This window comes from Bubalus bubalis, chromosome 8 (genome assembly GCF_019923935.1).
Source record: "Bubalus bubalis isolate 160015118507 breed Murrah chromosome 8, NDDB_SH_1, whole genome shotgun sequence".
NCBI lineage: Eukaryota > Metazoa > Chordata > Mammalia > Artiodactyla > Bovidae > Bubalus > Bubalus bubalis.
Window position 1 is genome coordinate 91,968,732 of NC_059164.1, and position 62,210 is coordinate 92,030,941.

General features: G+C 47.4%; 1 protein-coding gene across 3 annotated transcripts; it reads left to right on the top strand.

Annotated features, from left to right (window-relative positions):
- Positions 1–2,539: 2,539 nt before the first annotated feature.
- Positions 2,540–19,377, top strand: LEP (leptin). Of its 3 annotated transcripts, none has more exons than XM_044946370.2 (3): positions 2,540–2,664; positions 14,724–14,895; positions 16,655–19,377. In XM_044946370.2, exons 1-3 carry the CDS (start codon positions 2,618–2,620, stop codon positions 17,009–17,011), a joined length of 576 nt encoding a protein of 191 aa, XP_044802305.1. In that variant the 5' UTR covers positions 2,540–2,617; the 3' UTR covers positions 17,012–19,377.
- The last annotated feature ends 42,833 nt before the right edge of the window (positions 19,378–62,210 follow it).

Consider the following 62,210-nt stretch of genomic DNA (forward strand, 5'->3'; position numbering starts at 1 on the left):
ACCCTTAAATATATATTTTTTTAATTAATTAATTTATTTTTTGCTATGCTGGGTCTTCATTGCAATGTGCAAGCTTCTCACTGTGGTAGCTTCTCCTGTTGTGGAGCATAGGCTCCAGGTGCCCAGGGACTCAGCGGTTGCAACACACAGGCTCTAGAGCTTGGGCTCGGGAGCCGTGTCCCATGGCCTTTGTTGCTCCCAGCATGTGGAATCTTCCTCAACCAGGGACTGATCCCGTGTCCCTGCACTGGCAGGCGGATTCTCACCCACTGTACCACCAAGGAAGGCCTGCACACTTTTTTTTTTTTAAGGAAATGGATATATGAATGACAGAAAAATAATATCCATGGAAGGACACACCATAAACTGAGAAGAACAACTACTTCTAGGGAAAAAAGGACTGGGGAGAGACTGAGTTTTCATATCTTTGTTCCTTTTGAATTTTAAGAAAAATAATACATTATTCTAACACAACATTGTAAAGCAATTATATTTCAATTAAAAATTAAAAGTAAAAATACTTTATTATATAATAATATATAATTATAATATAATATAAACATTCAGTTCAGTTCAGTTCAGTTGCTCAGTTGTGTCCGACTCTTTGCGACCCCATGAATCGCAGCACGCCAGTCCTCCCTGTCCATCACCAACTCCCGGAGTTCACCCAGACTCATAGTAATATATAATAATTTATTTTAAAATAATTATTAATCAACACGAAATGTAAAAAATAGGTAGGTGATGGGTAGATAGGCAGATAGGCAGTCCACACCCTCACACTGTGGTCTCAAGTGCTACTTGGTGTTCAGGCAATAACTCTGGTCCCAATCTGACCTCTGACCCTTAAAAAGGTGATGGTAAGACAAGTAACCTGAGGCTGCCAGGGCCCCTGCCTATGAGCTAAGTCTCTGCTTAGAACCAAGTTACAAAGATGTTGCAGACAAGAAAAATTTGGTCATAGTGGATGCTACTGCCTCTATTTGAAAAACAACACAAACATTTCCGGGGGGTGGAGAGGAGGAAAGATTTTCTTCAAAATGTAATTTCATTGTAGACACTTCTTTAAAAGAAACATTTCTTTATTTGACAATTCCGGATCTTAGTTTCAGCACGCAGGATGTTTAGTCACAGCATGAGAACTCTTAGCTGTGGCATGTGGGACCCAGTTCAGTTCCCTGACCAGATATCGAACCTGGGACCCCTGCATTTGGAAGCAGGGAGTCTTAGCCACTGGACCACCAGGGAAGTCCCCTGTAGATGTTGTTATGAAAAGCAGAAAAGCACAAAGAAGAGCTTAAAGATTCCTGATCCTACTCCCAATAGTGATAATGTATATTTTGGTGTGAGAGTGTGTGTATTGATTGGAATGTGTGGGATCAGAAAACACATACCATTTTATAATCCGGTTCTTTCCAGCTCACAAAATAAAGTTATTTTCCTACATCATTAAATATTACTTTACAACATAATTTTTAATGTGTGCATATTGCTGCTATGTGATTTTCAATAACTTACTAATTTCCTATGCTGAACATTTAGTTGTTGTCCAACCTTTTTAGTGGCCATGTAATTATAAATCATGGTCAATGCTAACAATTTCTGACCTCACAAACATATAGTACAATATCCTTCCTTTCTTCAATAGATAATTATTAAAAGCAAAACAACCAGGCTCAAACAAACAAAGCAATTATAAAATATCTTTAAAAAGACATTGGGTAAAATTCAAATGCAGACTAGCTCATGATGTTAAAGAATTACTCTTCTGTGGTAATGGTCTTGTGATAGAGATAGAAATGCTTCCTTATTTTTCAGATAAACACTGAAGTATTTAAGGATGAAACGCCATGATATTTGTAATTTGCTTTAGAATATTTTAGCCAAAAGAATTAATGATGCAAATATGCAAAAAGAGCACGTTAAACCTAAATTTGCGATTTTCATTTAAAAATGTATCTTAAAAATGAAAATCTTCGTGCAACGCACGGGGCTATCAATGTGGGATACAGATGTGAAAAAAACGGACCCCTGTGGGACTCGGCGGAGCACACAGATTTTGCGGGAGCACGTTCCCGTTAGGAAGTCTCTGATGCAATACGACCGGTGCCTTCAGGACCTGTGAGGCTGACTTTCCTTACCCCTCCACACCATCATCAAGGCAGGTGTGATTTTCCAGGCCAGGCGTACGGCCGGTCGCTCTCGCCAACCCCGGGTTTCCCTGGGGGCCCAGAGCCGTCGGGTCCCGCCGCCCAGTGGAGCTGGCTGCTCCGGCCTCACTGTCGGGGCGCCACCGCCCCCAGCCGGCTCAGAGGAACCCCTCACCGCCACCCTGTCCCAGGCGGCCGTTCCCCGAGGCCCGAGGGTCAGATCCTGGGGCCACCTCGAGGATTTCTCATACCTGCCCAGCCACCCCCAGCTTTTCAGGCGATACCAGAGGGTGGGCGTGGGGCTCCTGGCGCATCCGAGTCCCTCCCTGGAGTCCCCGACCCGCGGCCGCCCGGCCCGACGCTGCCCCGCCGCCCCGCAGGGCGGGAGCTGGCGCTGCGGGTGCGCCCAGGCCTGCCGGGCAGTTGCGCAAGTTGTGCTTCGGCGGCTATAAGAGGGGCAGGCAGGCATGGAACCCCGGAGGGATCGAGGAATCGCGGCGCCAGCAGCAGCGAGGTAAGTGCCCGGCTCTCTCCTTTCTCCTTCTCCGCCGGTCTTTCTTGGCAGGCCACCCAGCCCAGCCCACCCGGGACCCTGGGGAAACTGAGGCGGGCGAAGGGCAGGGCGGACGGCTTGGTTCTGGATTGGGGTAACTAACCGGTGGGAAGACGGCTGGGAGCCGGGGAACGCTAGCTTTGGGGCTGGGCTGTGCCTGCCCAGGAATCAGCGCTCCAGGAGCCACTCTGGGCCCCAGGAGACTGCCAGAGCCTCCAGCCCTGCCTTTGACATGCTTTGGAAATGGCCTTGAGCACACCCCCAAAGATCAGGATACCCCGCCCCCATGTGCAGAGGATGTGCGTTGAGTTTCTTAGGAGTGTGAGTTCTGAGGGTGTACAAGGAGTCTGGGTCTGCAGATGAAAATTCAGGCAACGTTTTCCAGCAGGGTTCCTGACTTGTGAATGCGAAGGACTGTATAAAACCCAGGCCATAGGATGGAGATGAGGAAGTAGGGGTGAGCAGAAAAACTGGGAGAACCCAAATCTCCCAAAGAAATTATGAAAGATCTCACTCCATCTGTCCTCAAAGTCATGAGAACTGCCTTCTACACTATGGATAAAATAGGTTTCCTTTGGGGTGACCAAACAGGGGATCATGGGAAAGGCCTGTTAAACTTTTCCCACTGTAACCATTTCTCTAGCCAAAACTGATAAATGCACACTATTGGCAGGTGGGCCCCCGGTGACACCTGCCAGGCCTGCCTTCTCTCCTGGCTTGGTTTCGATTTCTTGTGGATGGGTTTGCCTTCACACTCCAGTTTCTATAGCTTAAAGATGTGGTACTTTGGAAAAGTGAATTCTTAAATACCGTTTGATCCAAGTGACACTCGATGGTGACCTGGTTGTCATTTGAGAATAGCAGCCTTGGAGGGGATTGGAAGGTAGTCTGCAGGGGAGGCAAGGCGGAGGGCAGGGACTGGAAGGCACCACCCCAGATGCAAGAGCTCAAAGATTCCCCACGCTGTCCTCTGTCCAGCCTCTGGTGTTTGCTCTGTAGAGCCTAAGGTGGCAGTGCAGTGGGCAGCTAGGACCAGGTGGGACAGAGGGTATCCAGGCTCTTCCCACCGGGACGGTGTGCAGAACCACAGTCGCTCCCACTCTGATGCCCTCCTGAGCAGGAAGGTCTTGCTGATCTTTTCTCTCGTGCAGGCAGGGGGAAAAGGCATGAGAAAAGCAGTGGGTGTGGCTCAGTTCTTTGCTTTTCAAGCAGTTGAGGACATTGGGCTGAGGGGAACGTTTCCATGTTGGCCAAAGGAGCATCCCTCTCATATTTTGTACATCTTATGCCCAAAATAACTCTTCTTGGTATTTGGGGGAAATATTTTCCTCCCCCTCCATTCCAGGAAATGGCTCCAAGTGCCAAGGACAGAGCCAAGGAGATTGCAATGAATTCCTGCCCGTCAGCCACAGGCAGATGCCTCTCGCATCTGAGTGGCCTGTGCAGGGTGTGGAGGTGACCGCTTGGGAGAACCTGGGTCTTTGTCCCCGCTCTAGCCTCGATGCCACTTAGGGGGACGTGGTGGTGGTGGTCAGTGGGAGTCAGAGAGAGATTAGGGCTCCAGGGATGGGGAATCCTCATGGCGTGTGTATCCTTCAACCGCATGCATGTAATTGAAAGGACAACCGAGCCAATTTCTCCTGCAGTCAGTCAGTCAGTAGGCCCTGTTCCCACCAGCAGTAGGAGTCCAGTGGCAACAGCGCCCTCCTGGCCTGCGAGCCAGAGCCTTGGAATTCTTCTTTGTCCACACGGTTGTCTCAGAGAAGTAGAAAGAGAGGATGTTTCGGCTTAAAAACAACACACCTGCCACCTGGGCCCACAGAATCCTTTGCACGTCATGTGTGACAACAGATGTACCTTGCTTCTCAGCAATCGGCATTTTACAGTCTTTCCTGCTCCATTCATCCATTAGCTCTCTGGAATGATCGGTGTCGATGCTGATATCTCATCCATCCCACAGAAGATTTCATTCCCGTCTGTGCACATACTGAGTTTGTACTCTGGGGTACTCCAGACTGGGTGTGCCAAAGAAGTGGAGAAGCCACAGGGAAGACAGGCTGGGCAGAGCAGAGACCTCTGAAAAGGGCAGGAGGCCCAGAGCACAGTAGGAGGAGCCAGGCTGATGAATGGGACCAAGACAGGGAGTATCTGGGACAATAGTTAAGATGGAACAGAATTCAGGAAGCTGAATGGGAATAGGGGCCCATGTGGTGTTAGAGGACACCTGTGGGGTGCAAGAAGCCGTGAAAAGGAGATCAGGATTCTGCAGCATTTTCTGTCTTCATTAAGAAAACTTCTTAGAAATTCCTGCTGGGCAAAACTGAATTCTAGATGGACTTTAAAATGGAAGCAGCCTAACCATCTAGAGGTAGGTTAACCTCATTAGATAATGAAAACCAGAGATGGGAAATATTTCATTCACTCATTCCACAAACATTCAGTGAGGACCTACTCTGTGCCAAGGCCTTGGGGGAGATGTTGAACAAGGGACATATTCACCACTCCTGGCCCCAGCAGACATCAATGATTGATCACGGCACCTTGTCCCTCTCATACTGGAGGGGGCTTCAGATTCCTCTCCACTCAGCACTCCAAGGAACCACAAAACCTGATCAGAGTGGCCACAGGAATTGAAACCTATTTGTTGTCCTTGATGAGATCGAATCTAAGGGTAGTTTCTGATGAACAGAAAAACTATAACCCTTGCACCCACATTCTGGCTACCAATTAAGTATGTTAACCCGATTTCTCAACCAGGCTCCTTACTTGCAAATAAGCGAAAATCATTCATGCTAGCTCAGTGTTTTCAACTGCATATTGCAACCAACACTTAAAACCAGGATAGAGACTCTCCAGTATGCATCACCCATAGTGAAGATGAATTTTATTTCCTGACACTTGTTTTTCTTACAGGTGTGTATCTATATGTCTCCTGGATGAAAAAAATGTATATTCAGAAAGTTGAAAACTACTCAAGTGAGCAGCATATGTGAAAAAGTATCTCACCCTTGAGGCTAAGGACAGGGCGAGCCTAGAACCAACAAGGACAGGAACCAGAAAGAAGGTCAAGAAAAAGCACAAGCATTGACCATAATCCACACGCCCCCCTCCCCCCAGTGGGTAGATGGACCCTGGTCTCTCTTAACTACTCCATGCATGTGATGTCAGCCATGGCTACCCTTGAGTTTCTGAGTCTTCATCAGAGGCAAACTGGACTCCTCAGAGCATACATTAAATTCCTGGGAGAGATATTAACTGACCCAGTCAGGACCTGGAGGAGGAAAGGGAAGAGAAAAGAGTATTCTGCTTCTCTTGCCCACTACTGTTCATGCAAACATCGCCTCCAGGATTTGTGTGTGTGTGTGTGTGTGTGTGTCCTGCATAGGGCAGATCCCCCAGAAGGTCCCGGCCACCCATAGAATCAAGCCCAGGACATTCTAGCTGTCCAGCCTCACATACAGTACTCTTCTTCCATATTGAATTCTCTCAAACCCACCACGGTATATCCCAACTCCACACTCGCCCCTTGGCCTGGAATGCTCTGCTTGCTTCCCTCCCCCTGGGGAACTCCGGTCCTTCAGGTCTCAGTGCAAAGCTATCTCGGCTGCCCAGAGTCAGCCCTTTTCCCTGTGCTCCCCCAGCTCCATGTTCCTTCCCTTATAACTTTCACCAGGTTGTACTAAAATGAGTTATTTAAGCTTCTATCTGTTCCACTGGATTCTGAAGAACTCAGAGGACCCAGACTTCTCTGTCTCCTTCATCCTTTGTCCTTTCTTCATCCCCAAGTCCCTTCCTACTTAGAGTTAGGGAGAAAGAAATGAAGGAAGGCTGAGAGGGAAGAATGCAAGGGAACCAACAGGAAAGATTTCTACAGGGAGAGAGAAGGCATAGACTACCCAAAGCTTTTTCCTTAAAATGAATAGTAAATACCACATTCAGTTCAGTTCAGTTCAGTCGCTCAGTCGTGTCTGACTGTTTGCGACCCCATGAACCGCAGCACACCAGGCCTCCCTGTCCATCACCAACTCCCAGAGTTTACCCAAACTCATGTCCATTGAGTCAGTGATGCCATCCAACCATATCATCCTCTGTCAAATACCACATTACCTGAATTTAATTTGCACTAACAAACCAAAGATCATTGGAGTTGTTGTTCAGTTGCTCAGTTGGATCTGACTCTTTGTGACGCCATGGACCGCAGCACACCAGGCTTCCCTGTCCTTCACCATCTCCCAGAGCTTGCTCAAACTCAAGTCCATTGAGTCAGTGATGCCCTCCAATCATCTCACCCTCTGTCCTTATCTTTCCTAGCATCAAGGTCTTTTCCAATGAGTCAGCTCTTCACATCAGATGGCCAAAGTATTGGAGCTTCAGCTTTGGCATCAGTTCTTCCAATGAATATTCAGAGTTGATTTCCTTTAGGATTGACTGGTTTGATCTCCTTGCAGTCTAAGGGACTCTCAAGAGAGATTACTGGAGAGAGGGGTATAAAAAGCTGCTGGCTGGAGAAGAAGGAAGAGAGAAAGCTGTACCGGGCCCCTTGCTTACCTCTGGTACCTTCTATGGGGAGAAGGCAGAGGAGTTTGCATAGCTCAAAGCTAGTGGCCTTTACCAGCAAATGTCTGTGACCTGGAGCTTTCCCTATCTCCCCCACCACTCCCTCCACTGCTAGAACCAGGGGTAGGCCTGCCCTGGGCCCAGCTAAACTTCTAGTGTGTGTGTGTGTGTGTGTGTGTGTGTTTGTGTGTGTGTATGTGTGTGTGATATCTAGAGAAACACCTCCTACCTTGACATGGAGGCCCCCACTTGGTCTGCTGCATCCCCCAGGACAAGAGGGAAGGTGAGGGAGCTTATGTCTGGAGGCCACCAGCTTCTTGGGGAACCAAGAGGCAAGCTTGTCTGTGGAGAACGGGGCTCTGCAAGGAACTGCCAAGTGGGGGAACAAGGCCTGCAGTCAACCCTGGATGAGTAGAGGGGGGGACCAGTGCCCAGGACCCAGGTGAAGTCAGAGCAGGGGTCATGACAGGGTTGATGGCAAGGTTACAGGATTGTCTTCCATTAGCCTTGAGCCTGTTTTCTGTGATTACATTTCATTTTCTAGTGCTCCCCTGGGGGTAGGGAGTGGAGCTCATTCACTGGTTTTTCTCTTTTTTTCTCCAGCGCCCCTGTGGCAGGGGATGCTGGTAGACCTGATGGGGCATGGTCAGGTCTTAATTCAAGGAAAGGAAAGGCAGTCTGCAGCACACGTTAGTTGGCAGGGCGTCTAGAGGATGCATAGAACAGAGTGGGTGGTGGGGAAGCCAGCGGAGTGGAGGGGAGACCTCAGGGTGGAGAGCAAGCCTCCCCCCTCATGAGCTGCACACACAGTCCAGCTACCCCCTACCATCTCCCAGTACTGCCCCTTCCTCTCCAGGCTCAACATTTCAGCAGTTCTTCTGAGAAAAAGACAGCTCCTTAAACATTTAAAACTTCTAGAGGGAAAAGGCTTTGCAGCCCAGGCAGATGGCTGACACCTGCCTTTTTCTCTCATGGCTCCTCCCACCTCCACTCTACTCACTCTTGTCAGTGGCTCCAGCCAGCACTCCTGGGTCTGTGTCTGCAGCACCCCCTCCCCTTTTTTTTCCTGAACTGAGACCCACCCCCCCCCAGTTCCAGCTGTCAGCAGGACAGGCCCACCTGAGGTCCCACCAATACTAGCGAATCAGCATGAACGTTCGTTCATCAAACCTCTCCTCATGCCTTTCCCAATTTCTTGCTGCCTCCTTCTTGTCACCTGGGCTGCAAGTCCAAGCCTGGAAATGATCAGAGGGCCTCACTTCCACAGAAGGAAGCCTGGCCTCCCTGCCTGGCACTCACAGCTCCGCCCCTCCCATCACACCTCCCATGCCAGCCGGAAGCCACCATTTTCTGAACCCTCTGCTGGGGCTTCCCCTCTCCTCCTCCTTCACAGACACAATCCCACTCCTCCATTCTCAGTGTGTGTTAGCCGCTCAGTCCATCCGACTCTTTGTGACCCCATGGACTGTAGCCCGCCAGGCTCCTCTATTCATGGAATTCTCCAGGCAAGAATACTGGAGTGGGTTGCCATTCCCTTCTCTAGGGGATCTTCCCGATCCAGGGATTGAACGCAGGTCTCCTGCATTGCAGGCAGATTCTTTACCATCAGAGCCACCAGGGAAGCCCCTACATTCTCAAGGCCCTTACTAAATGCCACCTCCTCCAAGATGCTTCCTCCATTCCCTCACTGGAAATAACAGTGACAACAGCTAACATGTATTGGGATTGACCATGTGCCAGGCACAGAGCAAGCATTCTCCATCACATAACAGCCACAGGTAGGAATTATGATTCATTTCATCCCCATTTTACAGCTAAGCAAACGGAGTCTCCAAGAGATCAGCAAACTTTCCCAAGGCCCTGTTGAGCTTCTCTTGTGGCTCGGATGGTAAAGAATTCGCCTGCAATGCAGGAGACCTCGGTTTGATCCCTGGGTTGGGAAGATCTCCTGGAGAAGGGAAAGGCTACCCACTCTAGTATTCTGGCCTGGAGAATTCCATGGACTGTATAGTCCATGGGGTCACAAAGAGTCAGACACAACTGAGTGACTTTCACTTTCACATGCTCTAACTGAAACATAGTTCTGCTGAGCTCTAGAGCTCATAGTTTTATTCATGAGTCCCTCCCTTGAGTTATCCAAGGCATTTTATTTCTTTAAACATTCTTCCTTGCATTGTATTGATAGTTAATTAGGTAAATTCTTAAACCTGATGAAGAGCACAACAGTTTTGTTCTTTACTTTTATTTTTAACAAATAACACATGTAAGTAGTTGACAATGCTGAATGCTGTGGTGTACTACCTGGGCTTCCTGGGAAAACCACCAGTTCAGCCTCAACCATCCCCACTCCTGATCCCAGTTTCCTGTGGTTGCATGTCTCTTTCATCTCTGCCTCTGGCCCACAGTGGGCCATCCATACATGTTAGATGTCAACCATCAAATAGATGTTGAGTAACTATTATGCTTCCAATAGTCATGTACAGATTGAGAGTTGGACCATAAAGAAGACTGAGCACTGAAGAACTGATGCTTTTGAACTGTGGTCCTGGAGAAGACTCTTTAGAGTCCCTTGGACAGCAAGGAGATCAAACCAGTCAATCCTAAAGGAAATCAACCTTGACTATTTATTGAAAAGACCAATGTTGAAGCTGAAGCTCCAATAAATTGGCCACACAACGAAAAGAATCAACTCATTGGAAAAGACTGATGCTGGGAAAGATTGAAGGCAAAAGGAGAAGGAGGAGACAGAGAATTAGATGGTTGGATGGCAACACTGATTCAACAGACGTGAATTTGAGCAAACTCTGGGAGATAGTGAGGGATGGGAAGCCTGGCCTGCTGCAGTCCATGGGGGCTCAAAGAGTCAGACACGACTCAGTGACTGGACAACAACAGCAAAACTATTATGTGTCCAGTGCTGTGCTCGGTGAAGTTGTAATTGCTGTCCTGCTCTTACCAGCCACTCCCCACGAACTGAACATCTCAGGCCACGGCCAGGCCCCACCCTGGTAGTGACACTGAAGCAAACCAAAAAAGTCTTGATGTCTGATCAAGTCTGATGTCTGTGTCCAGGTGAATAAATTAATTAGCATTAAGTTTGGCCACGTTTAGCAGAGATCCAAAATAACAGTGGCTTCACCAAGACAGAGGCGACGTCTCTCACTCATTCAGCACAAGTCCAGGGATAGGTGGTCCACGCAAGTATGTCATCTCAGCTCCAGGAAGTGCTCAGGGACCCAGCCACCTCCAGCTCCCTACGTCACCGTTCACACAATGAGGCCGTCATCCTCATGATCCGAGAGGCACAAGAACACAGGATGTGCATTCATGCTAAGTCGCTTCAGTTTTGTCTGACTTTTTGCAACCTAGTGGACTGTAGCCTGCCAGGCTCCTCTGTCCATAGGATTCTCCAGGCAAAAATACTGCATGGGGTGCGATGCCCTCCTCCAGGAGATCTTCCTGACCCAGGGATCGAACCCTCATCTCTCACATCTCCAACATTGGCAGGCAGGCTCTTTACCACTAGTGCCACCTAAGAAACCCAGGAGACAGACTACCGCATCCGTGATTCAGGCATCAGGATGGAGGAGGGGACAGAAAAGGGAGGAGCAAGGCATACGGTGCGAGAACTGCCACATCGCACTTCTGCTTGTATTCAGTTGTCCAGAATCAGCAGCTGGGAAATAAAGTATTTATTCTGAATGGCCACCTCTCTATCTAAACTTGGATGTTCTGTTAATTGGGAAGAAGGGAATAGATCCTGGAGACGAATCACCAGCCTCTAGCAAAAGGGTTAGATGTGCAATAGGACTTCTCTGGTGGTCCAGTGGTTAAGACTCCATGCTTCCAATGCAAGGGACCCAGGTTTGATCCCTTGTTGGGGAACTAAGATCCCATGTGCCTCAAAGTGCAGCAAAAAAAAATTTTTTTAATTAAAAGGGTTAGATGTGTGGATGTGTGTGTGTGCACACCTAGGTATGCTGTGTTATACATGTGAGCACGTGGTTTCATGTTGTGTGTGTGGGTGGACCGGGGTCTCCTCATCACTTTGATCTCAGATGGGCCTGTTACGCATTCTCTCTGCAGCGCCCCCAGGGAGCTCCCCTAACCCTGGCCTGTCCTCTTAGGCAGGCTTACTCAGCAGCAGCTTCTCAATTCCACATCTCAAGGAACTGTGATTTATTTTCAGTGCCCACTGAAGCGTATTATCCATGGTGATCGAGGGGGCTAGTAAAACTGTTTTTCCACTCAGGTATTACAAGGTGGCCATGACATGCGAGTGACTATGATCAGAGTTAATCTGGTAATAAATTCTCTTGGGAAGGAGGGTATCATTAATACATAAATCCTAGAAGAGGTTACCACTCAATCTTGTGCCTCAGGGGGAGGACCCCAAAATACCAGGCACCCTCTTGAGATGCCCAGGGAAGGCAAGGGGCAAGATGCTAGATTCAGGTTGGCTACAGGTAGTGTTGCGGAAGCATTTCAAGTTCTGCCAAATAATTACACAATTAAAAAAAAAAAGCTGACATTTTCCCCCTGTCCCCCACCCCTATCCTCCACCTACACCCTTACACACACACATACACACATAAAGACAGGGACTTTACAGGTGCTTTTCAGTTACCCTTAGATCCAAGTGATGTTATTTGTTCCATTTCACTGATGGGAACTGATGCTTTAGGGAATTAAATCTTGCCCAGAGACACTCGGTGAATAAGGGCGGAGCCCACTGATGAAGCTTTGGTGTCTAACCACTGGCTTCCACTTTTGCTAGGGTTTCCTGGACTCATGCTGAGGGATTAGCACTATTTAATTCCATTCTTCAAGCATTTGGTGGAAATGTTTACTCAGAGAATGAGGAGTTAATAGAGGTAGTATTGAATTTTTAGGAGCCAAAACAAGCACAAAACCATTTGAAGTACCCTCTCTCAAATTACTTATACTTTTCATACATGAAATAATTATGGGGGTACAATCTCTTAGCTTCATCCTAGAATAGAGCAGGGTGTGTGTTCCCAAGTGCCACAGTTCCAGGAGCTGCCCTTGGTCAGACATCAGGGTGGCTTATAATTTGGACTTTTCTCCAGGCTTCCCTTAAAGCCTGGAGAAACTGGTGGGGTGGGGTAGAAAGTGTTCCAGCTTTTCTGGGTGTGGCACCTTTGGCTATGAATCCTAGCTTTGCAGCTTACTTGTTTGACTTTGGACAAGTCCGCATGTTTTCTTGGGTTTCACGTTTCCCCGTTGATAAAATTCAGATTTTAAAAATCCCATACTTTTGATCAAGCATTATAATATAGAAATAGACTGCTTCTTTCTTTTTTTGAATTAATGATTTAGTTTTGGTTGTCCTAGATCTTCATTGCTGTGTGTGAGCTTTCTCTGGTTGCGGGGAGCCAGGGTGACTTCGTTGCAGTGCTCGGGCTCCTCACTGCAGCGGCTTCTCTTGTTTCAGGGCACAGGCTCTAGATGCGTGAGCTTCAGTAGTCGCAGCACCTGGGCTCAGTAGCTGTGTTTTGAGGGCTCTAGAGCGCAGGCTCAGTAGTTCTGGCTCATGGGCTTAGCTGCTCCACCACATGTGGAATCTTCCCAGACCAAGGATCCAACCTGTGTCTCCTGCATTGGCTGGTAGATTCTCATCCACTGTACCACCAACAAAGTTCCAAAAGCTTATTTATTTTCTTTTCTTGCTTGTGGGATATTAGTTCCCCAACCAGGGATTGAACCTGGGCCACCATGGTGAAAGCACCAAGTTCTAAACACTGTACCACCAGGGAATTCCCAAGACTGCTTACTTCTATTATAGTGTCAGAATATGAATTATACTAATATTGCCACCTATGGCGGAGAAGGCAATGGCACCCTACTCCAGTGCTCTTGCCTGGAAAATCCCATGGACGGAGGAGCCTGGTAGGCTGCAGTCTAAGGGGTCGCTGAGAGTCGGACACGACCAAGTGACTTCCTACTTTCACTTTCCACTTTCATGCATTGGAGAAGGAAATGGCAACCCACTCCAGTGTTCTTGCCTGGAGAATCCCAGGGACAGGGGAGCCTGGTGGGCTGCCGTCTATGGGGTCGCACAGAGTCGGACACCACTGAAGCAACGCAGCAGCAGCAGCCACCTATAGACAGAAAATGCATTATCTGTTTTTAATCAAGACCCAGATGAAACAGAACACAAAAAGCAGAGATGAACTTCTCTGCCATCTCCAAAACCTTCATGTTAATACTTATACCCATAATCATTCTTTCAGGCTCATCCACACATACTTAGCATGGATCATTGGCCAGACTTGCAGGCATTTAACCTGATTACCTTTTGCCTCATGTATCTCATTAAAACTTCACAGCTTAATCAAGGACCAGCATATTATGAATGTTAGAATTCACGGTTCCATGACTTTGGAGTTTCAGACATCCTGAGTGAACACGGTAGGCTGAGAGTGTATGTGCCCTCTCTGGCCTTCAGGTCTTTGTACCAGCTGCTCTCTTGGCCACTTATGGCAACCACTTTATATTCTTCCAAGACCTCTCCTTCACCTTCAATACCCAGCTCAGGCGACACCTCTTCCCAGGGAAGCCACTTTGTAATCCTGCGATATCTTGTCCTTCTTGTAGAGCTCTTTCTTAAAAAAAAAAAAAAATATATATATATATATATAAAATTTATTTTTAATTGAAGGGTAATTGCTTTACAATATTGTGTTGGTTTCAGCCATACTTGCAGAGCTCTTTCCTCCTGTACTGTTATGGCCTGTTTACTATCTTCCCTATTAAACTGGAAACATTTTGAGAGTAAAAAAACATCCGTTGTTCACTGTGGCATCCTTGGTGCCCAGCACTGCGTCTGACATTATCAGACCTTCTGTAAGTGCCCGTCGGAGTCAGGCTCCCAATGGGAGAGAAAGGAAGCAATAAAGCCAGTGGTAAATGCCATCACGGAGGTATCAGTGTGCTGCTGTGAGAGAGTAATGAAGAGGACAGTCACGTAATCTCTAATAATAGGGTAGTAATAGAGAACCTTTCACAACTCCTTTAAAGCTCTTTCACGCGCATTATCTAATTTGATCCTCATAAAACCCTGGAGATAGGTACATTGCGGGGATACAGGGGGAGTTTTTAGCGGTTATGGGATATGCCTGAAGTCGTACAGCTATTAAATGTCTGGATTCAAACCAGACCTTGAAAGCCCGCCGTCCATCCGCTCGTGCCCTGGCTTACTGCTGTGTGGTCTACAGCACACCTCCTGTGGTTTTCTTGATTCCGCCGCACCTCTCCCCAGGGGAGTGCCTTTCATTACTGTCATTTCTAGACAATGAATTGTCTTTGAGGAGATGATAGCCATGGCAGACAGCAAATCTCGTTGTTATCCGCATCCGAAGACGTGGATGCGGGTGGTAACGGATCACATGGGTGTTCTCTGAGATCGGCGACGTGCCACATGTGGTTTCTTCTGTTTTCAGGCCCCAGAAGCCCATCCCGGGAAGGAAAATGCGCTGTGGACCCCTGTACCAATTCCTGTGGCTTTGGCCCTATCTGTCCTACGTGGAGGCTGTGCCCATCCGCAAGGTCCAGGATGACACCAAAACCCTCATCAAGACGATTGTCACCAGGATCAATGACATCTCACACACGGTAGGGAGGGACTGGGAGATGAGGTAGAACCGTGGCCATCCTGTGGGGGACCCCAGAGGTTGGCGGAGGAAGCTGTGCAGCCTTGCACAGGGCCCCAGCAGCCTGGATGCCCCCCTGGCATAAAGACAGCTCCTCTCCTCCTCCACTTCCCTTGCCTCCCGCCTTCTCACTCTCCTCCCTCCCAGACCAGAATCCTAGTGCCCAGGCCCAGAGGGAGTCACAGAGGTCCTGGGGTCCCCTTGGCAGGTGGCCAGAACCCCAGCAGCACTCCCTCTGGGCCTCCATCTCATTTCTAGAATGTTTTAGTCATTAGGCATTCTTCCTGGCTGGTAACTGAGCTCAGACCCTGCTAAGCTTCTTCTCATTACTGCCGGCCCTGCCCATCAAGCCCTCTTCAGATACAACCCTCTGTGTTTTTGTAAACAGTTATCAGTGTCTCTTGAGGCATTTTTTCTGAGGTCCACAAGCTCAGACCTGCAACCATAGGTGAGGTCTGTATTTAGAATGAGGGAGATGTCTGTAAAGTCTTAAGCTAGTCAGGATCCACAAGGTTTTTAAACTCCAATTTCCTCATCTAGAAAATGAAAGTGGGAAAGTGTTAGTTGCTCAGTCATGTCCAACTCTTTAAGACCCCATGAACTGTAGTCTACCAGGCTCCTCTGTCCATGAAATTCTTCAGGCAAGAATACCGGAGTGGCTTGTCATTTTCTTCTCCCAACAAGATCTTCCCAACCCAGGGATTGAACCTGGGTCTTCTAAATTGCAGGCAGATTCTTTACCATCTGAGCCACCAGGGAAACCCATAAGAACTTGTGAAGACTATTAAGATAGTCATTTAGACAACAAGACTATCTTAATAGTCTTCATAAGGTCTTCATGAGACTAAATTAGATAAAGCAAGTGACCCTCCCTGCATACCCTTGCAGAACCAGAACTGTGTGTGCCCTCTTTCAAGGTTTTCAGTCATGACTTTTGATAGCTTCCCACCTTAAAATCCAACTTGCTCACCTGCGTGGAGCAATCTGGAGACTTCCACATCTCCTGACCACTCTATATTTCTAACAGTGGCTTTGGGAAGCCAGGGAGCAGTTAGGTAGCCAGAAGCGGGGACAGATCAGAAATAGACAGTGTCTGCATTTCCTAGAGAAAAGCCCTTAAATTCCTTGCTTTCAAAACAGTCATTCAGCAAGCTGTACACAATAGACCCAGAGTGCCCCAACCTGTGTGGTGCGGGGATTGATTGCTGTGGGTGGCAGGGGAGGGGAGAGCCCCTCCTGGTAACCAGGGTTACTTGAGCAGAGCAGTGAGCTGGGGCATTGCTGGGGTGATGGCCTGAATCCCTTAGAGGGTGAGACTTCCTGGAGAATCTGACTGTGAGGGAGGAGTCTGCTTGGGGTGGAAGAGTTGGGGATGGGGAATGTACGGAAGACCTCAATGCCTGGGGAAGAAACTCAAGCAGGAAATAGGGAGTCATGGCTGGTTCTATAGCAGAGTCATTTGGAAAAGGGAACAGCCTGCAAAGGCTGGTCTGGAGGCAAAGGGCAGGGTGGTTTGGGAAGGGCAGAAAGATAGGAGCCCAGGAGACCAGCTTGGAAACATGGTGGTCACATGGGCACAAGAAGTAAGGGCCCAGGGAGGATGGTGTGGAAGTGGGGAGGAAGAACCTCTATGCTCTAGGGAAAGGCAGAGTCAGGGGAGCTCTGAGGAGCTGCCCTCTCTCCCACTGAGCTCTTGCTCTCCCCTTCCTCCTGCATAGCAGTCCGTCTCCTCCAAACAGAGGGTCACTGGTTTGGACTTCATCCCTGGGCTCCACCCTCTCCTGAGTTTGTCCAAGATGGACCAGACATTGGCGATCTACCAACAGATCCTCACCAGTCTGCCTTCCAGAAATGTGGTCCAAATATCTAATGACCTGGAGAACCTCCGGGACCTTCTCCACCTGCTGGCCGCCTCCAAGAGCTGCCCCTTGCCACAGGTCAGGGCCCTGGAGAGTTTGGAGAGCTTGGGCGTCGTCCTGGAAGCCTCCCTCTACTCCACCGAGGTGGTGGCCCTGAGCCGGCTGCAGGGGTCACTACAGGACATGTTGCGGCAGCTGGACCTCAGTCCTGGGTGCTGAAGCCTTGAAGGCCTCTCTTCCCAAAGTCCAGGGAAGAAACCTGAGCTTCTGGCTGTCCACAGGAGAAGAGAGCCTATGTGGGCATCCTTTATGCAGGCCAGCGGGCCATTTCTCTCTCGCTCCTCTCAGCCGCTCTTCCAAAGGCAGAAAACTGCGAGGCAGGAAACCAAAGATATAAATACAGGTTCCACGCCCACCAGGAAGGGGGGCCCATCCAGCAAACAGTAGACCGGAGCTGGGATTTTCACAGCAGTCTTCCTCCGTGTTCCAGCTCCCTCTCACTGCATGCTTCAGCGTGACCTGGGGTGATTTCAGAGCCTTTGGACCATCAAGCAAGATTCCCTCTGAGAATCCAGGGAGCATCATGAAGGCCACAGCACATACAGCTGGATATTCCCACACAACACACGATGGAAGCATTTATTTATTTATTATGCATTTTATTTTGAATGAATTTGAAGCAAAACACCAGCTTTTCCAGGCTCTTTGGGGTCAGCTGGGGCGAGGGAAGCTACTGGGGTGCCCATCGACAGGCCTCGCCGAGGCAAACCCATTTTGAGTGACTTGAGGCCTCTCAAGTTTGTTCTCCAGGGACTGGCTTTGTTTCTACTGTGACTGACTTTAAATTACAGTGTTTGCAATGGCATTGCTCTGAATGGATCTCGAAGGACCAAGTTGTTTTAAAAAGAAAAAGATTAATTTTGTCAAGTGTAATATATCGCTGGGTATACCCGGAGGTGGAAAATGTGTTGATGGGAGCGGGGGAGATCCAGAATGTATTTTCTGAGTAACATTTGTGTGATGGACTCTTTGGATGGGGTGAGGTCATCTTCTCATCTTTGTGGTTTTCATGAAGAGGAGATGACTCCTTCAGGGGGATTGTGGGGGTTTGCCAACCATCCATGGATGGAGCGGTGGGGGCACTGAAGCTGAAGACCGTCAGGGTAGTGGTGAGCTCTGGCCTTGACTGTTAGAGAGTGGTCTTGCTCATCAGGAAGTGAGGACCCCACACTGGAGATGGTGACCCCCAGAGCAGGGGTCCTTGGTGTGAATGGTCTGGGTTGACCCCACATTGTGTTGATAACATGGTCGTGACCTTCTTTGGGATTTGTATGCTCACCCAAAGCAAGGCCATGTTTCCTATCCATTTGGGAAGGATTTTTATTCCAGTGGGAAGGGGAAGTATTCCAGTGTGGACTTCAGTGGATGGTCCCTCGACCTGGGTCAGCAATGGGTCAGTTGAGGCCCAAGACCCCAGGACCAGCCCCCAGGAGCCTCCTTCTCACGAGTGGTCATGTGCAGTAGAACAAAAGAGGAGGCTTGGGTTTCCCACCGTCCTGCCATTGTGATGCAGCCATCACACAACAGGGGGTGGATCCGTCCAAGGAAATTGGAATCTAAGCAACCAATTTTAAGACTGAGCACCTACTTGTGCTCAGCCCCAACTGGTGCTATGGGCTGAGAAGCTCACCAAATAAATATTAAAATGCAAGCCCTGCCCTCAGGGACCTTGCATTCCAGATGGTAGAATCCCACTCACCAGCACGCAAAGGCTGCCGTTTCACCATGGCAACTGAGCAGCTGAGACAGTGCAGTCCTCAGCAGGTGGGAAATGCTGAGCTGTGGAGGGCAGTGCCCAGGGGCCTACAGGCTAACTGTGCTTGCACTTGGTAGCATTTTTACTTTTCAGGGCACGTCAGCATCTATTACTGTGATGCCACATCCCTTTGAAGCGGGATAGCTAAGAATTTAACAAGAAGAAAATACCTAAGACCATAACAGCAGACAGGGGGCAGGACCAAGACTAGAATCCTGGTCCTCTGACCTCCAGAGTGCCTCTTGAGCCAGGTGGTAGTCTCTGGAGATGTGAACAAAGTAGGGCAGGGAGGGCAGGAGTGTTTGCTGGAAGAGAGTTCCGAGGCCTATTTTGCAGGCGGTGAGGGAAGTGAATTGCCTGGAGGGAAGAGGCTGTTTTGTTTGAAGCTTCGGTCTGAGACACCGAAGGGAGGTGATAGGGTGAGCAGCTAGTTACAAAGAAAGGCAGAGAAAGGAAAGATGGGAGGGAAGGGTTATGTTGAAGAGGACTTCAGGGGCAAAGACATTTGCTACTGAAAGAGATAAGGGTGAAAGTTCTAGAACGAGACTCATGTGATGGACAGAGTCACACCTGCTCGAGAAGATAAGTCCTGATGATCACAGCCCAGTCAGACAGGGATGTTTTAAGCCTTTTGCTCACAAAACCTGGCATGGCACTAGGGCTCGTTCCCAGAGTGTGAAACTTCCAAAATATAAATGATTGTGTTTTTCTGTAACTTAAAACAATTTTTTTTGTTCCAAAAAGTCCAAATAAATGGCCTTTGCCCCTTGGTCCTTATTTTTGGTCGTCTGCTGTGGAGGGGCTCCAGAAGGGCTGCCTGTGTGTGACAGGGCACCGCCTGGCTGGCCCCAGTCCATCCCTGGGATCAGCTCTGCCTGGGCTTGGCCAAAGCCAGCCACCAGTTATTCAGGCTAAAGGATTCCCCCAAAGCCCAGAGCACTTGCTGCACCAGAGGCTATACAGATCAGCCTTAAGAAAAACAAAGCAGCCAACTATTCCAGAAACAAAAACTGAGAAAGGAGCAACCGCAACGAAACCATACATAAAATCATGTGGCCCAGTAACAGACCAGGTGCGCAGACTGGAAGAGACCGGACTGGTCTTGTCTACGACACAGAGCACACTCACTCACCTCTGTGGTGCAGTTTGGACCTGAGAGTTTCAAAACTCAAGCCCCAGGGAGGACCCAGGGGGCCGGCCCCTCAAAGGCAGTCACTTCCACAGGTGAAAAATTGCTCCTCCAAAAATTTCTGATTTCTCTGGAGAGTTTAATGAGATAATGACCTAGCAGAGTGTCAGCCTTAAAACAGATTTTTCTTCTCTTCACATCACAATTAGCTGCTGCTGCTGCTAAGTCACTTCAGTCGTGTCCGACTCTGTGTGACCCCATAGATGGCAGCCCACCAGGCTCCTCCGTCCCTGGGATTCTCCAGGAAAGAACACTGGAGTGGGTTAGCAGCAGGCTTTAAATGTCAGTGATCCAGGCCCAGGGAACACACTCGTGCAAACCCACCTCCACTAGCTTGGATCGAGGAGGAGAGGGGGAAGCAAAGCTCCTGATGTGGCTGGAGCCTAAGTGGGATGCTTGGCAGCTTGGGGAAGTGTCTGGCCTCTCCTGGTCAGACTGGACAAGAGTCCTTTAGCTGGGAATGACAGAAACCCTAAGGCAAACCAACTTAAACAAAAAAGAAATTTTTTGGCCCACGTTGCTGAGAAGTTCAGACCTCAGTCCATCTCTTACAACACTTTGCTCAGGGACCTGGAAGGTGCTGTGCCGTGATCCGTGCCCTTCCCCTCCAGCCTGAGGGGCTGGGGAGATGCAAACGCAGCCTAAGTCCGCCCACCTCCAGCCAGCAGCTGGGGAAGCCAGCCCGCAGCAGCAAGGTTCTCCGGGCAGAAGCCTGGAGATCACACTCCCTCCTCTGTGAAGTGACTCCCAGGGTCAGAGAAGAAAGGCCTGTTCTTCAAGCTGTCCTTCCAGAACATTCTCCCTCCTCAGGCATTCTCTTGTGCTCCCCTGAGGCAGCAGCTCATATCTGCCAAACAGCTGGCAGAGCCTGGGAGCAGTGTCTGGTGGCCGTGTTCAATCTCCAAAGGCAAGACTTTGGCTGAGTCTAGTGAGAAAAACCTGCGAGCAACCCAGGAGGGCCTTCTGAAGACCCCCGATTCAGAAACTTTCTGCACAACAGCACACAACCAAAAAAAAAAAAAAAATCACACCCTATTTTTCCAAAAGGAATTTAGAGTAATTTATTCCAGGCTTTTAACAGCAGGGTCTGAGTCTAGTGACATCTGACCACATAAATCCATCTGGGTTAAGTTCACCAGTGGGGTGCTTAACCCTTAGGCAATCTACTTAACATCTCTTGCATGCATGCTAGTCACTGCAGTCGTGTCCGACTCTTTGTGACCATGTGAACTGTAGCCCACTAGGCTCCTCTGTCCATGGGGTTCTCCAGGCAAGAATATTGGGGTGGGTTGTCGAGTCCTCCTCCAGGGGATCTTCCTGACCCAGGGATCGAACCCACATCTCTTGTGTCTCCTGTGCTGGTAGGTGGGCTCTTTAGCACTAGCGCTACCTGGGAAGCCCTAACCTCTCTTAGCCTCAGCCTCAGTTAATCATCTGTACAATGGGAGCATAATAACACTGCGTAGATTTTTAGAAGATTGAGTGATGCTATTACCCCAGTGACTGCTCCACAAAGAGTGCTCAATAAATTATGTTGCTGTCATTCGTGTTACTGAGTCAGGGCAGAAAAAGGAATGAGGACTGCTGTAACAGACACGGCGGATGCCCTCAGCCCACTTCTGAGTTCAGCGCAGCTGTGTGTGCAGCTGAGCCTTGCATGGCCCTCCCTACATCACTCCACATTGAAGCCTTAGTCAGCTTTCTCAGCTCACATGGGTCAGCCTGAAAGTGAAAGAGAGTGACGACCTCAGAGAAGCAAGCCACAACCAGTGTGGGGTGGGGGCCAGCCTCCTACGGTCCGCAGAAGCAATTCTGAACTACCTTCTACCTGGATTGAGCCCCTGGTGCTCCCAGCAATCACCACATCAATAAAGCACTTTCAACACCTTTTCCTCCTTCCACATCTCAGCCCCTCCCCTCTCACTCTTGCCTCCAAAATACATTAAATACACCTCCTGCACCAAGAACTCAGGTGCTGCTTTTGGAAGAACTCAAAGTAAGACAGCTCTGGAGCGAATGGAGTGGACTCAGATCCTGGGAGAACTGGGAAGCAAGGTTCTGGAGAGGTGCAGGAATCACGCATCCGCACTCAGAGAACACTGGGCCACCCCGGGGAACAAGGCAAAGTGAGAGGGCCTCAGGAAGAAGGGAATCCACCTCAGGAAAGCTTGACTTGAGACAGTATGGACAGGAAGGGGAATCCACTAAGAGGGAAGGATTACAAGATTAAGAAAGAAGGAAGGCGGGGAGGGGAGGAGGGAGGAAGGAGAGGAATGAAAAGAGGAGAAATATATAAAGTTAAGCATCACCTGTCTTAGCGTGTCCAGGATGCTATAACTAAGTACCATAGTCTGGGTTTCCCAGGTGGCTCAGTGGTAAAGAACCCACCTGCCAATGTAGGAGATGCAGGTTCAATCCCTAGGTTGGAATGATCCCCTGCAGAAGGAAATGGCAACCCACTCCAGTATTTTTGCCTGGGAAATCCCATGGACCAAGGAGCCTTGCAGGCTTCAGTTCATGGGGTTGCAAAAGACACAACTCAGCAACAAAACAACAACATAGTCTGCGTGGCTTGTAAATAACAGAAATTTATTTCTCACAGTTCTGGAGGCTAGAAGTGCAAGACCAAAGTGCCAGCAGATTTTGTGTCTGGTGAGAGCCCCCTTCCTGGTTCATAGACCACATCTTTCACTGTGTCCTCACGTGGCAGAAGGGGCTAGGGGTTCTCTGAATTCTCTTTAATAAGGACACTAATCCCATTCATGAGGACTTCACCCTCATGACCACCCTCATCAGGCAAAGGCCCCAGCTTTTAACACCATCACATGGCATTAGGATTTAACATATGAATGTGGGGGAGGGGGGACACAGACATTCAATCCACGGCATCACCTTATGATAGCTGACTGGAGGGACAATCAGACCAAATCAAAGGAGTCTCAACTGTTGAATATTTTCTGTGTAAAATGTCTTCTTACAAAAATAGGACTTAATATTGGCATTTCTTCCTTCCACAGAACTCTCACAGCCTCTTTGCTCCCAGACACTAGCTCACAGGGAATCATTTTTCATGGCTTTCACAGCCACATCCCACTCTGAGTAGTGAGCCTCTGAGGGCCGCTCACCTCGCTCAGTGCCTGGCTATAGCGTCTGGCACAATGCAGGCCTCCCGTTCCTGCTTGGTGACCAAAGAAATTGAGGCTCTCCTATATTAAGCCCATTATTTACATGTAAACCAATTCTGCAAAAAACCTGAAGACAGTCCTAGCCGTTAAATTAGAATTTTCATTAGAATTCTGGTCACTCTGAATTTGCTCGGCAAACTTCTTTTTGAGTTCAAAGATAGAGATCCAAACCAACTGTGAAAGACTGCTTTGAGGCAATGGACAGAAATCTGACTGTAGATTCTGTTTTAGATGATGACAAGGAATTCTTATTAATTTTCTTAGCTCTGATGATGGCAGAGCTAAGTTTTCTTATTCATTAGAGAGTTTTCTTATTCATTAGAAATAAGAAAGTTTTCTTATTCATTAGAGAGTCAAACTGAAGTAGTTTAAGGTGAAATACAGTGATACCTGGGATTTATTTTAAAATACTTCAGGAAGAAATATATCCTTTTATTTATTATGTGTATATATATATACATATGTAAGTGTAATATGTATATACATATACATGAAGTTAAATAAGCAAGATGTATCATAATATATTATCTACATACATATGTATGGTATGTATATATATACATATGAAGTTGAATAAATAAGATCAGCACAATGTTGTTCATTGTTAAAGCTGGGTGGTATGTACATAAGAGTTCATTTTACCAGGTCCTCTACTTTGGGGTAAAACTTCCAGAATAAATATTTGCAGGGGAAGGGTCACTCGGCCCAGCCCCCCCACTGCCTGGGCATCTGCATTCTTGGAAGGAAGGAGGTGATGTAGGGAGGAGGGAGAGTGAGGATGCCACATGAGGCTGAGCTGCATTTCACGTCACAGTTGATGTCACCACTTGGCAGATGTCCCAGGGCCTGGGGGGAATGGTAGACTGTCAGAGCAGGTGTGAAACACTGAACTAAAACAGACATTTAGCAAATCAAACAAGGAGAAAGTGGTTAAGAGCCAGCTGAAGAGGCTGGCAAGGCAAGTTCTGATGCTGGCTAAAAAAAAGAAAAAAGAGCAGAAATCAGAGCTGTGAGCTCTGCCCCCTCCTTGCTGGGCCCCAGGATGCCCGAGGAAGCCGTGAGCCTTCCTTCCCCTCCCCCAGGGAAATCATGGTCCTCCCTCTGTTCAGTTACTCCTCCATATTAAACATCCTATATAGAGAGAAGCCCTCAGCCCATTTGTGAAGGAAAACAGGATTCTTGTTTCTTTCCCAATTAAATTATCATTAAAAAAAAAATTTCACCTGGAGAAGGAAATGGCATCCCCCTCCAGTATCCTTGCCTGGGAAATCCCATGGACAGAGGAGCCTGGAGGGTTATAGTCCACGGAGTCGCAAAGAGTCAGACACAATTAAGTGTGGCTAAACCACCAGCACAGAGATTCAGACATTTTGGCACTTCATATAAGCCAACTGAGGGGTCACTGATGTAGAACGATCCAAGAAAGCTAATGAATAAACTCTTGTTCAAAACAAGCAAGTGAGTGAGTGAAAGTCGCTCAGTTGTGTCCGACTCTTTGCAACCCCATGGACTGTACAGTCTGTGGAATTCTCCAGGCCAGAATACTGGAGTGGGTAGCCCTTCCCTTCTCCAGGGGATCTTCCCAACCCAGGGATCAAACCCAGGTCTCCCACATTGCAGGTGGATTCTTTCCCAGTTGAGAAAAAACAAACAAACATAAAGATTCTTCATCCCAACCTTCAGAACCTTGTCCCTAGGGCTCTGCATCAGGTCACAGCCCAGGGAGGTTCATCACTTTTCCTTTGGATCTGTGCTCTGCCCCGGTGCGCTGCTCACCCCCCAATACACACCCACACCTTTCATATAAGCTTCAGGAGATTCAGGGAGTGCAGAGCGGGGCAGGCCCTGTTTGGAAGGTGTGTTTCCTGACGTCCTTAGGCCTAAGCCAGGCCCTGGGTACTCAGGGCTGCCAAACCTCAGGCAGGGCCTTCCTGTTGAAGACCAGCATTTCATCCCAGGCAGAGGGCCTCCAGAAATATCACAGGTCAGAAAACCAATCGTGGGGCCTTCCCTGGTGGCCTAGTAGCTAAGACTACACTCCCATTGCAGGGGGGCCTGGCTTCAATCCCTGGTCAGGGAACTAGACCCCACACGCCACAACTAAAGATCCCACATGCCACAACTATTATAAGACCTTGTGCAGTGAAATAAACAAAATAAATGGAAAGAAAGCCACTGCCAACAACAATTCTGAAGTTGCCTTGACAGCCCCACCCTTTTTTGGCCATAATTCTTGCAGGAACGCCAGCCCTCACAGCTTCACCTCTTCTGTGTATAAAATGCATGTATTCATCTGGGGGAGGTCCAGCAGGTACAGCATGAGGCATGGGAAGCAGAGACTCTGCCCTCCCGCCAGCCCCAGTCACAGAAAGAGGAGCCCCCTCCCTTCCTCACGTGAGCTTGGACCTTGGTCAGCACAAAATGTGGAACTGGCCTTCAAAACCCCCCAATTATTTGGAGATCCTGAAAAGAGCCCAGGAAACTCCCTCCACACTTCAGGAAGGAGGGATTGATGACCATCCTATCCTTGGGATAGTATGGCAGAGTGTTTGTTATTTATCCCATGTATTAGAAAATGCTACCAAGGCCCAGGTGGCTCAGCGGTAAAAAACCCACCTGCCAAGCAGAAGACAGATTCGATCCCTGGGTTGGGAAGATCCCCTGGAGAAGGAAAGGCAACCCACTCCAATATTCTTGCCTGGGAAATCCCATGGATATTCTTGCCTGGGAAATCCCATGGACAGAGGAGGCTGGCAGGCTACAGTCCATGGAGTGGCAAAGAGTTGGACATGACTTAGCAACTAAATAACAACAACCAAGGCTTAGAGGTATCACAAGACTCCCATTTGAGGAGTAGAACCTGAGTCTTCAGACTCGCAACACCCAGGCTGGATATACATACAGTAGTCCCCCCAGCCCCTTATTCAGCAGTTTCCCAAGATTTCAATTACTTTCAGTCAACTGGGGTCTGAAAATACTGCATGGAAAATTCCAGAAATAATCCAAAAGTTTTAAATTGCTCACCATTCTGAGTAGTGGGATGAAATCTCTAGCCCAGGACATGAATCATCCCTTTGTCCGAAGTATCCTCTGATTAGTCTCTTGGTAGCCATCTCAGTTTTCAGCTCCACTGTCCAAGTATTTCAACGCTAGTGTTCAAGGAACCGTTGTTTTACTTAACTGTGGTCCCAAAGTGCAAGAGTAGTGATGCTGGCAATTCAGATATGCCAAAGAGAAGCCATACAGTGTTTCCTTCAGGTGAAAGTTCTAGACCTAACAAAGAAAGGGAAAAAATCATATGCTGAGGTTGCTAAGATCCGCAGGAAGAATGAATCTTCTACCCATGGAATAGTGAAGAAGGAAAAAGAAACATGTGCTAGTTTTGCTGGCATACCTCAAACTGCAAAAGGTATGGCCACAGTGAAAGGTCAGTGCTTAGATAAGATGGAAAAGGCATTAAATTTGTACAATAAGATATTAATATTTTGATAATGAGAGAGACCACATTCACATAACTTCTATTACACTATACTGTTAAAATTTTATTTATTATTATTAATCATTGGTGTTCATCTCTTACAGTGCCTAATTTATAAATTAAACTTTCCCATAGGTATGTATGGATGGGAAAAAAAGCATATACAGGGTCCTGTACTATCTGCGATTTCAGGCACCCACTCTGGACCTTGGAATGTATCTCCCTTACCCTGCCTTGCCTTGCCTTTCCTGTGCAGCTAAACCAGTGTGTTCAAACCATGTCACCAAGCATCGTTCTCAGTCTCTCAACTCTGCTTCCTTCAACATTGGCATCATTCTTAGATTGGTAACAAAGGCGACCACAAAAACGCCACACTTCTATATTCCTGTTTGGAGGATCCACCCAAAGAAAAGAACATCTCCTTCCTAATTGTTCTAACAGAAGTCCCAGGACCTACTGTCATTGGCCTGGCTTGGATCACGTGCCCCTTGCTGAGCTAATCACTGTGGCCCAGAAGATACAGTATTCTGATTGGTCAAATTTGAGTCATTCCAGAAACGGGGGAAGAGGTCGATCTTAGTTGGCATGAGAGTGAGGAAGGGATAGTTCCCCCCACCCCCCACCAACGAGGGTTCTATTACCAAAAAGAGAAAGAGGAATGGACTTTAGGAAGATAGAAACAATAGATGATCTCCTCCAGGAATGCTCTGAGCATCTCTGTCCTGGCTTCTCTGATTTCTGACAGCCTTCCAGAGCCTTGTTCCAGTTAAGATTTCTTTCTGAGAAAGGGAAGAGGGGAGACTCACTTTGACCCCTTACTCTTTGTACAAAGATCTAAAACCATTTCCGACTGGCTCTTAACTTCAACTGTGGGCTGCGCTCTGTCATGTCCAACTCTTTATGGCCCCATGGACTATAGCCCACCAGGCTTCTCTGTCCATGGAATTTTCCAAGCAAGAATACTGGAGTGGGTTGCTAGTTCCTACTCCAGAGGATCTTCCCAACCTAGGGATCGAACCTGGATCTTGTCTTTTTACCACTAGTGCCACCTGGGAAGCCCCTTAACTTCAATTACACAGCATCAGATAAAAAATAGCCTTTGACCCCAGGCTTAGAAAAATGTGGAATGATTGTCTTTGGTGCTAAAAATTTCTCCTCATTAGAATGGGGAACATTTTGTTATTGGAGAAGACTCTTGAGAGTCCCTTGGACTGCAAGCAGATCCAACCAGTCCATTCTGAAGGAGATCAGCCCTGGGATTTCTTTGGAAGGAATGATGCTAAAGCTGAAACTCCAGTACTTTGGCCACCTCATGTGAAGAGTTGACTCATTGGAAAAGACTCTGATGCTGGGAGGGATTGGGGGCAGGAGGAGAAGGGGACGACAGAGGATGAGATGGCTGGATGGCATGACTGACTCGATGGACGTGAGTCTGAGTGAACTCCGGGAGTTGGTGATGGACAGGGAGGCCTGGCGTGCTGCGATTCATGGGGTCACAAAGAGTCGAACACGACTGAGCGACTGAACTGAACTGAACTGAACTATACTGAACTGAGCCTTGACATGAAGTGATCCAAGTTGTCATCCCTCTTGTTGGGGTTATTTTATTGGTCTCTCTGCTCTTTCTGGGGTCACTCTTTTCCACTGGGAAAATTGGTTCCTTTTTTCCTCCCTTATAATGGAACTCCTGCTGCTGACACTTTATATTATAAGGTATGGCAGTTCTGGGCACATTACAATAAGCATGATGATCAGTAATGATCTCGTATAGGGGAATAGCATCTTGACATCTGGAAAAGACCTTCACACACATTGTTATGTTTGATCCCCACAAAAACCAGGGTGAAGGAGTATAGTATTGTACTTATTTTCTTTAGGTACAGAAATAGACTCAGAGAGGTTAAGTGACTGGCTGAAGGTCACAGAGCTATGTTGGCTGGGGCAGCAGGAAAATACTGGCAGGAATGAGCAGACATTTATTCAAGGCTTCCTTTATTTAACAAGATTAGACTTTATTGCTGCAAAGTTAATCAGCTGACACCCCAGTGGTATTACTTTGCAGTATGCACACTGCAGGAGCTCGGAAGGACCCAAGAACAAACACTGGGTCACGGGGCCCTCAAGAGCAATGACTAGAGCCCAGCCCAGCATGTCAGCACTGAGGGGTCACCCTGCTGTGGAACTGCTCCACAACTTTCCAGCTCCTCTTCTCAAAGAGGCCGGTAGCTGGACCAGGGGTAGGACTAGGGCTGTGGTCACAGAGAGGGAGGAGACAAGTCTAGCAGGGTCTGGAGTGCTGGGGAAGTCCCAGGCTGGGTGGAAACTTCAGCCTGATATGCTGGAGGCTTCTCATCGAAGGCCGCACTTCTCCCCCTCCCATCCACCCCTTGGCCTTTCCCTCAAGGCCTCTCCTCTCTGACAAGCCCCCTCAGAGAAACAGCTAGCCATCCCCCTTGGCCTCGTCACAACTCACAGATTCTGCTAGGGGGCATGGTGGCCAGAGGCGATAGTGCCTCCTGACATGAGAGGAAGAGACTCTGGGGACTTGGGGACCCCCACCCCATTATTTGGCCTGCCCCCTAGAAACCTCGAGGGACCCTCTCATCCAGACCCTCTGCCGGTGTCTGAGGCAAAGCACAGGCAGACAAGATAAAGGCTGCCCCCTGACCCTGCAGACCCTGCCTCTGCCTTTCCAGCCCTGTCCCTGGGACTCATTGTCAAAGTCCTGGGATGGCAGGCAGGAGAAGAGGCAGCCCAGCATCAGGAGCATCCGGAAAACCCATTCTGTGTTGACCCCGGACCCCACAGTGGGATTCAGTAGGTCAGAAAGCTTTTCCAGCGCTATCTGAGGTGAGCAAGACAAGGCTTTTCTTTTTCTTTTTTCCCCCCCATTTTTAAAAATTATTTGTTTATTTGGCTACACGGGGTCTTGGCTGTGGCACTCAGGATCTCAGATCTCTGTTGCAGCATGTGGAATCCTTACTTGCAGCATGCAGAATCTTTTCACTGTGGCATGTGAACTCTTATTTGCCAGCATGTGGGATCCAGTTCCTTGACAAGGGAGTGAACCCAGGCTCCCGGCACTGGGAGTGTGAAATCTTAACCACTAGACCACCAGGAAAATCCCGGACAAGGCTTTACAAAGCCTGCATAGGCCAGAAGAGGAGCCAGTCAGCTCACCCCGCCCCTCCACCCCCGGCCTGAACCAAAGGCTTCCCTGAACCACAGACTGTGTGCTGCAGGGAGGTTTCTATTCTAGAAGTTTCCACCTTGCAGCAGAGACATACAGATCAGATCAGATCAGATCAGTCGCTCAGTCGTGTCCGACTCTTTGCGACCCCATGAATCGCAGCACGCCGGGCCTCCCTGTCCATCACCAACTCCCGGAGTTCACTCAGACTCATGTCCATTGAGTCGGTGATGCCATCCAGCCATCTCATCCTCTGTCGTCCCCTTCTCCTCCTGCCCCCAATCCCTCCCAGCATCAGAGTACTTTCCAATGAGTCAACTCTTCACATGAGGTGGCCAAAGTACTGGAGTTTCAGCTTTAGCATCATTCCTTCCAAAGAAATCCCAGGGCTGATCTCCTTCAGAATGGACTGGTTGGATCTCCTTGCAGTCCAAGGGACTCTCAAGAGTCTTCTCCAACACCACATTTCAAAAGCATCAATTCTTCGGCACTCAGCCTTCTTCACAGTCCAACTCTCACATCCATACATGACCACAGGAAAAACCATAGCCTTGACTAGACAGACCTTTGTTGGCAAAGTAATATCTCTGCTTTTCAATATGCTGTCTAGGTTGGTCATAACTTTCCTTCCAAGGAGTAAGTGTCATTTAATTTCATGGCTGCAGTCACCATCTGTAGTGATTTTGGAGCCCAGAAAAATAAAGTCTGACACTGTTTCCACTGTTGCCCCATCTATTTCCCATGAAGTGGTGGGACCGGGTGCCATGATCTTCGTTTTCTGAATGTTGAGCTTTAAGCCAACTTTTTCACTCTCCTCTTTCACTTTCATCAAGAGGCTTTTGAGTTCCTCTTCACTTTCTGCCATAAGGGTGGTGTCATCTGCATATCTGAGGTTATTGATATTTCTTCCGGCAATCTTGATTCCAACTTGTGTTTCTCCCAGTCCAGCGTTTCTCATGACGTACTCTGCATATCAGTTAAATAAGCAGGGTGACAATATACAGCCTTGACGAACTCCTTTTCCTATTTGGAACCAGTCTGTTGTTCCATGTCCAGTTCTAACTGTTGCTTCCTGACCTGCATACAAATTTCTCAAGAGGCAGATCAGGTGGTCTGGTATTCCCATCTCTTTCAGAATTTTCCACAGAGACTGCATAGGCCAGAAGAGGAGCCAGTCAGCTCACCCCGCCCCTCCACCCCCGGCCTGAACCAAAGGCTTCCCTGAACCACAGACTGTGTGCTGCAGGGAGGTTTCTATTCTAGAAGTTTCCGCCTCACAGCAGAGACATAGAGCAGATGCCAAAAACTCATCCATGTGAAAGAATTTGTTTTTCCCCCACAGGAGAAAAACCCAATCACACCTTCTCCCAACTGGAATATCTGCAATTACCTACTCCCCTCCCTACCTCCCCATAAGCGGGAAAAGAATGTCAGGACTAATCAAACTACATCACTCTGGGAACCCAGCCTGTCTCAGCACCAATCTTTTTGAAAGGCCCCATATGGGAAGACAAATTCAATTTGTCTTGTCTAGGGGAAAAATGAGTTTTAAATATGTTGAACCAAAAGTGATATCTTATGTATCAGACAGGGATCCAGAAGAAATGCCCTGGGAGAAAAATTACCCTGAAAATTGTAAGCAGTCAGGATGCCAGAGAATTTGCAATCTAAGCACAGAAAGTCCACACGGGACACCCTCATGTCCTGAGCTGGGCCACGGAGTATTGTGCCTCAGATAAAGCCCACGTTCCCAAGGGCTGGCCTGGGCATCTTCCCTCAGGGACACCTCCTGCCTGCCTCCTAGAGACCTGCAGCCTCACCATCTTCCAGCTGGGCTGGGTGACTTAGGGAGCCAGCCTGGCCAGAACAAGTTGGTGGGGACGGCTGGGGAGAGAGAGAAAGAGTCCAGTTTCCACTGTTTCCCCAAGCCTAGTGGACACTGGTTCTATTAAATAGCTGGTTTACAAACCCTGAAGGACACTGGTTGTTCTCTTCCAAGACAATCTCGTAGAGCAGCAAGCTCCAGGACCAGAAGTCTGAAGATTCAGATTCTAATTCTGACTCTGCCAATAGCTGGCTAGTCCAAGTCTCTTCACTTGTCTAAACCTTAACTGATTAAACAAAGAGCTTGATTTAAGTGATCCCTGGGATCTCTTTCAATTCCATGACTAAGATGTTTTTCTTTCTTTTTGCTCTCTTTTTCTTTCAAGAGTGCAGAGCATGGTGAGTAAGAGCAGTCTTTCAAGTCAGTCTTCGTGGTTCTGAATCCCAACTCTGGTGCTTTTTAACTGTGTGTCCTTGAGCAAGTAAATAAACCTCTCTGTGCCTCCATTTTCTTTTCTGTAAAACGAAGATAATAATATCTATCTCATAACCTTGTGAAAGGAAAAGATGAATTTACATGTGCAAAAGGTTTTGCACAACTCCCAGGACATAGCTATTATTTACTGAGCACATAGCTATTATTTACTGAGCAACTAATGTATGCCAGGTTCTGTACTTGGCATGGTACATACAGCAATAAACCAGAGCCAGGTCCCTGCCTTCCAGGATGTTACTGTCTCCTAGCAAAATGCAGGTACCCAGGAAGCCCCTCTGTCACAATCTCCTGAGGTGTCCCTAAGGCGGGGTGACTCCTGGTATTCTGCCTTTGGCGTGGGGTGGAGCATGGAGCAGGTCTCCGTGTGAGTCCCCAAGGCACACATCAACTGCCTGATCTCTCAACTTTTCCTGCTTCTTTGTTGCTTTTGTGCTCTTGATTTCAGTTGAAGTCTAACTTCAAAGACAACAGAAATAAAAGCTGCAAATCAGACTTTTCTCCTCCTCCCCCATCCCTTTCTCTCTCTAGTTTCCTCTCAGTCTCCTGTTGTTCCAGTTGCATCACTTAGTCTCACAGCCTCGCTCCACTTGCCCCATCTGGGGAGCTTCGAGATCCCCCGGTGCCTTCCTGCTCTCCTAAGAACACACTCTGGCCTCGCTCTTCCAAGAACTGGACATGGCCATCATCTCCTTGGTTAGTGAGGACCTTGGCTGTGGGAACATCGGCTTTGTTTTCCCAGGGGAGGTGGGGTAGGGGCTGGAGAAAATGTTCTGCTCCTGCACGGTCAGCAAGGAGGGTAATAGGGCTCAATCTGGGCACTGCCAAATGCAGATGTGTTCCCAGCCCAGGACGAAGGACAAGCAGCTGTTGTCTCAGGGGCCAGCTGCAGCAGGCCCCAGGAGAAGAAGGCGGTCCTGGCCCAGAACAGGCAGCCCCAAGGGGCTCTAGGAAGCATCCTGGAAGAGTGGAGCTCCCCGCCCAGCCCCACCAGGCCAGGAGAGCTGCTTGATGGATGCCTTTCATAGACACATTGGAGAGCTGGCAGGCAAAGTGTTTATGCCCAAAGGCACACTGGCTGTTTCAGGAATTCTGAACTCCCTCACTGGAGCCTAACTTATGAAAAACATTTCTAGAGGAGTCCTGTGGCTTCTCTTGCCACTGGGCTCATCCTTGGGCTGTCTGGGGTGGGGGTGGGGGTGGGTGGGAGGGTTGGGGGAGGAATGTGAAGGGCAGCTCTTTAGCCACTCCTGGCAGGTTCTGGGTCAGGCCAGTTAAATTAAATGTGAGGAGCTGGAGTAAAAGGAGTTGTTTGGCAAACATTTCCTGGTGCCTACTACGTGCCAGGCACTGTTGCAGACTCAAGGGAAACAAGAGCAAACAGTAGCAAGCAGAGGAGCTCCTACTCTAGCTGGGCAGACAGCTGCACAGAAGGAAGAGCCTCCCAGAGCTGTAGGAAACACACCAAGGTGATCTCTGAGGTCCCAGTGCCCCTGCCAGAACACACACTGAGGTCCCAGTGTCCCTGCCAGAACTCCCCCACTCCCTCACCTCTGCAGGTGCCAGATCCTCCACAAGTAATCGTGACAAGTGAAGAGTTCCTTCCAGCGTGATTAGAGAGGACATTCTTGAACCCCCAAACCCTCCAGCAGTAGATGGGGTTGGGGGCCTATAACAGCAATGTTTTAGGAATACTGACAGATCTAGGGGGAGGAATTTGAGGAGTGGCCTTCAGTAAATCACAGGCTGGCCTGAATCAGGGTATCTGGTAGCTGGTTCATGGTGCCCTTTCCCTTTAGCTGGGGTGAGCCGGGCAAGTCAGAGCAGCTCTCCAGCCCACTCACTGCTCCCACTGTAGCGAGAAAGAGGAAACCACAGACCTGGGCACCACTGGAGGTTCCACTCGTGGGAGCCTTTCCTATCCTCACCCCAAGCCTGAGCACCCCCTTCTCACATACCCAGGTGTATGCCTGCTACTGAGGTTTATATGATCACTGTTCACATTTCTTTATATGTAAAAAGTTGTTGAAATAATACAACATCTGATAAGGGTAAACAGCAGAGAAGAGGCTTTCATGCGGAAGTGGGAGTGGAGGGGAGGCCTGCCACATTTTGTAATCCCATGTCTGAAAAGGCAGCTTCGGGGCCATCTAATCCTGGCTAGACAGGAACCAGGTTGCCCTGGGACCTGGGCTGGGAAGGCCGTGGGGCTCCGCTGTCTGGCTGTCAATCCTTTAAGCTGATCTGACATGGATGTTTGGCCAGCGCCTGGTCGCTGCCCAACAAACGGTGCCTCATTCTCCTCTCTCAAACATGCCCTGATGCTGGGGCTGGGTGAGGCTCAGCGCCCTCTCTCGGTTCTCACCGCCAGGGGGCGTTTGGCCGGGGTTGTCCAGCCTGATCAAGACCCGAGCTCGGCCACGGGAACTCCTCCACCGCCTCTCCCGCTGGCCTATGCCCGGTCCAGAAACCGCCCCGCCGCGGGCTCCAGGAGCCCCCAGAAACCGCGCCGCCGCAGGTTCGGGGCGCTGAGCTCCGGCTCTTCCCGCAGACTTCCAAACCCCGCTGAAAGAGGGCTGGCCGGAAGCGAGGTCTGGGCTCACCGACAGCAGTGCAGAGGTCGTCGGGAAGAGTTAATCAAGGGCCCCACACTGGGATGCCAGATACCAGATTCTAATCTTAAGGCTGGGCGTCTCTGGGCCTCAGCTTCCTCATCTGAAAAATCCACATGCTATAGTCCATTTTTTAGGTCTATTCTCGGTTTATTATTCCATGATTCCATACATAAACTTACAGGTGAGAGGTGAGGCCCTTCTACAGCCCGGGTCCAATCATCCAGCAGCCACAACTTGCGCCTGAGCCAACATGCCAATATAACACATCTGGAAAACAGTTGTATTTCTTGTGCCAACTTAGGTCTGTGGGTAGTGGCCATCCGCACTGCTGTGCTGAGAAGGAAGCTGAAGCCTTATCTGAGTCCAACGAGAGACGGGATGGTTGAGGCTTAAAAGCTGGGCTCACAGGCAGGCGCCTTTGCCAGTTGTGTGAATCGGACAAGTTACTCCATCTCCCCCAGCCAGGGGATGGTAACTGCCTGCTTCCTAGGGTTGGTTGTGCTGATGAATGAGATAATGCACGGAAAACTGCTCTCATGGGGCATGGTACATAATCAGTGCCCTGCTAGGAAGAGCCAGAGCTGGCTGTGGTGGGCATGGAAGCGGGGGGAGCAAAACAGAGGGGCTTTCCTAGCCACGTTATCTTCTCTCTCTCTTCCCAGGGCTCATTTCTGGTGATGAAGGCGCTGTTTCTCTCAGAGGGAGATTAGGCACCTCACAGGGTGAGAGTGGAGTCGGAAGAGACGGCCCACCCCCAAATCCTCCTGAAACTTTGAGTTGCCCCTTTTGTTTTCCTTTGGTCCTGGATGGAATTTATTCCCAGAAATGCCTCTGTGACCCCTGCCCCCTGCTCTTCAGGGAGCCCACCCTGTGTCTGTTTCTCTGGCCATAGACAGGAGACTGGTTGCCATTGTCCCTCCTCTGACCCAGTCCTGGAGGGTCTCAGGCCTGTCTTCTGTAGGGGTCTTCCAGTTTCCAGCCCTGGGCCTCGAGAGGCAACGAGGAGAACAGCCAGGTTTACTGCAAAAAAATGCCCCGCCGCAGGCCCCCGCTGGCATCCAGTCACATGCTTAACTTGCTGGGTGTCAGGAGAGAATTTCACTCGATCAGCAAATTTCCTTTTCTTGTTAGTTTTGTCTGCTGGCTTTCTCCCACGTTCTCTTTTTCCTTCTTCCCTTGAGTCAGCGAAGCTGAGCCCAGCAACTCAGATGGAGTGAAGAGAAAGAGAGACTGTCCAGGGCACACCCAGATCCCTTTAGCTGCATACCCCAGGCCAGCTTCCCTGGTGGTTCAGCTGGTAAAGAATAGGCCTGCAATATGAGAGATCAGGGTTCGATCCCTGGGTTGGGAAGATCCCCTGGAGAAGGGAATGGCTACCCACTCCAGTATTCTGGCCTGGAGAATTCCATGGACTATAGAGCCCATGGGGTCCCAAAGAGTCAGAGACGACTGAGCGACTTTCCCTTCACCCAGGCCAGCTCTGCGCTATGGCGATCTGCGCTTTGGGCCCCCTTTTCTGCCCAGACAAGCAAACATCTGCCCCTGCCTGGGGCTGGTGCTAGAGCACTGGCAGGGGAGAGCAGGCACTAGTCACCTGTGGTCTCCTGGGAGCCCTGCCTGTTTGCCAGCCCCATGGCTCCCTTTTCTGAAGCTCATTCCCAGCTCTTTGGACTTGGATCACTTCGGACCCTTTAGCACAGTGCTTTGCAATACGCTTTGTTCTCACTAAAACTTTGAGTAGGTCCTGTTACCTGACTTGTTACTGTCAGCAGCCCAACTAAGCAGTAGTAATAAAATAGTAGTCAGTAAACCAGTGACTTTTCATCTGAGCATGAAGATTTGAAGGGACATTTGGAAGAATCCTGCCCACAAAAATACTACCCTACACTCGGGTCTAAAAGTCTATCAGTATGTATATTTAGCATAAGTATGTCCCATGCAATATTGGGGACTTACTTATACTAAAAATTTATCTACTGTTTATCTGGGATATACTTGTGCTAAAAATGATCCATTTTATCTGAAATTCAAATTTCACTGGGCCCCCTGGTTTTTCATCAGCTATATCTGGTATATAATCTTAGCCCCATGAGCCCTGAACTAAGACTGCAGATGAGCCTCCGTTTCCAAGAAATGCTCACTCCAGGCACAACCACAGCACCCCCAGATGTGGGGGACCCCCCTCCCTGGTGGGCTTTGTCTCTCTTCCATTCTACTGAGTATGCTCACTTAGGATCTCTTCTTTCTCCTCCTTCTATGCTGCAGCCTCTTCCCAGGCTCACAAAACCCCAGCCCAACTTGCCCAGGTGAGCAACTTGCCCAGTAGACAGTAATCTGCAAAGAGCTGGGGGTGGGGGTGGTGCTGAGTAAACCAATCCCTCAAGCTGGCACTTCTGCAGTTTGGGCTACTTCCTAAGACCCTCTTTCTTGCCCCACTGGAAGACAAGGGGGTCCCCCCCCTCATAGCAACTTTGGGAGGGGGCTGCTAGAGAGAAGTGAAAGGACTTAGAGTCTGGAAACTTTGATTCCATACCAGCTGAATACAAGGGCTTCCCTGATAGCTCAGTTGGTAAAGAATCTGCCTGCAATGTGGGAGACGTAGGTTCGAGTCCTGGGTCAGGAAGATCCACTGGAGAAGGGAAAGGCTACCCATTCCAGTATTCTGGCCTGGAGAATTCCATGGTCTGTATAGTCCATGGGGTCGCAAAGAGTCGGACACGACTGAGCGACTTTCACTCACTCATTCAGTTGAATACTGCTCCCAGCCTTCTTAGTAACTCCAGGCATTTGGAGCCTTCATTGCCTCATCTGCAACAGGGCTGATAATACCCAGCTAACTCCATTGGAGTGAGAGTGATATACAAGCCTCAAGAATGAATAACTGATCAAACATGCAGATCTTCGCCATCCCGTCTTTCTCACTCTCACCCTCCAATTCAGGAACTGCTTGAGCAGCATGTACACCTTTTAAAGAAATATCCCCCAGTGATCATTTGACAGAACCCCAAATGACAGCGATCAAGATCCAAATGGGCCACAGAACTGAACCTTCTGGAAACAAGGTCCCCAGCTTTGCTTTCTGAGCTATTGCTGATGTGAAGAGCAGATGCCTCCTCCTGTAAGGCAGCTTTTGGGGCTGACTACATCCTGTAAACCTCCCCAAGGTGATGGCTGCCTTTTCAGCCTAGGATCCAGCAGTCTTTAGCCCAGCCTCTAGGATTCCATCCTTTCCTCCTTGGGCCCAACACAACTCTCGGGGTACAGCTCCCTCCTGGGGCACTGCCTTGAGGCCCACACAGTGCCAGCGTGGACAGGAAGGGGAGATACAGTGCAATATTCCAGGCTCTGGGTAGAACCTCATCCTGGCTCTGCAGAAACACAGGGGGAATCAGGATGCTCTGAGCTGCAAATCCCAAAGCTGAGACCTGTCTGTCTCCATTAATTCATTCACCAGACACATATTGGGCACTTCCTTCCCATCACAGCAGATAGTGAGACAAAAACAAATACAGGAGCTTACAGCCTGGTCCCTCGTGCTTTGTCTCTTCTGAACGTCTCTCCACAAAACCTGCTGCAGCTCTGGGGCTGGCAGCTTTCCCTCCCCCATCCCAGATTCTCTGAGATATGGGGTCTTGTCCAAAGCCCTTCCCTACACACCCCTGATTCCATCCAGATGTCAGGGAGGAGAAAGACAGGGTAAGAACAAGCAGCTGCACAGTGAGGCTAACTTATCAATAGACTCCGCCAAAGACCCCAGAGACCTAGACTGACTTTTTACATGTAGCATGTGTCCATTAAGGGCTTTTATGTCCCAGGCCCTAGGGCTGTAGGAGTAAACAGGACAGCCATCCTGGCCCTGATGGAGCTTACGGTGGATCTAGTGTGAGAACAGATAAGTAATAAAGATCTAATAATAAATTAGGTAATAATAACAGTATAGGTGATAACAGACAAATAATTACAACATGATGAGGATTATGCTAAGAGAAGGAAAACTGCTGTGGCATAAAGCAGGGGTCTCAGCCAAACCTAGGGGTTTGGTATCTGGGGCAGAAAAGGGCTCCCCAGGGACTTCACTGGTGGTCTAGTGGCTAATACTTCATGCTCCCAAACCAAGGGGCCCAGTTTCGACCCCTGGTCAGGGAACCAGGTCCCTCATGCCACAACTGAGTGTTCTCATGCCGCAACTAAAGATCTGGCATGCTGCAATGATGATTGAAGATCCTGAGTGCCACAACTAAGACCCGGCATGGCCAAGTAAATAATTTTTTAAAAAAGAGAGAGAGAGAAGGGTTCCCCCAAAGACGAGGGGAGTGAGAACCAAAGGCTGAGCAGGGGCTTTGCAGGCAGAGGAGCAGTCAAAGTAACAGTGTTTTGAAATTCCCAGTGCGGGAGAGAGGCTCTAGAACCTTGAAAACATGATGCTTGTATGATTCCATTGATATAAAATGTTCAGAATTGACAAATTCATGGAGAAAGAAAGCATATTAGCAGTTGGGATGATGGGGCTTATAAAGAACGACTGCTGAGGGGTTCAGGTTTCTTTCTGGGGTGATAAAAATGTTGCAAAATTAAACAGTGAGGATGATCACACACCCTTGTGAATACAGGTGTCCCCCAACATCCAAAAGTAAAGTGTTCCTATGAAACCTTTTGTTAGCCAAGATGGCATAAAGCAAAGAAACAATTACCTTAGGACACATCCAGCTAATGGATGCATAGAGTAAATCAGGTTAAAGCACAGATGCTCACAGACACAATGTGAAGCTATGGCAGCTTGATGCTGAGTGTAGTTGCCAAGGAGGGAGTTGGCAGGGCCCCTCCCACTGCTCAGGGTGCACACTCCTCTCTAACCACCCGCTGCAAAACCAATGCTGAGCCACATTTTTGTTTTCCACCTCTTTTCGTCCATTTGGGATTGCTTTCCATTAGTGAAAACAGGTACTAACGTAACTCTTTCATAAAAGTGAGGTGACTAAAGCAAACTTTCAAAAAGCAGGAGTTATTTATATATGAAAAGACACTGAATTTTACACTTTAAAATAGTGAATTGTATGGTATGTGAATTATCTCCATTTTTTTAAGGTAGGGGGACACCCTGAGGCCCACTGCCTCAGCATCTGAATGACGCTCAGCTCACATGGGACAAGAGGGGGAGTTGGGCAAGACCAGAGCCTGCAGAACCTCCTTCAGAGGGACTTGATCAGAGGACCATGGAAATCAGCCAAAGGTTTGAAGCTAGAGAGTGACATGATTACGTTGGTGCTTTAGGAAGATGGCTCTGGCTGCAGTGGAGGATGCATTGAATGGAGGCTGGGGAGATCAGTTAGGAGGCTTCTGCAGCCCAGATAAGGGACTGTGGGACCCTGACCCAGGAGCAGCAAGGGAGGAGAAAAGCAGGATTTGAGGGGGAGAGAGGGGGCAGAGCTGACAGAGCTTGGGGATTGTAAAGGGAGGGATGAGGAGAGGAAGGAGTTGAGGGTGAAGAGACAAATGGCACTGAGGGTGAGGTGCCAGGGCAGGTGAGACTGGGGTCATGTGTTGAGAGGAGGGAGCCTGGGGGAGCAGGGGCAGAAGAACCGTGTTCCATCCACTTGGAGCAGGTGGAGCCTGCAAGGTACTCAGGGGGACGACTGGCTCTCAGAGACAAGTGCTCAGGAGGCAACCCAGGCTGGCAGGAAGACCCTGAAGGCAGCAGCATGTGAGGTCACTGGGGCCTTGGGAGTGAGGGAGCCCCCCCACTCCAAGGAGAGGGAGAGGCCAGCCAGAGCCTTTGGGAACCCAGTACCTGAGCACAATATGAGGAAAAGGCCTTTCAGGGAGCCTGAGAAGGAGAAATCAGGAGCCAACTAGACATGAGGGGCACATGGAGGTCTAAGGGAGGGCATGTCTTGATCAGCCATATGAACACTACTGGGGGCCCAGCCAGTGGGGACACGCATGTATCCACAGGGTTCAGGGAGAGGTCAGTAACAGGTGACCCTGAAAAGGTCAGAGTTGGCACCACGACCTGAAGACTGGAGTAGACGGAGGAGGAAGACATGGAAATGATTCTTGGGAAAAGTTTGTTTGAGGGGGCAGGGAGAACCCAAAAGAGGACTAAGGGTAGTAGGGAATTCTGAGATCCCCAAGAGGCAAGAGATAAAAGTTGTGCAGAGATTTCTAAGGAACTGGGTGATGCCAGAATTCATAGCATCCAGTATTCTGGCCTCAGATGGGAGGCAGGATGCGGAACAGGAAGGAAGAAGAAGAAGCAGGGCCAAGGTGCGGGAAGGGCAGAAGGGTATAAGGGTTCTCTCTGTATTATTTCCTACAGCTGTGTGTGAATGTATAATTATTGCAAAATAAAATATTTTAAAAATTAAATCAAGACTTTCCTAGGGGTCCAGTGGTTAAGACTCCATGCTGCCCATGTAGGAGGCAAGGTTTCTATCCCTGGACAAGGAGTTAAGATCTGCTGTTCAGCATGACCAAAGAATAAAAAATAGACAGGTGGATTTTAAAATAATTAAAAATTAAATTATATATATTACAATTAAATAAGTTATATTTTTAAAGATAAATACTATAAACTCATCACTTCCTAATTATTTCACTCCATTTCAGGAGAGAATCTGCTAGCAGTGCAGGAGATCTAGGTTCGATCCGTGGTTCAGGAAGATCCTCTGGAGAAGGGAATCCAGTATTCTTGCCTGGAGGGTCCCATGGCCAGAGGAGCCTGGTGGGCTACAGCCCATGGGGTCGCAAAGAGTAGGACATGACTGAGCGACTAAGCACACACATGCTCAGCTCTTAAGGATATTACATCTATGGTAACTGATATCATGTCAGCAGCTTGAAATAGGCCGCAGTGAGAGTATGTATACCATGGGAGTCAGGAAACAGTACAAATCAGGGTTTTCCCTGCCCCCTCCAGGGCCCCTTTTCAAAAGGCTGCTGGCATACCACTGGGCTGGCCAGCTTGTCAGAGTCTGAGAAGGTGAAGTAGTCTTTCTGGAGGACAGAAGCAACAGTTGACTGCTGGGCCCCATTGTGGTGGAGACCAGGTCTTCACGGCCTGCCTGCCAAGCGTTATGGAAAGTCATTGGCTACTTTTGTTGACGGTTTGAGTTTTCCCAGGAGCGTTCAAGGGAAGGACAAGGGAGAGAGGGAGTCTGGCACTTGGAGCTGGTGTGTGGAATCTGAGCTGGGAAGGAAGGCATGTGAAGACAGTGGGAACCAGGGGATGGAGATAGCACGGAGGCATTATGGGCTGGTGGTCCCAAAGGACCTAAGGAGCAGGGTGTTACGGGTGACCAAGCAGGTGAGCTGAAAGGGCAGGGGCTGCAGCCAGGGGCCACATTGACTGCAGGTGTTATCAGGGGACAACCAAGATCCACAGCAGGGGCTGGAATGGAGGAGAGGGCCCTGAGGGTGAGGAGTCAAGGATGTGAGAGGCTAGGAGTTCAACAGGTCATTTCCTTGGATGCTGGTGTCTCCCAGGATTGTGGCAGGACATGAAGAAGAAGGAGAAAGGAAAATGGAGAGGGAGGGAGGGAGAAAAGGACCCAAGAGAGGAAATAAAAGTATTTTTTGAGAAGGCAAGAAAGGGAGACTAATGTGTAAAGCTGGAGGATGTTTAGGGGCATCATTAATGATATTAAATGTCTCTATTTTAATCAAAAAGCCTAAAAGGCTTGATTGAGAGTCTAAATTACCCCAGGGACCAGGCTTAATTGCTGCCTTTGCAATTCTTAAGTTGTCATAGAAGTCAGAAATTATCAGACGCTTCTGAGTGTGTCCCAAACCACAGGACAAAGGATAAGCAAGACAATGAAGAGTGAAAAGGGCCATTCTATTGGTGCACTGGGACCACAGCTCCCAGGCATGAGTGTCTGCTCTCTGGGCTACAGTGAGGCAGGAGGCTTCAAAGGGGAGCATCAGCCAGGTAGGATCTGGGACGGAATCTCAAGGAGACAAGTCTGACTCCTCCAAGGACCCAAACAGGGACCCAGGAATCCCCTCCTCAGGCTCTGGGAGTGAAGGGATGGTGGGAAGTTCTGTCAAGTTGCAGAAACCATATCTTTTTTTTAAATATATTTCTAATTGGAGCATAATTGCTCCAATGTTGTTACAATGTTGTGTTGGTTTCTACCATACAACAATGTGAATCAGCCATAAATATACATATATTCCCTCCCTCTTGAGCCTCCTTCCCACTGAAACCATATCTTTCTCACTCAAATTTATGGGGCCTGGCCCAGTGTCTCGTATATAGTAAGTCAGCAGGTGCTCAGTCAGTGTTTGTAGAATTAAGCATATTTTATTTGTTAATTACTAATAATTATTAATAAAAAAAAGTTTCCACCAGTTGGTTGATGTGTTTCCCTTCCAGATACATTTTAAATTTCAAATGGGAAAGGGAAGGAGATATGAGCACAGTGAACTCTTCAGCAGTGGACTTCCAGCTCTCAATGGAAAGTTTTCTGGTTGGTGGAGAAAAGGTGGAAAGAACCTTTCCTTTGCTTCTCGAATTACCCCAGGGGGCATGGCTGCTCCACCGGTCAGTTCAACGAGCCTTGCGCTTGTCACCACTCAGTTAATCCTGCAGCTAGGAATGCAGGCCACCAAACTAGCACTGTCCAACGAGCCGACTCCGGGCCGCATTCCAACCTTATCACAGCCCTTGGAGGGAGGGATGCTATTATGTCCACTGTATCAGTCAGGACCTCTGGGTTCCCAGAGGCCCCTGCGTGACACCATTGGCCAAGGGGTGGGCATGGGCCACCCACCCTCCTTCACCCACAAAGTCTGAGCCTGTCACCCCACACCTGTCCCCCACAGACCCTAGGGCTGAAGTCACAGCAAGTGGCCCTCCTCTCACCAACTCAGAGCTCGGTTGCTGTGACCCTTTGGATAAACACTCTCCCCATCTTGTCCCAAAACTTGTGCCGAATCACATTCTGGTTCTGGAGGTTGAGGCCAGAGATGGAAAAATCCAGATTTCACTGCCAGAAGAGCTTCAACTGGGGGGCCAGGCAGGGGTGAAAGGCAGAGAGAAGTAGAGGAAATGACTCAGAAACAGCTGAACTTAGAACAGCAGAAAAATCTTTCGGGTGCTGCACAGAAGTATATTTTTTTAAATGAAGCTGTGCCAAGGGAATGAAAAATTGCTTATGAGCAGAGGGCATTGGCCCAGGGAGCAGTTGAACTGACAGGGCAGACAGAAGAACTGCTGGGAGGGCAGTTTGCTCAGAAGCAGCAAAGGAAACTCAGAGCACATTTTTTTTTTTTTTTTTGCTTTAACCCTTTTTTTTTTAACTTTTTATTTTCTATGGGAATATAGCCAGTTTCCAGTGAACATCAGAGGGACTCAGTTATACATTTGCATATATCCATGCTCCCCCAAACTTCCCTCCCATGCAGGCTACCATGTAACATAGAACAGAGTTCCACTGGCTATAGAGCAGGTCCTTGCTGGTTATCAATTTTAAATTTAGCAATGTGCACATGTCCATCCCAAACGCCCTGACTGTTCCTTAGCCCCATCCTTTCCCTCAGCCAACCATAAGTTCATTCTAAGTCTGTGAGTCTCCTTCTGTTTTGTAAATAATTTCATTTGTCTCATTTCTTTTTAGAGTCCACATTTAAAGGATGTCATACAATATTTCTCCTCCTCTGTCTGGCTTATTTCACTCAATATGACAATCTCTAGATCCATCTATGTTACTACAAATGGTATTATTTCATTCTTTTTAACGGCTTAGTATTACTGGAATGGGTGAATTTAACTCAGATGACCATTATATCTACAACTGCAGACAGGAATCCCTCAGAAGAAATGGAGTGGCCATCATGGTCAACAAAAGAGTCCAAAATGCAGTACTTGGATGCAATCTCAAAAATGACAGAATGATCTCTGTTCGTTTCCAAGGCAAACCATTCAATATCACAGTAATCCAAGTCTATGCCCCAACCAGTAACGCTGAAGAAGCTGAAGTTGAATGGTTCTATGAAGACCTACAAGACCTTTTAGAACTAACACCCCAAAAAGATGTCCTTTTCATTATAGGGGACTGGAATGCAAAAGTAGGAAGTCAAGAAACACCTGGAGTAACAGGCAAATTTGGCCTTGGAATAGCAATGAAGCAGGGCAAAGACTAATAGAGTTTTGCCAAGAGAATGCACTGGTCATAGCAAACACCCTCTTCCAACAACACAAGAGAAGACTCTATACATGGACATCACCAGATGGTCAACACCAAAATCAGATTGATTATATTCTTTGCAGCCAAAGATGAAGAAGCTCTATACAGTCAACCAAACAAGACCAGGAGTTGACTGTGGCTCAGATCATGAACTCCTTATTGCCAAATTCAGACTGAAATTGAATAAAGTAGGGAAAATCACTAGACCATCCAGGTATGACCTAAATCAAATCCCTTATGATTATACAGTGGAAGTGAGAAATAGATTTAAGGGCCTAGATCTGATAGATAGAGTGCCTGATGAACTATGGAATGAGGTTCATAACATTGTACAGGAGACAGGGATCAAGACCATTCCCGTGGAAAAGAAATGCAAAAAAGCAAAATGGCTGTCTGGGGAGGGCTTACAAATAGCTGTGAAAAGAAGAGAAGCAAAAAGCAAAGGAGAAAAGGTAAGATATAAATATCTGAATGCAGAGTTCCAAAGAATAGCAAGAAGAGATAAGAAAGCCTTCTTCAGCGATCAATGCAAAGAAATAGAGGAAAACAACAGAATGGGAAAGACTAGGGATCTCTTCAAGAAAATCAGAGATACCAAAGGAACATTTCATGCAAAGATGGGCTCAATAAAGGACAGAAATGGTATGGACCTAACAGAAGCAGAAGATATTAAGAAGAGATGGCAAGAATACACAGAAGAACTGTACAAAAAAGATCTTCACGACCCAGATAATCACGATGGTGTGATCACCAACCTAGAGCCAGACATCCTGGAATGTGAAGTCAAGTGGGCCTTAGAAAGCATCACTACGAACAAAGCTAGTGGAGGTGATGGAATTCCAGTTGAGCTATTTCAAATCCTGAAAGATGATGCTGTGAAAGTGCTGCACTCAATATGCCAGCAAATTTGGAAAACTCAGCAGTGGCCACAGGACTGGAAAAGGTCAGTTTTCATTCCAATCCCAAAGAAAGGCAATGCCAAAGAATGCTCAAACTACCACACAATTGTACTCATCTCACACGCTAGTAAAGAATGCTCAAAATTCTCCAAACCAGGCTTCAGCAATATGTGAACCGGAACTTCCTGATGTTCAAGCTGGTTTTAGAAAAGGAAGAGGAACCAGAGATCAAATTGCCAACATCCGCTGGATCATGGAAAAAGCAAGAGAGTTCCAGAAAAGCATCTATTTCTGCTTTATTGACTATGCCAAAGCCTTTGACTGTGTGGATCACAATAAACTGTGGAAAATTCTGAAAGAGATGGGAATACCAGACCACCTGATCTGCCTCTTGAGAAATTTGTATGCAGACCAGGAAGCAACAGTTAGAACTGGACATGGAACAAAAGACTGGTTCCAAATAGGAAAAGGAGTACGTCAAGGCTGTATATTGTCACCCTGCTTATTTAACTTATATGCAGAGTACATCATGAGACATGCTGGACTGGAAGAAACACAAGCTGGAATCAAGATTGCCGGGAGAAATATCAATAACCTCAGATATGCAGATGACACCACCCTTATGGCAGAAAGTGAGGAGGAACTCAAAAGCCTCTTGATGAAACTGAAAGAGGAGAGTGAGAAAGTTGGCTTAAAGCTCAACATTCAGAAAATGAAGATCATGGCATCCGATCCCATCACTTCATGGGAAATAGATGGGGCAACAGTGGAAACAGTGTCAGACTTTATTTTTTGGGGCTTGAAAATCACTACAGATGGTGACTGCAGCCATGAAATTAAAAGATGCTTACTCCTTGGAAGGAAAGTTATGACCAACCTAGATAGCATATTCCAAAGCAGAGACATTACTTTGCCAACAAAGGTCTGTCTAGTCAAGGTTATGGTTTTTCCGGTGGTCATGTATGGATGTGAGAGTTGGACTGTGAAGAAGGCTGAGCGCTGAAGAATTGATGGTTTTGAACTGTGGTGTTGGAGAAGACTCTTGAGAGTCCCTTGGACTGCAAGGAGATCCAACCAGTCCATTCTGAAGGAGATCAGCCCTGGGATTTCTTCGGAAGGAATGATGCTAAAGCTGAAACTCCAGTACTTTGGCCACCTCATGCGAAGAGTTGACTCATTGGAAAAGACTCTGATGCTGGGAGGGATTGGGGGCAGGAGGAGAAGGGGACAACAGAGGATGAGATGGCTGGATGGCATCACTGACTCAATGGACGTGAGTCTGGGTGAACTCCGGGAGTTGGTGATGGACAGGGAGGCCTGGCGTGCTGCGATTCATGGGGTCGCAAAGAATCAGACATGACTGAGCGACTGATCTGATCTGATCTGATCTGATTATTCCATTGTATGTATGTATCATATCTTCTATATTCATTCCTCTGTTGATAGATATTTAGGATGTTTCCATGTCTTGGCTATTGCAAACAGTGCTGCAATGAACATTGGAGTGCATGTATCCTTTCAAATCATGTTTTTCTGTCAATCTGTCAAATCATGTCAGAACTCAGAGCACATTCTTAATCACTGAATTCCAGGAGGTCACCAGATTCTACTGCCACTCAATAATGTGGTCCCTAAATATGGTAGATACCAAATACAACAGTCACTAAATATTGTGGACACTAAATGCCACAGGCACTAAATACTATAGGCACGAATACTCTAGTAACTGGATCCACACCTCAGACTAGAAGTTTTTTGTATTATTTCCCCAGTAGACTAGGCCTAAGGAAGACCAATGATGTTCATTTAAAGAGTATTGTCTTGGGGCTTCTGAATTCACTTGTGAGCCCATTGGGAAGCCAGGGTAGAATGACAGCAGCTTGATGGCAGGTCGGGACTGGAGGGAGGGGAAAGGTGGAAAGGTATTCATTCATTTGTACATGAGTCCAGAAGCTGCTGGAGAAGGAAATGGCAACCCACTCCAGTACTCTTGCATGGAGAATCTCAGGGACAGAGGAGCCTGGTGGGCTGCCGTCTATGGGGTCGCACAGAGTTGGACACGACTGAAGCAACTTAGCAGCAGCAGCATCCAGAAGCTGCTCTCTCTTTCCTGGGGGCAAGTGAAATTTCTTTCACATTTGGTTGCCCCTTTGGTGCAGAAAACCATTTCTACTCTTACTCATCTGAGACTGGGAACCAGGTAACTCCAAAGTTGCCCATGGGGACTTCCCTGGTGGTCCAGTGGCTAAGACTCCACTATCCCAGTGCAGGGGTCCAGATTAAATCTCTGGTCAGGGAACCAGATCCCACATGCCACAACTGAAAAAAAAAAAAAACAGATCCCGCATATCACATATCACAACTAAAAAGAATCTGCATGCTACAGCGAAGACTGAAGATCCCCATGTGCCTTTGGGCAACCAAGACCCAGCACAGCCAAATAAATAAAAATCAAATGAATATTTTTAAAAAATATAGGCTTCCCTGGTAGCTCAACTGGTAAAGAATTCGCCTGCAATGCAGGAGACCTGGGTTCAATCCTTGGTTGGGAAGATCCCCTGGAGAAGGGAACGGCTACCCACTCCAGTATTCTGGCCCAGAGAATTCCATGAACTGTATAGTCCTTGGGGTCGCAAAGAGTCGGACACGACTGAGAGACTTTCATTTTCATTTTAAAAAAAGAAAGAAATTATTCCATGGTGAATTAAAAATAAAGTTGCCCACAGATCATTTTTGTCAAGATTGGTATTTGTCACCAAGAAGTGTTTGGTTTTTAATTGTGTTTGGAAATTTAGAGAGGAGAGGGGCTGGGGTTCTATTTTATTTAGATTTTATCTGTGGCCTTTCTCCTGCGGCCTGTGGCTCTCCCTGGCAGCTCCGCATCAGAGAGACTTAGGGAGCCAGAGGAAGTCCAGGTCTTGGTGTGACGGCTGCAGGAATTCACCACAGAGAAGGGCCTCCTGTGCTGCACGGGTTCCCCTGCAGAGTCAGCATCCTACACACACACACACACATGCACACACACACACACACGCACACACACACACGCACACACACACACACACCATCTCCATGTCTGTCTCTGCTTCTCCCCCAGCTTGCACAGGAGCACAGGATGGAGCTGTGTCCCAGGTGCATTCACAGAGTTGACCCTGCAGCTCCTGGCATCCCCCTCAGCTGTGTGAAGGGAGGTGGTGCAGAGGGAGCCAAAGCCCAGGCCTCCTGTGACTGCCCTTCCCTCCTATGGTGGGTCACAGTAGGGGGACCCTATAGGAGTCCCCAGCACCCCAGTCTGGCCCTGCAACAGCTTGATTCTCCCATTTGAAGGGGCTGCTCCACACTGAGGAGGGGGCTGCAGCTGCTGGCCCAGCTGAGGGTCACCCAGGTGGTCATGGCTGGAGGCTCCCTGATGCCCCCTTACACTGACTTTTCTGGGGACCAAAGAGATATCAATACTCTCCAAGCCCTCAGAGTTTGCTTTCTGAAATCTTTTCCTTATCACGATACATGCTTATTGTAGAAAAGATGAAAAATTCAAAAAAATATAAAGACGACAAAAAATGGTTGTGGAGTGTCCCTTACCTGGAAGCGACCACTAGTAAACCTCCAGCATATTGTCTTCCAAGCTTCTCTGCTGCTTCTTTGCCTTCACACGGTTGAGCTCATATAGTCATCTTACTTTTGTGCCCTGCTTGTTTCTCTCAACAGTAGATAAGACATTCTCTATGGTATTGAGCATTTCATAATGTTGTTTTAAAGGCTGTGTGTGATGGTTGATTTACTTTCATGTGTCGGCTTGACTGGCCATGGGTGCCCAGATTAAACATTATGTCTGGGTGTGTCCGTGAGGTGGTTTCTGGATGAGGTTAGCATTTGAATCAGTGGACTTAGTAAAGGACCGGAATGAAAAAAAGGGGGAAGGAAGAAAGAGGAATTTGATGCTTTTTTTCTGCCTTACTACTGGAGCTGGAACATCTCATTTCATCTTCTCTTGCCCTCAGACTGGCTTTATACCACTGGCTCCCCTGCTTCCTAGGCCTTTAGACTTGAACTAAATTTCATCACTGTCTTTCCTGGGTCTCCACCTTGCAGATTACAGACCGTGAGACTTCTTAGCCTCCATAATCATATAAGCCAATTCTCTGTAATGTGTCTTGGTGATCGATAGATCTCTGTGTCCAGTCTGAAGAACCCTGATTAATACAAAAGCTGTCACTGAGCCATCTCATATAGAAGAAACAAAAATACTTTCCACCTCTCAGTGGACAGAGCAGCAAAGAATTGGCAGCCTTCTTCGTTTTAATACTTTTTTTTTTTTTTTGCACTGAGTCTTTGTTTCAGAGAGGAGGGTTTCTCTACTTGTGGTCTGCAGGCTTCTCATTGTGGTCATTTCTCTTGCTGCACAGCACAGGCTCTAGAGCATGGGCTCAGTGGTTGTGGTACATGGGCTTAGTTGCCTGTAGCATATGGGATCTTACTGAATCAGGGATGGAACCCATGTCCCCTGCCTTGGCAGGAGGAGTCTGAACCACTGGATCACCAGGGAAGTCCTTTGCATTCACCACAGCAGGTATATGAATGCTACGGTGCACCACGGAGAAACAGAACCAGTAGGAGACGTAGACACAGATATAGATACAAATACAGTCATAGCATCTATCTCATTTACAATTACTACAAGAAATTGGTTCATGCAACTATGGATGCTGGGAAGTCCAAGATCTGAAGTTAGCAAGCTAAAGACCAGTCAGTGGTGCAAGTTCCAGTCCTAGGCTAAGTCTGAAGGCTGAAGACTGATACCCCAGCTCAAAGAAAGGCAGAGAAAGAATCCCTTATCACTCGGTCTTCTATTTTATTCCAGCTTTCAACAGATTGGATGAGGTCCACCCACCCTGGGGAGGGAAATCTGCTTTACTCAGTCTTCTTGTTGTCATCGCTCAGTCATGTCTGACTCTTTGTGACCCCATGAACTGAAGCACGCCAGGCTTCCCTGTCTTTCACTATCTCCTGGAGCTTGCTCAAACTCACATCCATTGAGTCATGAAGCCCTCGAACCATCTCATCCTCTGTCGGCCCCTTCTCCTTCTGCCCTCAATCTTTCCCAGCATCAGGGGCTTTTCCAATGATGTTAATTGGAAATTAACATCCAGTGATGTTTCTCATCCAGAAACACCCTCACAGACACACCCAGAATAATATTTAACCAAATAAATATCTGGACACCCTGTGACTAAGTCAAGTTGACTCATAAAATGAAGCATCCAGCGCCTCCTTCCAGATGAAGGCATTTGTTTCCCAGCTGGCAGAGTGACTGCTCACAGCTGGGTGTCTCACCAGGAGCTATCCTCCCCCAAAGATCCCCCCCACTCAAAGCACAGCCCCCTCCCAATGACTGGTGCATGTGGGGGATGCCAGAGCCCCCTTCCCTCTACTTGGAACAACCCTGAAGGGCCCTCCCAGCTTTAGGTCTCCCCACGGGATTAGCTGGTGACTCTGTTGTAACTATATCACAGTTCAAGTCGCCTCCTGCTCACTCCTCTTCCCTCACTCCCTGGCAGATGCTGCTTTCAAAGTCTCCCCAATAATCAGACACAGATCTCTGTCTCAAGAGTTTCCCACCAGCCTGACCTAGCTGGAGGAGGGAGAGGCTGAGTTCCGAGGGGGAACAGAACTCTGAGCAGGGCAAGTATCCCCGTAGACAGACTCTGAAATACAATCAGAGCTTTTTGTGGGATTGGAGCGGCTGAGCAAGAGGTGGAGTGGGTAGAATGAGAGGATTAGGAGACAGGTGGAAACAAAGTAAGCATTGACCTAACCAACCTGCAAATATTAATCATTTAGTTGTCTCCCTGTTCACGGTGATAAATAAAAAACGTTTCAATGCATGTCTTGATTCCTAAATTCTTTCCTTCGCAGTTCTGATAACTTTTTAGGACAGATATTGAGCAGTGACATTATGAATGAAAGAATGTAAGTTTTCTAGAGACTACCAGAACTTTCTAAGACCCCTATTCACACTGCATTTACACAGCATTCTCTTTTGGTCAAACTCCTAAATTTATAAGAGACCCAATTTAGGGAAGGTCATTGATTCAGCTACAGAGTTAATTTCTCATCTGAATTGGTTTGTGCAAAAGACTCCAGAGAGCCTACAAGAATAAATGGAAAAGCTATTAGAACTAACAGGCGAATTTAATAAAGTGGCTGCATGCAAAATTCAATAGCTTCCTCATCAACTAGCCACAACCAATTAGAAAACACAATGAGGGTGGATGGATAGAGGGAGCAGAGAAATCAGTTGAAAAACAATAACAGTAATGAAAATACCCAAGATTGACCTTACCAACAAGTGTGGGAAACAGGAAAACTAGATCTTAAAAATATATAAACTTCTCTAACACATATGAAATAGTTAGACAGAAAAGGCATGACATGTTCCTAAGTGGGAAGAGTGACTGTACCATAGGCTTAACCTACAAATTAAACACAATCCAATTAAAAGTCCAGGGAGGTTTGTCATTTTCTTGTTAAACATGCCACACTTATCCTAAAGTTTACTCAGAAGAAACACATAGGCAAGAATAGTTAAGAAAGAAATGTGTAGAGGAATGAAAAGGAATTTTATCCCACCAGCTATTAAATACACAATGAAGCTAAAATAATGCAAGAATTGGAAGATAGGTCAAGGGGATTGCAATCCTGTCAGAAGAGGCAGCATCATTTGATAAATAGTATGGAGACAGCTGGTTAACTAACTATTCGGGAGGAAAAATTATACCTTCTTTCACACCAGTCATCCAAATAAGTAAATTCCAGATGATGAAAGAGTTCAGTGTTATGGGTTGAACATATATATCCTAACCCCCAGCACCTTGGAATGTGACCTTTTCTGAAAATAGGGTCATTGCATATGTAATTAATTAAGATAAGGTCAATACCGGCGTAGGATGGGTCCCTAATTCAGTAGGACTGGTATCCTTACAAGAAGGTGGCACGTGAAATCAGAAGCAGAGATGGGAGTTATGCAAAGCTGCAAACCAAGGAACATCTGGGGTACCAGAAGCAGGAAAAGGCAAGGAAGGACTCTTCCCTAGAGGTTTCAGAGGGTGTGTGGCCCTACCATCACCGGACTTCTAGCCTCCAAAACTGTGAGACAGTTCTTGAGACTTCCCTGGAGTCCAGTGGTTAAGACTCCGAGCTCCCGATGCAGGGGACACAGGTTCAATCCCTGGTTGGGGAACTAAGATCCTGCATGGTTCATGATGCCATGAACGCCAAAAAAAATCAAACAAAAATGAACCACCTACTTCGTGGTACTTGGTTACAGAAGCCCAAGGAAACTAACATCGTGTATAAATTAGAACCATTTAAATTTTTAAAGGAAATATAGGTGAAAAATGTGTGTGCTTCCAAAAGCAATAAGGACTTTATAAGCATAAAAGTGATGGAAAAAATCCAAAGGGAAAATCAATACTTGTTATACATTAAAAAACTTAAACTAACATAAAAAATAGCTTTACCCAAAACCAAAAGGTAAACAACAAACTAGAAGAAGATAAAATTGCTACAACATGATAAGTGACCATTATTCTTTTTTTTATTTTTAAAAGTTTTTATTGGGGTATAGTTACTTTACAATGTTGTGTTGGTTTCTACTGTACAACAAAGTGAATCCGTTTATGTATACCTATATCCCCTCTTTTTTAGATTTCACTTCCATTTAGGTCACCACCGAGCATTGGCTGGAATTCCCTGTGCTATCCAGTAGATTCTCACGAGTGATCTATTTTATGCATAGCAGTGTATATATGTCAATCTCCCAGCTTATCTCACCCACCCCTCTTCCCCACTTGGTATCATGTTTGTTCTCTACTTCTGTGTCTCTATTTCTGCTTTGCAAATAAGTTCATCAGTACCAGTTTTCTTCCTTGGTGGATCAGGCAGTAAAGAATCTGCCCACAATGCAGGAGTCCTGGGTTCAATCCCTAGGTTGGGAAGATCCCCTGGAGAAGGGAATGGCTACCCACTCCAGTATTCTTGCCTGGAGAATTCCATGGACAGAGGGCCTGGGGGGCTACAGTCTGCGGCGTCACAAGGAGTCAGACATGACTGAGTGACAAACACTTTCACCACATATACCACATATAAGCAATATTATACTATATATGTTTTTATCTTTCTGACTAACTTCCCTCTATGACAATCTCTAGGTTTATCCACGTTTCTGCAAATGGCACTATTTCCTTCCTTTTTATGGCTGAATAATACTCCACTGTACATATGTGTGACATCTTCTTTGTCCATTCTTCTGTTGATGGACATTTACGTTGATTACATGTCCCAGATATTGTAAGTAATGCTGCAATGAACACTGGGATGCATGTATATTTTTTAATTATGGTTTTCTCTGGGTATATGCCCAGTAGTGGGATTATTGGGTCATTGCAGCCCTATTTTTAATTTTTTGAGGGACCTCCATACCGTTCTACATACTGACTGTACCAATCTACATTACCACCAAGAGTGTAGGAGGGTTCCCTTTTCCCTTTATCCTCTACAGAATTTACTGTTTGTAGATTTTTTTGATGATGGTCATTCTGATCAGTGTGAGGTTACACTTCACTGTAGTTTTGATTTATATTTCTCTAATAATTAGTGATGTTGATCATCTTCATGTGTTTGTTGGCCATCTGTATCTTTTCTTCTGAGAAATGTCTATTTAGGTCTTCCACCCATTTCTTTCATTGTGCTGTTTTTTTGTTTTTTTTTTTTTTAGTGTTCTGCTTGACCTGTTTGTATATTTTGGAGATTAATCCCTTGTCAATTGTTTCATATGTAAATATTTTCCCACTCTGAAGGTTGTCTTTTCGGTTTGTAAGTGGACATTATTCTTAATATATAAGAACTCTAAAACCCAGGAGAAAATCAGGTGAACACAAACAGAAAACTCACAGAATGCACATGACTGTAAACATAAAAAATGTTTAAACCTATTAGTAATCAAATTCATATAAATTGGAAGATGGTAAATTTTGCCTTTCAAATTAGCCTTGTGATACTACTTAATACAGATACGGGTACAGTAAAACTTGTATGCACCCAATAATACTGTTCAAAGTTTAAATTATATTCTTAAGAATGCATTCTGGGGCTAGGTATAAATAGATATTTAAAATTCACACCCTTGATAAAGAAATTCTTCTAAAAGTCTAGCTTAAGGAAACAAACCAAATTTAGGCAAATATTTACCTATGAAGATGTTCATTCCTGCATAATTTGTAATAATGACAAATTAGAAATATCCTCGTGCTCAGTCGTGTCCAATTCTTTGCAACCCTCTGGACTGTAGCCTGCCAGGCTCCTCTGTCCATGGAATTTTCCAGGCAAGAATGCTGGAGTGGGCTGCCTCTTCCTTAACCCAGGGATCAAAGCCGGTGTATCCTGCATCTCCTACATTGGCAGGCAGATTCCTTACCGCTGTACCACCACTGTCCAAGAACAGGGGAATCCTGCACAACCATGTAATGTTAAATCACGCAATCACTAAAGGCGGTGATTTCAATTTAATTAATGAAATAGTCACAATAAAAACCTAAGACCAAAAAGCTCACTATTATATGTATATTATAAACTAATCTTTATAAAACACAGAACTGCAGGGGAAAAAATGGATTAAAATAAGCCGGGATATTTTATCTTCTCTTCTGGGAAGCATGATTTTGGGATGTTTTAATTTTTTATTGTGTTAAATATATATATAGCATAACATTTACCATTGTAATCATCTTTAGGTAAATAACTTAGTGGCATTAAGTACATTCACAATGCTGTGATCATCACCACTGTTTCCAGAATTTATACCAAGACTCTTATACCTTTTAAACAATAACTCCCGGTGCTCCCATGCTCCTTCTGCATAGCCCTTGGTAACCCCTGTTCTATTTTCCGTCTCTATGAATTTGCCTCTTCTAGGTACTTTATTATATATGTGGAGTCAAACAGTATTTTCCTTTTGTGGCTTTTTTCACTTAGAGCAGTGAAGTGAATGTTTATATCCCCCCCAAAATTCATATATTGCAATATTAACCCTTGATGTGGTAATATTTGGAGATGGGAACTTTGGGAGGTGACCAGATCATAGGGTGGAGCACTCATGAAGGAGATTAGTGCATTTATACTAGACCCCAGAGAGCTCCCTCACCCCTTCAGTCATGTGAAGTTACTGTGAGAGGGGGCTATCAGTAGGAAATTGGACTCCCACTCAGGGTGTGTTAGTGGTACCGAATCCACCTGCCAATGCAGGAAAATCAAGAGACTAGTGCTTGATCCCTGGATCGGGAAGATCATCTGGAGGAGGGCATGGAAATCCACTCCAAGATTCTTGCCTGGAGAACCCTGTGAACAGAGGAGCCTGGTGGGCTAGAGGCCCTAGGGTTGCAAAGAGTTGGACGTGACTGAAGCAACTTAGCATGCAGACATGGAATCTGCAGGCGCCATGATTTTGGACTTTGAGCCTCCAGATCTGTAAGAAATAATTTTCTGTTGTTTATAAGCCACCCATTCAATGGTATTTTGTTTTAGCTGCCTGAATGGACTAAGATGCTTGGCACAATGTTTTTAAGATTCATTCATGTTATAGCATGCATCAGAATATCATTCCTTTTTATAGCTGATATTCCATTATATGTAATTTACATACCACATTTTGTTTATCAATCTATCCATTGGTGGACTTTGAATTGTTTTCCACTTTGGCTCTTATGAATAATGCTACTGTTAACATTAGTGTACCGGTATCTAAGTCTCTGGTTTCAATTTTTGGGGGGCATATGCCTAGGAATAGAATTGCTGGATTATGTGATAATTACATGTTTAACTTTTTGATGAATGGTTGGGTTTAAGTTTTTAAGTTTTCTTCTACAATTTTCAGATTTTTTCTACTGAGCATGTATTATTTTTAGCATAAAGAAACATTTATTTTCAAATGCCTCTTCTTGCTTTTTTTTTCTTTTCTCTATGCATAAGCACTCCTTCCTTGGAGTCAAACAAGTGTTAGTTCCTCAGCCATGTCTGACTCTTTACAAGCCCATGGACTGTAGCCCACCTCTGGACAGGCTCCTCTGTCCATTGGGATTCTCCAGACAAGAATACTGGAGTGGGTTGCCATTTAAGAATTGCTCAAATCTTCCCTTTAACTGACAGCAAGGGCTGCACATGCACAAAATGACTGTTTTTAAATGAACTTGGGATTTGTTTTAATCGGACATGGTGAGATGATAGACATGGAGACCATTGCTTTTTTTTTCTTCCAGTTTTAGTGAAATATGATTGACATGCAACATTGTATAAGCTTAAGGTAGACAACATGATGATTTGATATATGTCTATATTGTGAAATGATTAACACAATAAGGTTAGTTAACACATCCATCACTTCGCACATTTACCATGACAACTGTTTCTTTCAGAGCTGAGTTTGTTACTTAACAATTCTCAAGGGGAGGAAGCATGCATGCTGTGCCAGGTAGGGTCATGCAGGAAGATCCAGGGTCAGTTAGAAGACAAGAGTGAGGAGAACGGATGGGCACAAGCTTTTATTATGGTTTCCATGAGAAAGACAGGGCAAGCCAGAGCAGAATGATTTACAATTGACTGGTCTGAATAATTTCTGCAGGCTCTAGGCTAAAAGGGTGGCCCCTAGTTGTTAGGTACCTGGTCCTGGGTACCAGGGGCAGGGGCAATATTGACTTGGTGTGTGAGCTAGGCCAAGGAGGTGGTTGGCTTGGATTGACTGGTTTACATATGAAAGGCATGCTCTCTGGTGAGTTGTTCACTGTCTTTAGGAATCAGCTAACCCTGAAAAGGTCGGATACAACTGGGCGACTAAACAACAACAACCCTGAAAGGGGCAGGGTGATTGTGTCACATGTCAAGCCACAGGTCGGGCCAGATGATCAAGCCCCACATGTCAAAGTATCATGAAATTGAACCCAGGTCTCCCGCATTGCAGGCAGATTCTTTACCAGCTGAGCCACAAGGGAAGCCCTAGAATACTGGAGTGGTAGCTTATCCCTTCTCCAGTGGATCTTCCCAACGCAGGAATCAAACCGGGCTCTCCTGCATTACAGGTGGATTCTTTACCAACTGAGCTATCAGGGAAGCCCAGAGAAAATTAAAAACCTTATTAATACAGTGATGTACATGCAAGGTTTCTCTTTTTAGCAGTTTGTAATAGCAAAGATTAGAAACCAATGGAATTGCCAGGAAATAAGGAGTAGGGTAAATAAGTGCTGGTAAAAAAAAATACAATCAAATGCTATGCAGCCATGAAAAAGAATGGAATGTCTCCAAGACATGTCATAAAAAGGAAAAACCTTGGTGGAAATCACCAAGTGCAATATTCTCCATTGTACATACCCAGGTGCTTATCAGTACAGAATCTCTCTAGAAGGACCCACAAGAATCCCTAATGGTGGTGCCTCTAGGGAAGGGAACTCGGTTGCTGAAGACCTAGGTTAGGAGGGACAGAGGAGCAGTATCTTTTAAATTGGGGCTTGGTATCTAGAATGTGAGCTCCACGGTGGTAGGAGCTCAATTCTATTCAGCGCTTTCTGCCACTCCTGCTACTGCTGCTGCTGCTAAGTCGCTTCAGTCGTGTCCGACTCTGTGCGACCCCATAGACGGCAGCCCACCAGGCTCCCCCGTCCCTGGGATTCTCCAGGCAAGAACACTGGAGTGGGTTGCCATTTCCTTCTGCAATGCATGAAAGTGAAAAGGGAAAGTGAAGTGGCTCAGTCATGTCCAACTCTTAGCGACCCCATGGACTGCAGCCCACCAGGCTCCTCCATCCATGGGATTTTCCAGGCAAGAGTACTGGAGTAGGGTGCCATTGCCTTCTCTGTCTGCCACTCCTAGAGGTGATCAATTAACACTTGCTGAGTGAAAGAAGGTCTGACCTCTCTCGGGCCTCAAAGATCATTAAATAAGCATGCTAACAGCACCCACCTCCTGATCTTGTGGGGACTGAAGACACTCATGCTCATGAAACTCTACATGATGGCTGGAAAAAACCAGGAACTTAATAATGCTAGTTATTAGTTAACTCAATATTAATAACTAACATTGGGTTATGTTTTGACAAAGAAGACTGTTCCCTTACAGCAAAATTGGCAAGTAGGCATCCCCTCACATGCCAGCTTCAATTGTTCATATGCTTGCCTGGACTGTTTTGTTGAAAAGGATCTTGAGGCTGGATGGCAGGAGTGACATGATGAGTTAGCAATGATTGCCCCGAGCAAAGGAGTAAGTAGGGTGGCCTGGGTGCCCCATCTTTGCTGTCTCCTTACAGCACAGACCTCCTCAAATGGCATAGCCAGCTCCTCACAGAGGTAAAACATCCAGACAAGACAGATGTATCCTCCTGGCAATTTAGGAGGCAGGACTGTCTCCAATGAGGGCAGGTTGCCCCGAGAGCAGAGCCTCGCCCACATATCTGCGTCTCCCTGCACAAGTGAGGCCACCCCTCCCGTGAGGACATGCAGTGGGCTCTGGGCTCTGGACTCCAGGCAGGAGAGAGGTGGAAATTAGCTACTACTCTGGAGGTGGGCAAAGTCCTTCTAGGACAATCATCCTTCCTCCTCTTCCCTGTGAATTCATTCAGGTCACTGAGGGCAAAAGACCTCCTAGAGACCTTCTTCCCCAGATGCTGCGGGTCCCCGCTGTCAACGTCCACACTCCCCTCCAACAGCACTTTCATTCACTTAGTGCTAACAACTTTGCAAAGTGGCTTTATTGCCTCTACTGGCTCAGATGGTAAAGCATCTGCCTGCAATGCGGGAGACCTGGGTTTGATCCCTGGGTTGGGAAGATCCCCTGGAGAAGGAAATGGCTACCCTCTCCAGTACTCTTGCCTGGAAAATTCCATGGATGGAGGAGCCTGGTGGGCTACAGTCCATGGGGTCACAAAGAGTCGGACATGACTGAGTGACTTCACTTTCACTTTCAAATAGAAGACTGGAGAGTCTGAGTGATTTGTCCAAGACCACCCCTTTGTCCCTTGGCCTTTTATTCTGGGAAGAGGGACTGTGAAGGTGGGGAGAGGGTGAGTTTTCCAGTGCTTCCTGTCCTCCAGAATTTGGAATCTCTGGGGAGGAGCCCTTGAATCTTTTCCCCTTTTGTCCCTCGCCTGCTTAGAACTGCTCAGATCTTTCACTGCTTCCTTGGGAAAGTAAAACATGGGTCCCTTGTTAAAACCCTAAATTGCCTAAATCTCACCAAGGAGCTCAAACCCCAGAGGCCCTGCAGCGGGTCCCTGGGAGTTGTGTGGACGCTCCCCCAATACCATCCCAGCCCCAGAAAATTCATGCCTCCTGAAAAGACAGAGGACCTGTTGGGGGCCACTCCTGGAGGGCACCCTCAATGCATTCTCTTAAGTGCCTGCTAGCTACCAAGTATGCCTGGGGTTGGGCAGATGGAAGGAAAGTCACCCCACCCCACCCACCCTCCTGCAGCTCACACCCTAGCACAGAAGGCTGGCCCAGTAATAGATTTTCAAGGGCACCGTGGAGGGCGTCATAGGTGTCCTGGGTTCTCAGCTAATTAGTCAAGTGTGAACATGCGTTCCAAGCTATGTGACAATGCATGGGGTGTTTGTGGCAGACACTGAGCTCCCCGTCCCAGAAGGTCTGCAAGTGGAGGGAAAGGGACCTCTAGCCTTCCTATACAGACTTAAGTCCCTTCTGTCCTCTTCTTCTGGCCCCTAGCCTTGGGGGTAGAGACAGGATATGCATTGTATTCAACGGGATAATCCTCAGTGCATGCCTGACAGAGTACGTGGTCGCCAATTGTCTGCTGCTGCTATGAACCATTATATATTTGAGTTTAGTGCATCCATCCTCTTGCAGAGAGAAAGAGAGGCGAAGGGTTCTTCCCCTTCGCCAGCTGCACCCGCGTACAGCTGGCCGTGGGCAGGAAAGCCCGGCTGGCAGCTGTCCCCACAGACGGGAGCAAGGGTCTGTGATTTCCTGAGCAGCCACTTCGATCCTAATGTCCCTTTAATAGTCCTCGTCAAATTGCCATGGCTCTCCCCAGAGGTTTTCATACGATGGAAAATAAATAGCCATTATCTGACCTCCAGGGGAATGGAGATGTCTGCAGAATTCCCGGAAAGGCAGTTATAAAACTGAGTAGTGTCAATCTGTCCTTTCGGTATTTACAGCCCCAATGCAAACAGAAGGTATGGAGCCCTGGCGACTGCTAAAGAAATCATAAAATAAGTGTAGTAGGCGCTCAAATTCTCTCTTCACCTGTTTTGATGTATATGAGTACATCTGGCTTCTGGTAGCCAAAGAAAGAGAGAGAAGCCGGGGTGGGGGGAGAGAGGAAAACAACTACAAAAAGATGTGAAGACGGTTGTCTATTGGCTTGGGGTTGGGGGGAAAGGAGCTGGGAAGCAAAGGACTTTAAACTGTTCACTGCTTCCAAAGAATGTGTGACGATGAAAATGTCCTTCCTTTTCTTTTCATGTAATTTGAAAAAGAGAAACCACTTTTTTTTACCCTAAAAACACATGGTATACCCAGGAAAAAGTATTTTCAAATAAAAGTTCCTTTTAGAGTCCCCAGAGACAGAGCCCTGGGCCAGGTCAGAGACCTGCTCTGGTCCTATCTCAGCTGCCAAGGGTTCCTAGGACAGCGTCATTCTGTTTCCATCAGCTGTAAGACGGGGGTGGGAACAATCACCCCGCTGTGATCCAAGCCAGGATTGTTGTGAAGATCACCTGAGATGAGCGATATGAAAGCCCTGCCCAGCCAGTCTTAATGAGAAAGGAGCAATGCTCAAACCCAGTGGCCACCAAGGGGGCCATGATCACAAGGCTGCAAAACTGAACTAAATGCCTGTCACAGCCAGACCACCTTCCCTCAGGCAAGCTTCATCTATTCTCAAATGACTGGGCTGTCCTCACCCTGCCTGGGAAGGGCCAGGAAGGGAAATGAGAAACGCAGTGTGGACTTCCCTGGTGGTTTAGTGGTTAAGACCCTGTGCATCCATCGCAGGGAGTGTGGATCCAATCCCTGGCGGGGGAACTAAGATCCTACATGTCATGTGGTGCAGGAGGAAAAAAAAAAATGTTGTGATTGTTTTGTTGGACTTCCCTGGCATTCCAGTGGTTTAGACTCCGCACTTCCACTGCAGCAGGGGCACAGGTTCGATCCCAGGTCAGGGAATTAGGGTCCCACCTGCTGTTCGGCTTGGACAAAAAAACCAGGAGATGTTTTTCTTCATGGTGTCTTCCCCATCATTAGCAAAGCTTCAAGCCAGGAGGGGATGGAGGGGCCCACCATCATGCCCACTACTTCACCCCAGGGTTTCGTCTGCACACTCCCATGGGGTGGATGGCCCTGAGAAAGCCTGGAGCCCCAGGATGAAGTTGACTGGCCACCTCTCAGCCCTGCCTTTGCCCACACTCCACTATTTTGATCCAGAGGCCCGTGTGGCTGTGGCCCCGTCCCTCTCAACAGTCACAGGCTCTTCCGGGCCACA

Coding starts and splice junctions, on each gene's coding strand:
- LEP (XM_044946369.2), top strand. CDS start 2,618: ATGGAACCCCGGAGGGATCGAGGAATCGCGGCGCCAGCAGCAGCGAG. Junction 2,665..14,723: donor GCGGCGCCAGCAGCAGCGAG/GTAAGTGCCCGG, acceptor TTCTGTTTTCAG/GCCCCAGAAGCCCATCCCGG. Junction 14,896..16,651: donor TCAATGACATCTCACACACG/GTAGGGAGGGAC, acceptor CCTCCTGCATAG/CAGTCCGTCTCCTCCAAACA.